This window comes from Rutilus rutilus (genome assembly GCF_951802725.1).
Source record: "Rutilus rutilus genome assembly, chromosome: 5".
Lineage (NCBI taxonomy): Eukaryota > Metazoa > Chordata > Actinopteri > Cypriniformes > Leuciscidae > Rutilus > Rutilus rutilus.
In genome coordinates, this window is record NC_140213.1 from 43462277 (window position 1) to 43534365 (window position 72089).

The 72089-nt window shown below is 37.8% G+C and overlaps 3 protein-coding genes across 3 annotated transcripts; 2 read left to right on the top strand and 1 right to left on the bottom strand.

Moving 5' to 3' along the window:
- The first annotated feature begins 1615 nt into the window (after positions 1-1615).
- Positions 1616-14165, top strand: LOC311290368 (uncharacterized protein). Its single transcript, XM_084408807.1, has 7 exons — positions 1616-1984; positions 2081-2205; positions 2297-2363; positions 8799-8952; positions 9033-9178; positions 9297-9407; positions 13947-14165. The coding sequence occupies exons 1-7, from the start codon at positions 1832-1834 to the stop codon at positions 14136-14138; spliced, it is 948 nt and encodes a 315-aa protein (XP_084264933.1). The 5' UTR covers positions 1616-1831; the 3' UTR covers positions 14139-14165.
- Positions 14166-18667: 4502 nt separating this feature from the next.
- LOC311290369 (uncharacterized protein) lies at positions 18668-25417 on the top strand (the record flags this gene model as incomplete). Its single annotated transcript, XM_084408808.1, has 7 exons — positions 18668-18835; positions 18945-19069; positions 19166-19232; positions 20863-21016; positions 21097-21242; positions 21361-21471; positions 25226-25417. Exons 1-7 carry the CDS (start codon positions 18683-18685, stop codon positions 25415-25417), a joined length of 948 nt encoding a protein of 315 aa, XP_084264934.1. The 5' UTR covers positions 18668-18682.
- A 59-nt stretch (positions 25418-25476) lies between these two features.
- nucb2b (nucleobindin 2b) lies at positions 25477-37926 on the bottom strand. Its single transcript, XM_084408806.1, has 13 exons — positions 37738-37926; positions 36799-36924; positions 36370-36477; positions 36136-36268; positions 35770-35873; positions 34415-34600; positions 32758-32848; positions 32620-32678; positions 32420-32512; positions 32235-32324; positions 31514-31684; positions 26406-26466; positions 25477-26296 (listed from the first exon to the last, which is right to left on the bottom strand). Exons 2-13 carry the CDS (start codon positions 36922-36924, stop codon positions 26214-26216), a joined length of 1305 nt encoding a protein of 434 aa, XP_084264932.1. The 5' UTR covers positions 37738-37926; the 3' UTR covers positions 25477-26213.
- Positions 37927-72089: the final 34163 nt, after the last annotated feature.

A 72089-nucleotide genomic window follows, 5' to 3' on the forward strand; every position in this document is an offset into this window, starting at 1 on the left:
TGAAAATCGCAGCGATTAAGAAATCCTCGTCGAGAAACACGTAAAGCAAGCCTTAACTCTGATTTTATCTGTGTTAAACTAAGATATCAGTTATTGATGTATTTTAAATGTCTACTTATTACACGTGTGCATTGAAGTTTTAAAAGGTATCTAATATAATACTTGAATTGAATTAAATGTTTTGGATACCAGCATTAAATTATTGTTTTTATTATTATTTTACTGACTCGAAGTTGGCACTGTGCATGTAAAATACCCCAAGTAGCAGGTTTTATTTATGGGAGAAAAAAGGTCTGACTTTTTTTTTGACGTCCCCTATAAGAAATGGCCATTACTTTTTTCTACTTATTAGAAATGAGGTCTTTATAGGCCTCTGAAGTAGTAAAATGTGACATTTCTCCAAAATGCTGCAGTAAAAATTGTTACATATGAGGTTTGCATTCTGTATGGGACGTCCCCTGTAAAAACTGACCATTCGTTTTTTCTACTTATTAGAAATGTGGTCTTTATAGGCCTCCAAAGTCGAATAAATTGACGTATTTTCAAAATGCTGCAGTAAAATCAAGTGTAGCCTTAGTTCTGGCTGGTCACGTTAGTCAAGCTTGCATCAGCTGACTCTGAGCTGATCCACATCTACCTATAGGAATACGACGCCTATCACTGTATACATATATAAGCTCCTTCATTATTATTATCAGCAGCTATCGCGTTTCTCAGGAGAAAACCCTCCTCCCTCCCCAGCTCCACCTCTCGCCCAGTCAGGATTTGGCATTCTGATTCCCCTTGAATCAGAATAAATTCTCGAATTATGTTGTCCTTTAAAATCTGAATTAAATATATTTGCAAACTTTCATGTTGGTTCTGTTCTGTTTACCCCAAGGTGGGGTTATTGTTGCTTTTATCCATGTTAGGCTGCATGAAGTGCAGGGAGTTCTTGCCCAGAATGGAACCATACCGCCAATCCAAACTGTATGCTAATTGTCAATCGTATTTGACGGTATTGTTCCTGACAGAAATGGTTTCAAATGAGGTGTGCATACTAGGTGGGACATTGAATTCCAGAATCTTTTAATATAGTAAAAAATATATATGAAAAAACAAAACAAAAGATGTATTTAGAAAGAATGTATACTTTATTTTACTGCTTTTTTGTGTGCAAATAATTATGTTGTAAAAACCTCTACATAAAAATTCTCTAGATGTGACCTATAAAAAAATCAATAATAAAAAAACATTAGTCAAAGAAATACACAACTTGCAAAGACAACATGAGTGTAAATTAAAAGGATAACAGAGTAAAGTACACAAACTCTAGAAATATGGCATCTTATATCGTCTTTCACAGATAGATAGATAGATAGATAGATAGATAGATAGATAGATAGATAGATAGATAGATAGATAGATAGATAGATAGATAGATAGAATGAAAGAAATAATTATTAGATGAAAGAAAGAAATTAAAATTAGATAGATAGATAGATAGATAGATAGATAGATAGATAGATAGATAGATAGATAGATAGATAGATAGATAGATCTGGGCAACTCAAGCGCTCTGAAAGCGCGTTCTCCCTCTGCTGTTACTGAAATTACCGTATTCACAGTAATAGGCGCACATGCTTTTTATTTTTTTGGCGGCTGGCCATTTTCAAACCGCGGCTGGCTTGGCGATCTTTGTTCCCCAATGATTGTGTCATATGATGGATCTTTATTTCCATGTATTGCTCAACTACGAACTACGGACTGCGCTTGATCAAAGAAGCGAAGATCCTTTGCACGCTTTCTTCCGGATTAAAGTTTTAATTGTGTTGTTGTCTCAAGGGAAAGAATGGAGATACCTGTCTTGGATTTCAGTGTCTGGGAACTGGGAAAGGCCAATGTATCGGTTGCTAACTTGGAAAAGTTAAGTAAAGAATTGAGAAAGGCCTTTACCGAGGTGGGATTTGTTTATCTGAAAAACACGGGCATAAATCAGGAAGAGGTTTGTGTTTTTTTTAAACATTCTTGTTACTTGAGAGAAAGTTCTAAAGGGCTATTGTTTGTGGGCTGTCTATTATTTCTCTGTTCACTGTTTTAGGTGGAAAAAGTCATGCATGTTTCAAAGAAGTTCTTCTGTTTGCCAGAAGACGTGAAGAAGCCTTTCATCAGGGGAAGTTTCTCATGTAATGCAAACCATGGCTGGGTTTCGGTAGAAACTGAAAAGCACGTCATTCTCTACATTCAGAAGCATTACTGTAAAACTCACGAATGATGGACAAACATTTTAACGGTTCTAAATCCTGTCATTTCACAGTCTGAATCCTCGCCGTCCCGGTGATCTGAAGGAGGCGTATAATATAACATCTTTGAGTGGGGATAACGTAAATACAAATTTCTTCTTATCTCTTCTTCTTTCTGTCTCTCAAAGATTTAACAGTAGCATGACGTTGACAATAGTGCACATTTATGGGTTATAATTATACATTTTTCGAGTCAAAAGTTCAACAAAAGCTGTGTTTTTTAGAAGTGGGATAGTTCTATGTGTCTGAAATCACATACTCTCTTGAGTATACTCAGGCACTTATTTAAGTACTTAAAGGGATAGTTCACCCAAAGATGAAAATTCTGTCATCATTTACTCGTGTAGGCCTAATATACATTTTATATTTTGTCATTCACTGTCGGAGTCTGATAGGCCCTCCCCTCCGCTCCGCTAAGCTGTGACAGTTGAGTGCAAGTTTTTTTGGGGTTAATTAAAGGGATAGTTCACCCAAAAATGAAAATTAACCCATGATTTATTTACATTCAAGTCATCCTAGGTGTATATGACATTCTTCTTTCAGACAAATACAATAAGAGTTATATTAAAAAATGTCCTGGCTAATCCAAGCTTTATAATGGAAATGAAAGGCTGGTGTAAATTTGAAGCCCCAAAAAGTGCATCCATCCATTATAAAAATACTCCACACGGCTCTCTGGGGGGGTTATTGAAGGCCTTCTGAAGCGAAGCCATGGGTTTTTGTTAGAAAAACACCCATATTTAAAACTTCATAATCTAAAATAACTAGTTTCAGCCAGACAACAGTACTCATACTACACAAGTCGACTTGCGCCACAAGAGTAACAGAACGTGTATGCCGTAGGATGTAGGAGTATCGTAAGCTTAGACGCCTCTTGCGGCTTTAACAAACAGGGCTGATCAACAAACTGAAGCTCCTCTTCTATGAAATCCTCCAACATTTCTCTTAAAAAAAAATTTAGTTTGCCAGCGGTGTTTTGTATTGCTCTTTCCTCTGAGCTTCCGCGTTCGTCATTACGTTGTACGTCGGGTCACTCTTTCACTGTAAATCGATGCGTACGGCCGTCTGTCGAAAGCCAGTCATTATAGTTTATAAAGTTTTAAATATGGGTATTTTCCTGACACAAAAGCATGGCTTCGCTTCAGAAGGCCTTTACTTTTATAACGGATGGATGCACTTTTTTGGGCTTCAAATTTTCACCAGCCATTCACTCCCATTATAATGCTTGGAAGAGGCAGGATATTTTTTAATATAACTCCGACTGTATTCGTCTGAAAGAAGAATGTCATATACACCTAGGATGACTTGAGGGTGAGTAAATCATGGGCTAATTTTCATTTTTGGGTGAACTATGCCTTTAAGTGCATCTGTCACGACCGCCAAAGAGAATGAGCACAGGATCCAAAGTGCAGCAAGTGAGGTGTTTATTATAAAAGGGTAATCCAAAAAGCGAAATCCAAAAACAGGCAAAGGTCAGAATCCAGGTAGGCAAATAACAAAAACAAGAAACAGACAAGGCAGGGAAAAACTCGGGCAACAGACGCGGTGTGACGTTAAACATTGATACCCAAAGAACACAAGACAAACAGGGCTTATATACATGAATGACAAGGGGATAACAAGAGACAGCTGGTGATTACAAAATACAGACACCTGGGTGCAATTCACAGACAGAATTGTGGGAGATGAAGTTCCTAGTGCAAGACACCGTGGGGGTAAGGAGGACATCTAGTGGGTACCCGGGGAAACACAACCAGACACTGTGACATAACCCCCCCTCTACGGAGTGGCTCCCAGACACTCCAAGACGGAACACAGAACAAAACAAGAGATCAGGAGGGAGGTGGCACGGTGGAGGATCCGGGGGAGGGACGGGGGGCCAGGTCCATGCAGGGGAACAAACACGGGGGAACACGGATAAGACGGGCCAGGGAAACATGGACAATAGGATGGGGAAACAGGGGAAAACCAAAAGTTTCTCAGGTGGTCGAGGCAAGGGGAACAGTTCATCAGGCGGTCGAGGCAAGGGGAACAGTTCATCGGGTGGCCGGGGCAACGCGAAAAGTTCATCGGGCGGCCAGGGCGGAGACTTTCCCTCGGGCGGCCAGGGCGGAGACTTTCCCTCGGGCGGCCAGGGCGGAGACTTTCCCTCGGGCGGCCAGGGCGGAGACTTTCCCTCGGGCGGCCAGGGCGGAGACTTTCCCTCGGGCGGCCAGGGCGGAGACTTTCCCTCGGGCGGCCAGGGCGGAGACGACCCCTTGGGCGGCCAGGGCGGGACCGGCAGGGCTAGCAGCGCGGGCGGGGCCGGCAGGGCTAGCAGCCCATGGACGGCCTCCGGGGCGGCCCTCCTCACCGCGGTAGCAGCAACGACCTCCGAGACAGCTTCCCTCTCCACAGCCGCCGTGGCTTCAGAGACAGCTTCCCCCTCCACAGCCGCAGTGGCTTCAGAGACAGCTTCCTCCTCCACAGCCGCAGTTGTTTCAGAGACAGCTTCCCCCTCCACAACAGCAGCGGCCTCAGGGACAGCTTCCTCCCTCTCAGCAACAGCGACTTCCAGGGCATTGGGGGAATCGGGGGTCTTCCTCCTCCTCCGTCGCTTACGGCGGTGAGGTGCAGGCTCTGAGCTGGGCTCTGGGGTTTGAGCGGTGTCTGTGCTGGGCAGCGGGGATGCACTCTCTGGGCTGGGCAGCGGCGAGGCACTCTCTGGGCTGGGCAGCGGCGAGGCACTCTCTGGGCTGGGCAGCGACGATGCAGCTTTCTTTGAACGGAGCAGCGATGAAGCCTTCCTTGAGCTGGGCAGCGATGAAGCTTTCTCTGAGCTGGGCAGCGATGAAGCGTGGGAGGCTGTTGTATCCTGCTGGCTTCGATGGTGGAGATACATCGTGAACCTCACAAAATCCAAAATTTCCAGCCCCTTCATTTCCCATTGGGGCAATGGATCATCCAAACAACCATTAAGGATATCCTTCAGGGAGGCGTCATTGTGGCCTAGGTCTTGTGCCATTCTGAAGAAGGTTTTAGAAAATTCACTTACAGCTTGACCCCTTTGGCGTAAGCCCATCAATTCCAGAAACCTTCTCCTCCTCTCCTTCTGAGTGATGGTGGAAGGAGCCTCAACCACCGAACTGCTGGATCCCTTCATTTCTGGTGTATCAATCTGTCACGACCGCCAAAGAGAATGAGCACAGGATCCAAAGTGCAGCAAGTGAGGTGTTTATTATAAAAGGGTAATCCAAAAAGCAAAATCCAAAAACAGGCAAAGGTCAGAATCCAGGTAGGCAAATAACAAAAACAAGAAACAGACAAGGCAGGGAAAACCTCGGGCAACAGACGCGGTGTGACATTAAACATTGATACACAAAGAACACAAGACAAACAGGGCTTATATACATGAATGACAAGGGGATAACAAGAGACAGCTGGTGATTACAAAATACAGACACCTGGGTGCAATTCACAGACAGAATTGTGGGAGATGAAGTTCCTAGTGCAAGACACCGTGGGGGTAAGGAGGACATCTAGTGGGTACCCGGGGAAACACAACCAGACACTGTTTATTTGTTTATTTGTTTATTTAAAAGGATCCCCATTAGCTGACGCCAAGACGACAGCTAGTCTTCCTGGGGTCCAGACAATACATACAAAATCCAATAATTACAATCACAATTACTCCCAAATATATCATATATAAATACACATAAAAGATCAAGAAAAAGTAACAATACAAAAAGTACTGATTAAAATAATAATAAAATAATGAAAAACAACATAGCACATGATACAACCTCACTCAACCAATCCAGACGATATTATGATGTTGAAAACAAATACAGTCTTAGTCTTTTTTTAAAACCAGTTTTTCCCTTAATTTCACGAACCCCAACTGGAAGATTGTTCCAAAACACAATTGACCTATAAAACACGGTCCTCTTCATAGAGTCAGATTTAGGTAGGGGTAAAGAAATCTGTCGACTATTCGCCCCTCTTGTGTAATGTGAATGTATATCTGAACAGCAAATTATATTATCATAAAGAAATGTAGGAGTCTGAGTGTTAATAATTCTATGAAAGTATACTAACATATTAACAGATAGTCTATGCTTGACCATCTGCCAAGCAAGACATTCATGCATCTCTGCAACACTAGTTCTTGAAGAACAACCAAGAACCAGTCTTGCAGCCTTGTTTTGAGCTACTTGTAATTTTTTTAAATGACTGCTTGATGCAGCAGACCATACAACAGAACAGTAATCCAAATGACACAAAACCAATGTACAAACAACACGACTAAACAACTGTGAATTTAGAAACTGTGCACATTTACGCATTACTGCAACAGCTCTACCCATTTGAGCAACAACTTTGTTGATGTGATCAGACCATGACAACGTGCAATCAAGCCAAAGTCCAAGAAGCTTCACCTTTTTTACTTACTGTACATTTTGACCATTTATTTGTATATTAATTTTAGGATTATCAGATAATCTATACTTAGAACCAAATATTATACTCATAGTTTTTGAAATATTTAGAACAAGTTTATTTGTTTTGATCCAGTTATACAATTTGCTGATCTCACAAGACAGAACCTGATTAAGCTCTGAACATGTAGGGGCTGCATAATAAAGAGTAGAATCATCAGCAAACATAGTCAATGTAGCCTTACTGAGTATATACGGCATATCATTTGTAAAAATTGAAAATAACAAAGGTCCGAGGCAACTTCCTTGAGGGACACCACAATCCAGGGACTTGCTACAAGATAATGCACCATTAAAATAAACTCTTTGCGACCTCTCCGACAAATAGCTCTTAAACCACTTGATTGCTGAGGAAGTAAAACCATAACTGATAAGTTTGGAAATCAAAATTTCATGGTCGATCAGATCGAAGGCAGCACTGAAGTCTAGTAGTAGTGTACCCACTAACATTGAGTTATCAATTGATGTTAGCCCGCTATCCGACATTTGTGTCATTGCAGTGCAGGTGGAATGACCATACCTATAAGCATGCTGAAACATCGTAGTCAAATCATTGTTAGAAAAGTAATCTTGCACTTGCTCAAATACAATCTTTTCCAATAATTTACTTAGAATAGGCAAAATGCTAATAGGCCTACTATTTGGACCACAGAAAGTTGATTTTGTGTCTTTGGGTAAAGGAATTATCTTACCCTCCTTCCAAAGTTTTGGACACACACCACTAATCAGACATCTGTTGAAAATGTGACAGATTGGTTTAGAAATATGTCCAGCTGATAATTTCAACAGCCGACTATCCAAGTTGTCTGTACCAGCAGACCCACCAACAGTCTGTGACAGCATCATTGGGGTATTTAAGGTCCACTGTTTCTTTTTGGAATTTTCAGTGTGAACACACTACCCGCACTAGTTATACTACAAAACGGCATTGAATAGTGCATAAGTACACTTCTGTATGTATGTATGTACACTTTCTGTATGTTCTGTATAGTTTGAATGTGTGTTAGAATGTAATCCCGAACGTATTACATTCGCCATGTTGTCATTGTCATGTGACCTACTAGCGTCGCTTTACTACTATTCACTAATCCTCTGCTGTGACCTCATGGGATAGTAAAGGGTCCATCGTATGCACACTTCAGAATCTCGCCAGAAGAAGTGGGTCATCTGGATACCTTTTGCCTACTCTTTTACTGTTTTTCACCTACTATATGGTGCTTTGGTTTTGTATGTTCATTTCATATGAAGCCCCTGAAGGGACAGCATGATGGTAAAAAAATAAATAATTAAATGGGAGGAAAACATATATTTAGCGTTAACATTAAGAAAATATAATCTTAACATTTGTGATTGTAAACTTTATAGTCCTTGTGGTAGATTTTTCCCCTATTTCGCACCTGACCTAAGTCTACCTGGGTCTCGTCTACAATCAACGTCCCTGAACGTCTTCAGTCGACGTTAGTTTCTCTGGGTCTTGTCTACAGTCGACGTCCCCTATCTCTAGCTTGTTCCCTTAACTAACTTGCTGCGCAGCAATAATAACAGACAGACTTCAGCAAATGTCCTTTAAATGTTTTAATCAGGGCCGGGAGATTTCTCAAGCAGTTCTCCAGAGAATCTCCCTCAAGAAGAAGCACGGCCGGAGGATCTCAGACAAATTTCAGAGAGAATCCCACCAGAAAACAGGAATACAACAGTTTTTATAGAATAGGAGCATGGCGAAAATGACATGACACATAACACGATTTCCCTACAATTTGATTGGTTCTTCATAGACAAACCCTTCTGTTACTAGGTAGAAGCAAACTCTCTTAATGATTACTTCATAATCACAAGGTTTCAAACCTATCGGACTAGTTTCATTTCCCATATTTGCTATTTTTACACTCACACACTCAAAGTCACGAGTTTTTGCCAAAGGGGGAACATACATTTAAAATTCAAAAGCATATGAAGGTTATTCCTGCAAGAAAAATAAATGTTAGTTATGATTAATTAAAAAATCCATCACATCCTCTACTCTCAATGTGCTCAGAATTGGCCTTCAGAAGGAGTAGATGATTTTCGAGATGTCCATGTATCAGTTTTCCTGCGCTGTAAGGATCTCTCTCTCCGAGTGCTCCATCTGATGGCTCTTGGGTTGGATATGGAACCAGAAGTCTTCCTCAGCGCACATAAGCATATTGGAAGTAAGTACAAGTATGCACTACTTTTTCCTCCCAGTGAGTCAATGGCTCATAAACACCTTTATGCTGTGGTTTGTTTTAAGGTGGTGTGAATGCAACCACACTCCGGTCTCTGTACTACCCTCCGGTGAACAGCACATGTGTGAAGGAAAATCAGCTGCGTTGTGGTGAACACTCGGATTATGGGAGCATCACTCTGCTCTTCCAAAGCCCAGAGAGTGGACTGCAGGTGAATACCAATATAGGACAAAAGAAAAAAATAATCTTGACCATGTTTAATGTTGTCCTCTATCATTACGGATGCATGTGACAGTATGTTTGGCTCTGCATGTCTGTGTTTTCTCCAGGTTCTGAACAGGGCTGGTGAATACGTTTCGGCCCCAAGCATTCCTGGAACAGTTCTGATTAACATAGCAGACCTGATGCAAAGGTGGACCAGCGATGTGTACGTGTCTGCGGTAAGTTTCTTTTCTATTTAAGTTGGGTTGGGTTCCGGAAGTAAAAAACTCCATTCATTTTCTCCATAGGGAAATTGAATTTTGACTGTAATTTATAAACTAGTGATGTTACATATGACACTGAAGCGTCAAAGCATGTATCGAATTCACAGCACAATTTCTCATGAAGCTCCGTGGCGGATCGCGTATTGTTTTCAGAAAAACACTTGATCAATGAAAAAAACTAAGCCCCGCTTTCTTTCCAGTCACGTGAATACTTCATTTTGCGTGGTCGTAATGTTTGAACCCAGACTACTCTAAAAGGGTTTATGGAAGTTCAAGTCCATTTATATATGAAGAGTTCAGATGCAAAAGCCTCTAAGTGCCATCTGAGATTTTCTTCTAGAATGATCATTTTTATCAAGCTTGTATACTTAAGTTCAGTAATTTCACTTAAATGGCAATGAAAATTACCTATTAATTGTAATTTAAGTGAAATTACTGAACTTAAATATACAAGCTTGATAAAAATGATCATTCTAGAAGAAAATTTCAGATGGCACTTAGAGGCTTTTGCATCTGAACTCTTCATATATATATATATATATATAAAAGCCTATACCCTATGTTACTGTATTAAAAAGTACAGTATAAAAACCATAAAATAATTAGAGACCATTTACTTGCATCAAACAACTCTCTTGGTGTCATTATAATTATTGTTACATTTAAGTTGTTGTTTTTTTTTCAACTTTTATTTTTTATTGTTTTATATGGATTTTAGTAAAACACAAAAGAACAGAACAAACAGGTCACTAGGGGTATAAAATACAATTATGTTGTTCACAAACTGTTCACAAACTCAAATCAGGGGTTACTCTCCCAATAGTCTCAAAAGAGTGAGAGGAGAGAGAAAGAACTTTGTCATATTGAATATATTCTTGATATCAGTTTCTTGTGAGTCCCACTCTTATACGCATCAATACAAATATTGATCATATTCATTTCAATTTTATCGTTATTTTTAATATTTTTATTATAATGGTTCCTAAGCTGTAAATATCTAAAGAAATCTTGTTTTTCTAAAATATAGGTGTCAGTAAGATGTTGGAAGCTCTTTAAACCTGTGTTGGCTGAGATTGTACAATATGATGTAATACCTTTCAACGTCCATTGTTTAAACCTTGAATCTAACTGTGCAGGTTTAAAATCATTGTCATAGGCCACCCATCTTAACAACCGTGCTTGTTTCTCGAGCTTAAAATTTGTACATTCCTTGAACCAAAAATTGAGAGGAACCATCGTCCAATGATTCAGTTCATTAGAGTATTTATTCCTAGTGGCTTTATTCCCAAATAAGGAGGGGAGGGGAATGTCCAGCTGGCTAAATTCTAATTCTTTCCATCTGCCTTCATACTCATTATTACACCAACAAACTTGATATTTCAGTTGTGCCGCTTTGTAGTAATCTTCCAAACAGGGAAGAGACAGTCCTCCTCTCTCCTTCGATAATTGTAGTGTTTTAAGTCTGACCCTAGGTTTCTGATTTTTCCATATAAATCTAGAGATCATTCGGTTCCAGTCATTAAACCGTTTTTTCGGAATCTCTAAAGGCAGCGATTGGAAAAGAAACAGTAATCGTGGTAAAACGTTCATTCTTATACTTTCAATTCGATTATATAAACCAAGGGGTAAGGGCATCCATCTGTCCAAATCTGCTTTTAGTTCTTTAGTTATGGGTTCATAATTTATAGTGTACATTTTTGTCATATTCTTTGGTATGATAACTCCTAAGAATTTAATATTAGTTTTCCACTTAAAATTATATTTATTACGTATGTACTCCTGTGGTGAATAATTAAAAGAGAGGGTTTGAGTTTTGTCTAAATTTAATCTATATCCTGAGTACCAACCAAACTGCTCAAGGCATGACATAAGTTTAGGTAAACTGGAGTCGGGGTCAGAGATTGTCATAAGAATATCATCTGCATATAGGCATATTTTGTGTTCATTTCCTTTAAATTGGAATCCTGGTATTTCTACATCTTCTCTAATTGCTTGAGCAAGCGGCTCTATGAATAGTGCAAAAAGTGTGGGACTTGTGGGGCGACATCCCCGTTCCAGTGTAATTGAATTAGAAATACTACCATTTATTTTAACCTGAGTTACATTTAATTTATTGTCACACTTTAATATGGGAATTATATTATCAGAAAACGTTAGCATTGTCAGGCTTTTAATTGTGCTTAAAGCTACACTGTGTAATTTTTTAAGTTGATTCTTAGCAAAAAACACTTTCTTTCAAAATGATATGTGCTCATTAATGTGTAATTACTTCTACCAACTAATCAAGTATTCTCTCACAAGATGGCACTGTTTTCATCACTCTTGATGCTTCAAATATTTTCCCGAAACAATTATAGTAAACGATTTAAGAGGCTTCATTTCTCCATCCCTACTATAAACCTTTAAAGGTCCTGTTCTTCGTGATCCCATTTTTCAAACTTTAGTTAGTGTGTAATGTTGCTGTTAGAGCATAAATAATACCTGTAAAATTATAAAGTTCAAAGTTCAATGTCAAGCGAGATATTTTATTTAACAGAAGTCCCCTTCTTACAGCGAAGCCTACAGCGAACGGCCGGTTTGGACTACCTCCCTCTACTTCCTGCTTTAATGACGTCACTAGAACAGTTTTTTGACTAACCTCCGCCCACAGGAATACACACAAAAAGGGGGCGTGGTCTTGTTGCGCTCCCACGGAGAAGAGGAAGAGTTGCGTTTGTAGAGTGTGTTTGTCGCCATGTCGTCGAGACGCTGTTATTTTCATATAATAACACTGAGCGCATGCATCTCCACGTTATGGTAAGAGGCGTGACCTTTACGGGCAACGTGCGCTAAGCTGCTGTCGAATCACAACACAGGAACCGCTGGCACAATCACAACTCATTACGTATTTCTGAAGGAGGGACTTCATAGAACAAGGAAATCATCAGCCTGTTTTTAGGACACTGAAAACAGCAGTATACAGATAAGTAAATTGTGTGAAAAATACTGTGTTTTTTTTACACGCGAAACATGAACACATGTTATATTGCACACTGTAAACACAATCAAAGCTTCAAAAACACAGGAAAAGCGGGACCTTTAAAGGTAGGGTAGGCAACTTCAGAATGGCTAGCAATAGCAAGCTAGCTTTGAAAGCATGAGATCCCACCTTCCTTTCTCCAAAGCCACGCCTCCTCCAAAAACTCTTAGTTTGTGGGGCTCAGTGTCTGTCTACAACTCACTCTGAATAGCCTCATGAAACGTGCTGGTGACCTGTGATGTCTGCGCGAGCAGGGTGTGCTGAGGTTTGGAAATACATGTTGACAAGCAGGTAGGACATCCTATCACTGCATTCGAAAAAAATTTCCACAGAAGATTATGCACATGTTTGAATATTTGCACCAAGTCTATCATGCCAGTATAACAGTATAACAAAAAGTGTGTATAAAAAATTGCCTAGCCTACCTTTAAAGACAGACCTGCTGTGAGTTAATTGATGGTTTATGCTTTTGTTGAAGTCATCTTTAGCGTATTCACTTTATTTCCTATTTTTAAAACAATTGTGTTAAACAGTGGAATTCTTGGTGAAAAACTACATTACCCATGATGCTGTACAGAAAATGACACAAATAGAGCTCTACAGAAGATAATGTTCACTCCCATGAAAGACAATGAATAAAGGAATCGAGTCTGTCTCCCTCAATATATATTTAATTCATAATTTCAATTGCAGGCCTTGTCTGGTCAAACAAATGTTTTTTTCTTTATCAGGTTAATCTCAAATTGTAATATTTATTTGAAATAAAATCATAAAATATTGCAAACCATAATGTACCCAACATAATTGATGGCCAATTTAATATACCCCTTGGCAATAGGTCACAAGATTAAGTATAGAAAAAAATTACCATAATGTGTTATTGTCTGCCGCAGAAGAAGGTTGGTTTGGTTCAAGACTTTCCCTATGGGAAAAATATTCTGGAACCAACTCCGTTGAAACAGATGTCATGCACTAATGCAGTCAATAGGCTCTATGCACGAACGCTGCTGACGTATTTCCGGTAGGATCTCAGCCGGCGTCTTTACTTCCGCATAGCGCGTTCTATAGCGAAGTGTATAGCGGCAAAACTTTAATAAAAATAATTTTCTCAGAAACGGAGACAACGATTTTAGAAACTGATTCGCTAGTCGGATTTCGCGCGACATGAGAGAATACTCACCCTCAAAGTTGTCGATGTAGCTCGAAATGTATAATTTAAAGAACTTCTCTTTCTTACTCTTATGTGTGACAGTTAACTGCCTCACAATATTGTTAACATCATTCTCGTTAACCGCTGGAAGTTCTTGTAAACAGCGAGTGTAATTTGCCATTATCTCCACCTAATGCAAAAACGGCTTCCGACGCAGCACCGGATGTAACTGGGCGGGCTGAGACAAAACACGGAAGCGATCGTGCATAGAGCCTATTGCACTGGCAAATGCTTGTTTAACTCTTTTCTATGATTGACCCCTCAGGCTCACAGGGTGTTGCTGCCCCCTGCAGGAGACTCCAGCACACGCCAGTCTTTGGCTTTCTTTGTACACCCTGATGACGAAGCCATGATTTCATGCTGCGATGGATCCGATACATATCCTCCTATTAATTCACTGGATTACCTTTATTCAAGGTTTAATGATACCTATGCCAAAATACAGGCTGTGGTTTAAGTGGAAGTTTACAATTGTATGTAAAAACAAAGTAGTAATAATCAAAGCACATAACTGGTGGAGCTGAGATAATTGAATAATTTTACTTTTTACTCTCCCAAAGGAAACTCAAACAAGCCAAAATTGCCTCATGTATGCACTATTTAATGATTAATAGGATTTCTGTACCTTTTTTTTTTTAAATCACTGACTGAAGTACTAATTAATCAGTTCTAAGAAACTTTGTACATCTAGGATTAACTTTCAACTGAAAGTAAAAAGCAAAAAGATCAATTACAAAATGCGAATCTGGCCTGTTTTTAATTCTATGATAGTATGTATTGTTTTAGTTATCCTGTGTTGGATATTAATGTGTTTTTCATTCTCTGCACCTTTATCTTACACCTATATTTTTAGTATTGGAAGTGTTGTACAGTAGAAATGTTGAATTGTGGGGCTTTTAATATGACTAAATATGAAGAGAGATTTATCTTCTGAGGTTTGTTCAAATCAGACATGAAATTTATGGAAAATTAAAATAGTTAACATCTCTAAACACACGTTTCAAGTACAATCCCTGTCCTCACAAACTGTAGACAAAAGTGTGATTGTCTGATTACATACTTTGGGATACAATAACTAAAGTTTGGTGAATATTGTTTTGTGTTTGATAATAAGGAATGCCAATGTATTTGCTAAGAGACAGTAAATGGTTCTTTTGAATGTGAGAAAGGAAATATTTTACATTACATACAACAGACATACACAATACAGACACAGAGAAGAGCTTGAGCTGCTAAAAATGTGCAGGAAGGTCTTGCTGGTGACCTTGTGACAACGGCCGAGTGTCCCCAGGCAGCATCTCCACAGCAGAAGGAACTGCATTTGCCAAAAAACAAAGATAAATTATGATAGAAAAATCAATATTTTGTTCCTTGTGACAAGGCATAGGACGTTGACCCCAAAAATGTAAAAGAGCTGCACCGACCTTTGGCCTGCACTGGAGTCTCTGTTTTCTGTACTTTCAACCGCTCCATGTGCTGAACCGCCTAAAGGAAACAAAGAGGTTAAATGATGAGTAATCAATACAATGAGATTAATTTGTTAGAACGTTTTTTAGCAGCGAGGCAGTACTAGCTTGAAGACATTTCTGTTATTCCCTTAAAAAGGGAATAGTTTATAATGAGAAGAATGTCAGCATCAGGTAAATGCAGTGCAACAAAACGTTTTATCACTCAATCAAATTTTTGGGGTCGGTAAGATTAATGCCTTTTAAAGAAGACTCTTATGCTCACCAAGGCTGCATTTATTTGATGAAAAAATAAAGTAGTATTGTGAATTTTTTTATATATTCAAAAAATGTAAATGCGGCTGCAGTGAGGGGAGGAGTGAAAAAAGCGCATGCAAGACGGACAGATCTCTCTTCTCGCAGTGGACCTGTGAGATCAAAGATGGATATCGCGGGATTCACGCTCGTGCACAGTGTTGCTAATAAACTGGATGTAATTTAAGTTCTGTTGCTTTTATATGAAAATAATTAATGACCAAGACACCCATTTAATTACATACCAAAGACGTGTTTCTCAATCATTTTTACTTTAATTACAGACATGTTTTATAGGCCTATATATTTTTATAAATATGACAACAATCAAATAACCCATAGATCACACTGTCAGAGAGTTTGGGAATACTAACACATAATTTATACACATAAAAACATGAGATCAGAGTTTTAAAATCAAACAGTTTAAAAAAGAACAATACACGGTTGTTTAAAGGGGTCATATAATGCCATTTTTGTACAAGCTAATATGATTCTTTAGGGTCTAAATTAAAAGTTTGTAATACACTTTAATTAAAAATTCTCATTAGTATTGTAAGAAAACACTCATTTTACCTGGTCAAAAACAGCTCATTTTTCAGCACGCCGTTTAAGTGCATGTGTCTTTAAATGATAATGAGCTTTGCTCACCCCGCCCCTCTGTTCTGTGTATACACCATTTGAAATAATAACACAATAACCATAACGCGTTGTTCATTATAAATGTGGGATTATGAATTATATTGAGAACGTCGTACATAGAAAACATGCCGTAATGTACTCTGAGTGTAAAAATAGCCGCATTCATCGTGAAGCGTGCTAGCGATTTGCAAAGATTAATATAAATATTAATATAAAGGTTAATAAAACGTTACACTCACTTCTTCTTCTGGAGGTGCAGCTGGAACACGAATAGTTGGTACCGATCTTTTTTCAGGAGCAGCTTCTTAGCAAAATCAGCTTTATACTGACCCTCGTTTGTAAAGCAGTCTGGTGAGTGAAATGATTCGCACAAACATGAAAGCATTGCTGTTGATCGTGGGGAATATTCCCTTCGAAAACAAAACTCAGCCACTGCGTTTCGGATTTAGGAACATCAAAATGACTGCTTACACCCAAGAACAGAACACCACAATCGCTTAGACGCCATTCTGCTCATAGACAGTGCTCCAGCGTATCAACTATGACCACGCGGACTATGATGACAGACAGCTCGCTCACGAGCGAGGGCAGGTCTGTGTTGAAACGCTGCTGTCAATCAACAATCGTGGGAGGGGCGTCCGACCGTGTGACGTCACTTGGGTAAAACATATAAGGAGATTAAAAAAAAAACACTGGATGGATTTTTATCATTTTATGATGGTTGTGTACAGGCACTGGCAAAACACATTTCAGTACAATCAACTTGTAAAAGTGCATGTGCCATTATATGACCCCTTTAAACCAATGAGCATTAAGCTGTGTCGTCAGCAAGTCGTTTCCCATCATGCTTTTGATCAGCGCAGTTGGTGGAGAGCAACTGCGCTCGACTGCAGAATCCGACACGTCCGCAACACACCTCTAGGACACATTTCTAACCGGCATGCATCTCGCGGTGATCCTGGTGATCGGTTCTGCGCAGATTTTGCTCATCTCAAACAAGCCTAACGTATAGTCTGAACACGTGATACGCATGCACATGACATCACCGGTTTCACAAATTCACGTTTTGTAGTTATCATGGAGACGAAAACAGTATAGTTTTCAAAACCGTGTGCTTTGAAACCAGTTTTCAAAAGTTTGCGTTTTCAGGCAATTATTTTCATGTAAATAAACAGCCAAAATGCATAAAAAGTTTTCCGGTTTTATTTTAAAACGGATTCATTTCCCATAACTTTTACAGTCATTTTTGATGACCTGAAAAGGATTTTAATAGAAATTGTATTCAAATCATCAGGACTGAAAATAACTTGAAAAATACACTCAGCACTGAACAAAGAAATATCCATGACTTTTCCGTGAATTTTTTATATAATTTCCATAGGGGCTTTCACATGGGAGGAACATTTTCATAGTTCATATAACCGTTGGCGGAAGTACCGCTTGATGGCCTGTTCGCACCGCAGGAACTGGGAACGGTTTTACATTTACATTTATGCATTTGGCAGACGCTTTTATCCAAAGCGACTTACATTGCATTTCAAGGTACACATTATTACATCAGTTCTTGCTTTCCCTGGGAATCGAACGCCATGATTGAACGCCTATTGTTTGAGGTACAGGAAAGCTGAAGGAACAGTTCTAGGAATGGTTTTAGTTCTAGGAACGCCTTATGGGGGACTAAATTAGCTTCTAGGTCTAACCCAGCACAATAGAAACTACCAGTGACATAAGTGTACACTGATTGGACGAACGCATGCCATACAAAACACCGGCATCCGCCATTTTTAACTAACTAGTTCTTATAACCATAGATATCCATATAAGGCTAGATGTCTTCGAGGGAGTCTCGAACGGCATCACCGGCGGCCATCTTGTCACAGGCAGGCTTTCTGGCGGGCTCTGTGGTACCTGATGTAAGATGAGTGATCAGCACGAACACAAATACTCTTATCTCGCTGAAATTTTGACGGATTTACAAACGGTTTGGTTTCTTACAAACGTTAGGCCTACTAACGTGGCTATAATTAGCCATCATATGGAAGTCCATGGTTATAATTATTCATATGTATGCAGTGTCATAACTACATCTCTAACGTTTAGGCTATAACAAACCAAACCGTTTGAAAATCGGTAGAAAATTGAGCAAGTTATGTTTTTTTTAAAAGTACATGCAGCATTAAAACGTTCCGAGTGAGCGAGCTGCCTGTGGCAAGATGGCCGCCACGTGCGGACGTCGACCTCCATTGGCCAGCAGCGCGCACGAGACATCTAGCCTTTATTATATGATATCTATGCTTATAACTACCCGGTGCAAAAGCCCCCCATGACTGGTCATCACACTTTTGAATTTCCCTAATATTTCGAGATTTTTTTTGCACTCACTGCAAAACAGTAGCACGTTGAGAATAAGCCGATATTCAGTGATCTTTGTACACCGATGTTTGGTCATTCATTGGTGGATCTTTATTTTCTTGCATTGCTCAACAACTGTTCAATAACGGACTGCACTGCATTGATCAAAGAAGCGAAGATCCTTGCCACATTTCTTACGGATTTTCGAAAGAATTTTAATAGAAGTTTTGTTGTCTCAAGGGAAAGAATGGGGTTACCTGTCTTGGATTTCAGTGTCTACGAACTGGGAAAGGCCAATGTATCGGTTGCTAACTTGGAAAAGTTAAGTAAAGAATTGAGAAAGGCCTTTACCGAGGTGGGATTTGTTTATCTGAAAAACACGGGCATAAATCAGGAAGAGGTTTGTGAATTTATTTATTTTTTTACATTCTTGTAAGTTGTTACTTAAGAGAAGTTCTAAAGGGCTATTGTTTGTGGGCTGTCTATTATTTCTCTGTTCACTGTTTTAGGTGGAAAAAGTCATGCATGTTTCAAAGAAGTTCTTCTGTTTGCCAGAAGACATGAAGAAGCCTTTCAGCAGGGGAAGTTTCTCATGTAATGAGTTTCATGGCTGGATTGCGGTAGAAAATGAAATGCACGTCATTCTCTACATTCAGAAGCATTAGCCTACTGTAAAACTCACGAATGATGGACAAACATTTTAACGGTTCTAAATCCTGTCATTTCACAGTCTGAATCAACGCCGTCCCGGTGATCTGAAGGAGGCGTATAATTTAACATCTTTGAGCGCGGATAACGTAAAAACCTATTTCTTCTCATCTCTCTCTTTTTTTTTTTTGTGCAACCTCTAAAAATGTATGATCTATAGTTTGAATGTGTGTGTTGTATGAATGTAATCTGAACGTACTACATTGGCCACTCTCCTATGGCCTCATGAGATAGTAAAGGGTCCATGTGTCATCCAGGTAGGCTACCTTTTGCTTACTCTTTTATGAGTAGGCTAGGCTACTGTGAATTTGGACATAGCCTACTAGCCTACTCTTATCACTATATAGTAGGCAGAGATGGGAATATGGCATTATAAATAAACGGCGTTACTTTTTCCAGTAACGAGAGTAACGTTGATCAAACTAATTACTGTTTCCTCCGTTACAACGCCGTTACCGTTACTGACAATAAAATCAGTATGCGAAAGCCGCGAGCGCGCTCGACAGTGCGCGAGAGAGACCGAGTGTTTCCGAGAGCGCGCTCGACAGTGCGCGAGAGAGACCGAGTGTTTCCGAGAGCGCGCTCGACATTGCGCGAGAGAGACCGAGTGTGTCCGACTCAGTCCGAGCATAATATAGACTAATTTGTTTATAAATAAATCACACATTTCAGCATTAGAATAATCTCTGTAGCATATTGGTATCATCTGCAACGTTTTAATTAGTTTACATGGGTATAAAATAAAACGGCAAACACGCCTAGAATTGGGCTTAAAACCGATGATGACGTTCTCTGTAGGTTATAAAAATAAAACACAAAAGTATTATCTTTTATTATTATTATTTATATTGGTACATTGTTCAGTATTATATTGAGAGCACTTTTTTACTATTGAGGAAGAAAATACTTCAGTTAGGCTATACAGTATGTCTACCAGTTGTAAAGGTGTGTGTGTTTTATAATTTTAATTTGCACTACAAAGAGTGTATGTGTAGGATGTATATTTTTTATTACTATTTATTTATTTTTGGTACATTTCTTAAGAAGCATAATTTATTTTTAGACTTATTTGTTGGCCGGTTGTGGTCTGTGCAATACATATTGAAGTTCTAAACCATCTATTGTGTTTTGTTGTTCCACTATAGTAATGATAATATTTTAATATTTAAGTTAATAGGTGTCTCGCACATTGTCCCACAGCAAAATTAAAATAGTGTAGATTAGAGTACAATGTTTTATAATAATAATTTATTCTATTTAGTGGCTATTTCATTCATTTAACATATTTAATATTGGGGGTATCCAAGTTATTTCACATATTTAAAGTAACACAATAGTTACTTTCCCTAGTAATTAGTTACATTTGTAATGATGTAACTCAGTTACTTTTTGTGGGAAGTAACTAGTAGGCTAACTATAACTAATTACTTTTTTAAAGTAACTTATCCAACACTGATAGTAGGGGAGTATGCAATTTCGGATGCAGCCTTGGTTTTGTATGTTCGTTTCATATTTATCCCCTAAGGGACAACATGATGGTAAAAAAAAATACACACACACACACACACACACACACACACACACACACACACACACACACACACACACACAAACCTATGAAATGAGAGGGACAAATATATTTAGCATTAACATTAAGAAAATATATCCCTAATATTCGTGATTGTAAACTTTATAATCCTCCATTCTCCATGTGCTCAGAATTGGCCTTCAGAAGGAGTAGAGGATTTTCGAGATGTCCATGTATCATTTTTCCTGCGCTGTAAGGATCTCTCTCTCCGAGTGCTCCAACTGATGGCTCTTGGGTTGGATATGGAACCAGAAGTCTTCCTCAACGCACATAAGCATATTGGAAGTAAGTACAAGTATGCACTACTTCTTCCTCCCAGTGAGTCAATGGCTCATAAACACCTTTATGCTGTGGTTTGTTTTAAGGTGCTGTGAATGCAACCACACTCCGGTCTCTGTACTACCCTCCGGTGAACAGCACACGTGTGAAGGAAAATCAGCTGCGCTGTGGTGAACACTCGGATTATGGGAGCATCACTCTGCTCTTCCAAAGCCCAGAGAGTGGACTGCAGGTGAATACCAATATATATATATATATATTTTTTTTTTACCATGTTTAATGTTGTCCTCTATCATTACGGATGCATGTGACAGTATGTTTGGCTCTGCATGTCTCTGTGTTTTCTCCAGGTTCTGAACAGGGCTGGTGAATACGTTTCGGCCCCAAGCATTCCTGGAACAGTTCTGATTAACATAGCAGACCTGATGCAAAGGTGGACCAGCGACGTGTACGTGTCTGCGGTAAGTTTCTTTTCTTTATAAGGCATTTCATTTAATAGTTTAATAGTTTTTAAAACTGTTGGGTTCCGAAAGTAAAAACTCCCCATTTTCTCCAAAGGGAAATTGATTTTTGACGATAACCTACTGTATAAACCTTTAAAAGTAGGGTAGGCAATTTCAGAGCGGCTAGCAATAGCAAGCTAGCTTTGAAAGCACGAGATCCCGGATCAAACAGCGCTGATGTGGAAACCAGGAGAAACATTGTACCATGAATGAACTAGTTATAGACTTTAAGTCCACAGATCAGCAACGTTCACCATGGATTTAATGTAGCAACACTAACTGTAACCATGGAAGTTTGGCAGGACTAGTAAAATGCTTTCCAGTACATCGCACATCTTTTTCCAGCACTTCAAAACTCAAATATCATCATATTTAAATGTTATTTTTAATGTGATGACCAAAACATTATTTGTTCATCCTTCAAAGATTACCCTCATTTATAAAACTAAAAGTTTCAAGATGTAGGAAAACTTGCACTTATTCAAAAATAATTTTTATTTTTATAAATATACTTTTTTATCTTAATATAAGACATAAAGAATATATTTTTGTCTACTTTTTATTTTTGACTGCTAAAACTAATATAATTAGTTGTTTGCCTTAATAATGTGGATACATAAATAAAAACAGTGGTTTAAATTCAAACTTTGTCTTAAAAAAAAAAGAAAAGTTAGTCCTGAGACTTCCACAGAAGATATATGTACATGTTTAAATAAAAATGGTTGCTCTCAGGATGTGAAGAGAGTTTTAACCAGTATAACAAAATGTTTATAAAAAAAAATATTGCCTACCTCACCTCTAAATGTCAATGTCAATGTCAATGTCACATTTATTTATATAGCACATTTCCAAGGCCAAGGGCCTACCAAAGTACTTCACAGTAAAATATACACAAAAATATTAGTCACACACTGATACATAAAAAACAATGAAATAACAAAATACTAAGAATAAAGGTACACATATAATACAACATTCATCAAGGCGGCTCCCCTGTGCCAAAAGCTACTTCAAACAAATGAGTCTTCAGCAATGATTTAAAAGTGGACAGGCTACTAGCAGTCCGCACAGCTACAGGCAGTGAGTTCCAGAGAGTGGGAGCTGCCACTGAGAAGGCTCGATCACCACTGGATCTCAGTCTAGATCTAGGAACCTCCAGGACCATCAGACTGGCTGAACGGAGGTCTCTGGAAGGCCTATGCAACCTGACAAGGTCTGTAAGGTACTCTGGGGCTATCCCATTAATACATTTAAAAACAAATAAAATAACCTTAAAATCAATCCGATACTTTACTGGAAGCCAGTGAAGCGATGAGAGCACTGGAGTAATGTGCTCCCGCTTCTTCCTGCCACTTAAAAGGCGAGCTGCTGCATTCTGTACAAGCTGCAGACGATAGAGCTCAGACTTCCCAATGCCTGTATACAAGGAGTTACAGTAATCCAGGCGAGAGGTAATAAAAACATGAGGTCAGCCTGTCTCAGATACGGTTTGACTTTAGCTATCAGTCTAAGCTGAAAAAAGCTTGCCTTAACCACAGCACTAACCTGCTTATCCAGTTTAAAAGCACTGTCGACAATCACTCCAAGATTCCTGGCATGGGATCTTAAGTGAGGTGCTAGTTGGCCAAGGGAGCTGGTAAGAACCTGAACCAACTCTGGACGACCAAACAAGACAACCTCCGTTTTATTCTCATTAAGTTTTAAAAAGTTTTGGTCCATCCATGTCTTAATATCGCTCATGCAGTTTATCACAGCCTGCAAAGATTCTTTAGCTGGAACCTTTAGCGGTAGATACACCTGCACATCATCAGCGAAGCAGTGGAAGGAGATGCCATGCTTCCTGAAAATGAATCCCAAAGGTAGCATATACAGGGTGAACAGGAGTGGACCCAGAACCGACCCCTGCGGTACCCCACAGGTCAGAGGGGCCACTGAGGAGGAAAACTGTCCCATTTGTACAGAAATTGATCTGTCTGTTAAATACGACTCAAACCACTGTAGGACAGTGCCTTTTAAGCCAACACAGTGCTCTAAGCGCCACAGAAGAATTTTATGATCAACTGTGTCGAAGGCTGCAGTCAAATCAAGCAGAATTAGAATGGCACAGTTGCCAGTATCAAGGTGTAAGAACAGATCATTAAAAACTTTTAAAAGAGCAGTCTCCGTGCTGTGACGAGACCTAAAACCAGACTGAAACTGTTCATAAACATCAGCTGTTTTTAAAAATTCTTGGACCTGAATTAACACAGCTCTTTCTAAAACCTTTGAAATAAAAGGGAGCTTAGAAATAGGTCTAAAATTAGACAAAACCAGAGGGTCTAAGTTCTTCTTCTTCAGAAGAGGCTGAACTATGGCATGTTTAAAGGAGGATGGAACGCAGCCAGAACTTAGACACAAATTAATAAATTTCAAAATAAAAGAATCCACCGAACAGAAGACCTCCTTAAACAGACATGATGGAATACTATCAGTTTGACAGTTAGCAGGGCGTAAATGTGCAACTATCTCATTCAGTTCAGAGAGAGAGACCGGTTCAAAACTGTCAAAGACAGCTGTGCTTGCTAAAGGAGCTGAGGGGACCTGAGCAGACCGAGAGAGTGGGATTCTAATAGCAGAAATCTTGTCTGTAAAAAACTGCAGAAAAGCCTCACAGAAGCTAGAAGAAGGCTCCATACAGACAACATCACCAGAGTTCACTAGTGAATCAAATACATTAAAAAGAACCTGAGGCTTATGAGCATTTTTTGACACAAGTGAGGAGAAATATTCAGTTTTTGCCGTTTTTACAGCCTGCTGATAATTAATAAGACTGTCCTGAAGGAGTTCCCTAGAAATTTGAAGATTGTCCTTTTTCCATTTTCTCTCCGCCTGTCTACATGTGCGCCTAAGTGTACGAGTGGACTCATTCAGCCAGGGCTCCTTCTGTGGCTTTATGCGCTTTAAAGTCATGGGTGCAATCGAATCTAAAATCTTAGTACAGAGAGAATCAAACATTGCTATGCATTCATCCACACTGCGGTCATTAAGATCATCCAGAGAGTATAAAAAAGAGTCTTTAAAAATATCACAAAACAACTGTGGAGTTCCAGAATTAAAAACACGAAGACGACGCAGAGGAGCTGCGCTTAGAGAGGGAGCAGGCACAGAGATGGAGAATAGAACAGGTAAATGGTCAGATAGAAGTGTGTGGCCGATCTCAGTTATCTGTATGTCCAGCCCATATGACAGCACAAGATCCAAAATATGACCCTTTTCATGCGTGGGCTCCCGAACAGACTGCATAAGGTTAAAAGAGTCAATTACATTCATAAAGTCTTTGACCAGAGGTCTGTTCTCACAACAAGACAGACCTGTCATGAGCAATGATATTTGCTTTTGTTGAAGCAATCTTTACCTTATTCACTTAATTTCTTATTTCTAAAATAATTGTTTAACAGTGGAATTCTCGGTGGAAAACTACATTACCCATGATGTTGTGCAAAAATTGACAAATAGAGCTCTACAGAAGATTCACTCCTATGAAGCACCATGAATAAAGGAATCGAGTCGGTCTCCCTCAATATAATTTCAACGGCAGGCCTTGTCTGGCCAAACAAATTATAATTAATAATTTAATAATATAATAATTCCGGAACCAACTCCGCTGAAAAGTAGGCAGGCACTAATGCAGTCTATTGCACTGTTGAACTCTTCTCTATGATTGACCCCTCAGGCTCACAGGGTGTTGCTGCCCCCTGCAGGAGACTCCAGCACACGCCAGTCTTTGGCTTTCTTTGTCCAGCCTGATGATGAAGCCATCATTTCATGCTGCGATGGATCCGATAAATATCCTCCTATTAATTCATTTGATTACCTTTTATCAAGGTTCAATGATACCTATGGCAAAAAACAAGCTCTGGTTTAAGTGGAAGTTTACAATCGTATTTAAAAACACAAAGTGGTAATAATCATCAAAGCACATAATTGGTGGAGCTGAGATAATTTAATTATATTTTAAAGAAATGTACAGCACAGTCACTTTTTTACACTCACAAAGGAAACAAACAAAGCCAAAATTGCCTCATGAATGCACAATTTTATGATTAATTGGATTTCTGTAAAAAAAAAAATTGTCACTTGTGATTTATTTTGTTTTAAATCAATTTTAAGAAACTTTGTACATCTAGGATTGACTTTACACTGAAGCTAAAGCAAAAAGACGTATTACAAAACAATGCCAATCTGGCCTGTATTTAATTAAATTATAGTTTGTATGTGATGATGTTGTTATAGTTATCCTGTGTTGGATATTAACGTGTTTTTTATTCTCTGCACCTTTATTTACACCTGTATGTTTAGTATTGGAAGTGCGGTACAGTAGGAATGCTGAATTGTAGGGCTTTTAATATGAACACAGATTTATCCTATGAGGTTTGTGCAAATCAGAATTTACTAGGAAAGTTAAAATAGTTAACATCTCTAAACACACGTTTCAAGTACAATCCCTGTCCTCACAAACTGTAGACAAAAGTGTGATTGTCTGATTACATACTTTGGGATACAGTAACTAAAGCTTGGAGAATATTGTTTTGTGTTTGATAAGGAATGCCAATGTATTTGCTAAGAGACAGTAAATGGTTCTTTTGAATGTGAGAAAGGAAATATTTTACATTACATACAACAGACATACACAATACAGACACAGAGAAGAGCTTGAGCTGCTAAAAATGTGCAGGAAGGTCTTGCTGGTGACCTTGTGACATAGGCCGAGTGTCCCCAGGCAGCATCTCCACAGCAGAAGGAACTGCATTTGACAAAAAACAAAGATAAATTATGATAGAAAAATCAATATTTTGTTCCTTGTGACAAGGCATAGGACGTTGACCCCAAAAATGTAAAAGAGCTGCACCGACCTTTGGCCTGCACTGGAGTCTCTGTTTTCTGTACTTTCAACCGCTCCATGTGCTGAACCGCCTAAAGGAAACAAATAGGTTGAATAGGTGTATAATCAATAGAATAGATTAATATGTTAGAAAGTTTTTGTGGTGAGGCAGTACCTCACTTTAATGTTTAACCCTCAGAGAGTCTTCGGTCACTTCTGACCGAAAAAATTTCTGTTTTGAATTTTAAAAAATCACAGCTTCATCGGAAGGTTATGATACTTGGTGACTTTTATGGCATTAGGTATATGTATGCAAAAAAAAATTGAGGTCATGATCCGAGCATGCTAAGTGGTCGTAAAAAAAATAGTCACACTCAGTGCCTTCGGTCAAAAATGACCGACCCATAGGAAATGAATGGGAAATTTACAAAAACACAAAAATTCTCTGAATTTTTGTCTGTACAATCTACAAATCGGCCACGATTCTAAAAAAAAGTACACCGCAGTAAAGGGGTGACACTCTACAACATCAAGAGTGCAAAAAATTCACACCCACACACACACACACACATAGAAACACACTTTTATACACATACACACCAATAAATTCAGATTACAAAAAATCTGTTTTGAATTTTTAAAAATCACAGCTTCATTGGAATGTTACGAAACTTGGTGACTTTTCTGGCATTAGGTATGTGAACTTAGGGCTGTCACGATGTTAGGTTTTTCACACCACGGTTATTGTGGCCAAAATAATTCACGATATCGATATATCGCGATATCTATAGAATCTATTGGGGGGGGGGGGGGGGGGGGGGTGTGTTATCAGTCAAATGAATTTTTACTTTGTTTATATAGTTTTTCTTTTTTACCCAACAAACATAAGGATACTGATAAACACAAGGCACATGCATTTTTACTTCTTGCGTACTCAATCTATGGCAAATTTTTGTGAAGGAAGACAAGCATGTGAAGTTTATCTGGTTTCAAACTGAAGCCAAACACTGTCTGAAGGTTTCCTGAAGAACTGAAAAGCTCTTAAACCTGTTGTTGCACTGGTGCCAATAAAGTCATGCAGATGGCAGATTTGAATAAAAAAATCAAGTGCAAATACAAATAGCCTACAAAAATAAGATGAGTAAAGAAAACGGGATTCTTAATATAAATAATCACCCTTTATTAAATATATGAACACAGAAACCCCCTGTTAACAGTTAATGTCACGTTTCCATGATGACTAGTAAAATAATAGCCGCGTCGCGTCTATGACAACTCCAGGTATTGCACACCGGACACGCACTTTCTCAGTTTATGGCCAGCAATATCATTATGTTTAAGGACATTATGGAATTGAGATAATGTCTGTACTATGTTATGATTATACTGTACAATTAAATACAATAGTTGCTGAGTCTGTGATCTGAACACTTTTTTCTGCGCTCTGTGTCGCGGCAGGATTTTGAACAAGGTCTTGAGCCGTTGCTGGGCGCTGCGGACAGACGCCGAATAGAACCGCGCTGTGCTTCTCGTCCGGTGTGTGTAACATTACACTCATACAGAATGTGTTCGAATTTTAAAGACGTGGCGCTGCGCTTCTCGTCCGGTGTGCGACCACCTCTAAGGTGCTGTTTTCTTTGAAGCCGAAGAACTCTGTTGTTAATACTGGCGAGCTTACTTTTTTCGGGTGTGGACAGAGTGTTTCACTCTAGCTGCGCGGGCGCGGACGAGCGCTGCGTCTAGAAAACGCCAATATCGCCAATACCGGTATATTGTATTGCTCTAAATTAACACGATGTCGATATTTCATGCTTTGAATATCACGATTATCGTCAATACCGGTATATTGCGACACCCCTAATGTGAACACAGAAAAAAATTGAGGTCATGATCCGAGAATGCTAAGTGGTCGTAAAAAAAATAGTCACACTCATGGTCTTCGGTCAAAAATGACCCCCATAGGAAATGAATGGGAAATTGACAAAAACACAAAAATTCTCTACAAATCGGCCACGATGCAGAAAAAAAGTGCTCAGCAATGAAGGGGTGAAACTCTAAAACATCAAGAGTGAAAAACATAACATAATTAATAATTATAATTAAAATATATATATAATTAATATAATAATTATTAAAATTATTAAAATAATAATTAATAAAATGTTATAAACCTTGGCAAAAAGTATTATTTGACAATTTAAAAAAAAAATACAATCAATCCACATCTTAAAAGTAAGTAATTTGGTCCAAAAACAACTAGAATTCACAAGCATCTCCATTTAGAGCTATTACAGGCATCTAGTGGTAAACCCATGCAATAACATGATTTATTTAATTTTATGTTTAATAAATTGATTTATTTTTTTTATTTTTATTTTTTTTCTGAAAGCCTAGTCTCTATTTTAACTGAAAATACCGCATAGAAAAATAAAATAAAAAATAATAATAATTAAAAAAAAAAAACATTATTTTCAAATGGCAAAAAATGGACTATAAATATTCCATAAATATTAATAAGTTCAATCAAATTGTCTCAAAATACTAAATTAAAAAGAATAAATATTATAGAACAAAAATAAATTGCATTGGTTTTTACTGGGATGGAGGAAGTTTCATTTTTAGGTGTCCGGTCACTTCTGACCGGGAAGGCACTGAGTGTGACTGCTAAACGAAGACTCTCTGAGGGTTAAAAAGGGAATAGTTTAGTGACAAGAATGTCAGCATCAGGTAAATGCAGTGCTACAAAACGTTTTGTCACTTATTCAAAAGTTTGGGGTCAGTAAGATTTATTTATGCTTTTAAAAGAAGATTCTTATGCTCATCAAGGCTTATTTGAACAAAAAGAAAGTAGTATTGTGAAATTTTCAATATATTTGAAAATGTAATTTATTCTTGTAATGGCAAAGCTGAATTTGCAGCAGCCATTAAATACTTTGCTTAATAAAAGTATTAATTTCTTTATAAACGGTCCTTCTACTGTCCCTAAACTTTTGAATGATATTGGAAATAACTATGAATATATTTGTAAAAAACTTTTTCTTCCCCCATTAAGGTAACGAGGTTGCTTTAAATGGGTGCAGGTGCTTAATTGATTTGAAAAAAATTGCCAAACATCTTAATGGCCCTAAAATTAAGCTCAATCATCTGTTAGCAAAATACAATCTCTTGTATGTATTTAAAAAATAAATAAATAAATAAATAAATAAATAAATAAAAATCGGCCCTGGCATTTTGGCCCAGACTGGCCCACTATATGATCATAAACACCACCCATCTTTTTCCCACCTTTCTTGGATCGTCTCACCACCCAAAATTTGACATTTATTAATACAGTTGAACTATACTCCACAGTGATGAATCCTAAAACAAGCTATAAGCTGCATTGGCATAGCAATACCAGTGTTTCTCACAGGATGTTTGGTAAAACTGGTGGGTGGACCTCTGTCCTTCTAGCGGGGTTTGGGGGCATAAGAAAATTTTGTGCATTTTAATGTTAAATTCATCAATCTGGTGCACTTTTTTGAGAGTTCAAAATTAAAAGCTCCAACCCACATTCAGTGTGCAAATTAAACAAAACAAAATTTCAAACAGTGTCTATTTACACTTCACCTACTACATAATAATAGTTATAATATTAATCCAAAGACAGTAAAAGGCATATTTTGTAAAACAAATGCACTAAAAAATAAAGGAAACTTTCATAGTTTTGTAGGGCCTGTTTCTATTTTTTTCACGCTATTTCTCTGCACATTCCTTGCGTTTCTTCTCCATCTCGCTGACTATTTTGACAGATACACACTCAAACTGCTGCACGCTCGCTCACTCGTTTAAAGTTGTGATTGGGCCAGCCCAGTGTCAATCAAGAAAAGAACCAATGGGCCGCTGATCTACGTGTTTCATGGGCTGGTCTGTCAGGAAAAAAAAAACTAACACTGACTTTTTTTGACCAATGCATTACACCGGCACAAACCCAGCGCCGCCAATTAAGCAAAACAAAACAAAACGAATGGGCCGCCGATGTACACATTTTATTGGCCGTAAAAAAAAAAAAAAAAAAATTATGTATGAGATGTATCGGCCCAAAAAGCACGTCGGCCCACCGGGAAAGTGCCCGGTATGCCCGATGGCCAGTCCAGCCCTGTCCAGACATGTTCTTGACAGGTTTTGTAAAATGTACTCATGTCAGATAGCAACAACATCTCTAAGGGTACGTTTACACAACGATGTACTTACAAACGGAAAAGTTTTGCATATGGGCAACAACATTGTCAAAAGGATCCCCGTGCGCACGGATCTGCTAAAACGACTGAAAGCGCTGTATTCTGCTGTCAGGCCAGTAGTTGGCGATGTCACTTTGTAAAGAAACACTATGTGCCTATAGTCTGAACACGCAATACGCATGCACATGACATCACCGTTTTCACAAATTCACATGGAGACGAAAGCAGTATAGTTTTCAAAAACGTGTTCTTTGAAACCAGTTTTCAAAAGTGTGCGTTTTCAGGCAATTATTTTCGTGTAAATAAACAGCCAAAATGCATAAAAAGTTTTCCGTTTTTATTTTAAAAGTGTCTGACGGATTAATTTCCATGACTTTTCAATTCATTTTTGATGACCTGAAAAGGATTTTAATAGAGATTGTATTCACATTATCAGGACTGAAAATAACTAGAAAAATATACTCGGCATTGAAAAAAAAAATATCCATGACTTTTCCGTGAATTTTTTATATAATTTCCATAGGGGCTTTCACACGGGGGGAACATTTTCATAGTCCCTATAAGCGTTGGCGGAAGTATCTGCTTTATGGCGTGTTCGCACCACAGGAACGGAACGGTTTTAGTTCTAGGAACGCCTTTTGGGGGACTAAATTAGCTTCTATGTCTAACCCAGCACAATAGAAACTAACAGTGATGTAAATGTACAGATTGGACGAACGCATGCCATACGAAACACCGACATCCGCCATTTTTAAATAACTGTAGTTCTTATAACTACCCGGTGCAAAAGCCCCTCATGACTTGTCCAGGCCTGGAAATCACACTTTTGAAATTCCCTCATATTTCGAGATTTTCAAGGACTGTGGGAACCCGTATATCTCTCTCAGTGTCAGGGTGCAAGTTAGTGTCGCTCTTCTACCTGCTGTAGCTCCATTTTATTGGCGTTAAGCTGGTCCTGTTGTCTCTCCAGCTCCTCCCGCTGTTTCAGCAGGTCATTGGTCTTCAGGTTAAGGTCGTGCTCCTCTCGAGCGAGATGCTCCTCAAACTCTCTCAACTCTTCTTCCGTGTAGACTGGATTCTGCTCCAGAGTCTCGAGAGGAAGCAGACAAAGGACATTTATGTAAAGACAGTTTTACTCCACCTCTCAAAAGTTTAGGGTCGGTAAGATTTTTTTTTTTTTACGTTTTATGTTCAACCAAGGCTGCATTTATTTGGTCAAAAGTCAAATCTACAGTAAAATGGCAATATTATTATAATTTAAAATAACTTTTCTATTGTAGTGCATTTTAAAATGTAATTTATTCCCATTTCTTCAGTCACAATCCTTCAGAAATCATTCTAATTTGCTAATATGAAAAATTCTAATGATCAATATTGAAAACAGCTGTGCTGCTTAAAATTGTGGAAACAATAATAAAAGAATTTCAGCATTCTTTAATAAATAGAAAGTTATAGAACATTTATTTCATCTGTAACATTATAAATGTCTTTAATAAATGTGTGACAAACGTATTAATTTCTTTAAAAAAAAAAAAAAAAAAAAAAACCTAACCCCAAACTTTCAAACAGTAGATATCATGAAACACAGTTCACAAATAGGGTCGATTTGAATTTCATGTTGACTTCAAATGTTAAATTACCTCCCATCCACCTGGCTCTTGAAATTCTTTCCTATCTGTGGCAGTTATAAATTCATCTAGTGAAACAAGCCTGTCTCTGTTAGTGTCAATCTATGGACAGACAATACATAATAAATAATTACAAGTGAAACATCTTTGAAATAATATCATTAGCACATTCAATCCCCATGCTATGATGCTCCCACCTCATTCATCACATGCTCTCTCATACGAAGTCTGTCCTCCTCCATTTCCTGCATGTCATCCTCTTCACGTGCGGGATCATAGATCTTCTCTAGCTGAACGCGGTGGAGACAAACATCAGATTTAGCATCCCATAAAGCCACGTCATTCTCAACGATTCACTATTGTGTTAGCCCTGAACGGAAAGGTTATTAAGTGGAACCTCTTTGGTAAACAGCGCCTCGAGCTCCTGCTCATCGAAGTAGCCATCTCCATTAGTGTCTGTGAGAGCAAACAGATGTCAGAGTCGTGCAGTGATATCATCTACTGTGTTCAGAACGGAGAAGCTCAATGATCTCACCGTGCAGATTGAAGAACGTCTTTGGTTCAAACTCACTGGGATCCAATCCATCGGATTCCTGCCAGACCTCTTTCAGCTGGTCTTGACTGCCCTATTTATACAGAACAAATCCTCAACAATGACATATTTTAAATGTTTACTCAAAACCTTTAATTATCCAACATTTAAAAATGCGGTGTAACGGAAATAGTGACAGATCTTTACCATTCATATTCTGATGAAGTGAAAGGGATTATCGAAAATCGGTTTTCGATTGGACGGAGGCAGATCTGAACGCGAACTTGCAGTCGTTTGTAAGAAAGGAGGGGTTTATGTGGACGAAATGATTGGAGAAGTCTTGCATTCATCATATTTTGATTAAAAATGGTTCACAATAGAATGGTACAGGGATGAAGCATTTTTGTAGGCCAACCCTGGTTCCTTTGACCAAAACCCAATAGGGTTGACTTTAAGATTATTGCAGAAAATATGGTCTGTGACAAACTTCTGTCTGGTCTGTGATAGGCTAATCTTCAGAAATGAACAACTTATGAATTTTGAAGCATAAATGCAATCGGCAGAAGTCAAAAGCTAATCGTGGGCTATAAACAAACTACACATGACTTCAACGTCATCATCACCAAAGCCGCCTTTCCACTGCACACGACAAACGACAGCCGCTGGACCGGAAAGTCATTCATTTCCAATGGAAGCTTCAGATGCGTTGAAATATCTGAACTTCTGCGGCTAGACCGTATGTGAGGTATAATCAAAACTATGAGCGCAAAGCTAGAATTACCTATATTTTAACACTTCAATGTTATTCTGCAAACGCTATTTCTGTAAAATTACGATTATTAATACTTATGGCAGAAATAATTATTTTATAATTATGAAAACAATATTTATATTGATTAGCTCTATAAAATATACTATGTTTTTATTTTAAATGTATTGAGGGTCACGACCAATTTCAAAGTTCTGTGCGACTGCCACTAGGGGGCGAAATGCGACAATCGTATGCGAATGTCGTGTGCCGTTGAAAGGCGGCTTAAGTTTCCGACAGCTCTTTCAGTCTTTAAAACATTTTCTCTGAAAGTTCGAGTTATGATAGTTTGCAAGGGCGCGATTGTACAGTAAACGCAATGAGGCAGTGAAAGCGACTGAGTAGATGAGTTTACCTGTTCGGCTGATGACACTTAATGTCCTAGAAAACCTCTGTAGTCCCATTTAGTCACGTTACACCACAAGTAAAAGTGGATATTACTGATGTATTTTATATCGTAGAACAAAACGTGAAAATATCTTGAGCTTGTGTTCACCACAGACTTTATTTCAAGCATTTAACCAAAAATCCATTAAAAAAAAAAAACCCACTGACATCAAGAAGATGGAACCGGAAGTGCTAAAATTCGAACTCATTTCCAGGTTTTGGCCTACAAAAATATGTCATTCCTGCACCACTCTATAAAATCAATAACGTGAATTTAGAAAAAAGATTGGGGGAATTTCCATCTTAAGCGACTTTAAACATCACCAAACATAGAAAGGGTTCCGACCACTCGTGAAAATGCTTCTATTTATAATAGAATAAAAAAAATGATAATAGAATTAAGCAATATCACAAACTGGCTTATTTGATTATAACAGTAGTTTAAGAAGTGTGTCTTTTGCTTACAGGGTGATTGATTTTGGGATGGTCTGCATGTTTCTTCTTCATCTCTTCGTAGTGTTCCTCCTCTTTTTTGCGCGCTTCCTCATCCAGCGTCTTAAGATGTTCCCTCCGCTCGAGTTCCTTCATCATCTCGTACTTCTTGAACTCTTCGTGTCGCTCCTTGTCAAAGTTTTCCAGGTCATTAGTGGCCTTAAAAAAAAAAGGAAAAAAAAAGGAAACAAGTAGAAAGGAAAATGTGAATGTGTGATGCGGAGACCAACAACTCACTGTGTGTGTAGATCTCCACCCAAATTGCCAAGTAATCTTAAATTGCACTTGGCAAATAAAACTTGCTACTTGACTACTTGCTACTAGCCTTGTTAGAAGTCTTGTTTCTCTTTTTATCTATTATCAGAAATTAATCTTGGACACATTAAGCCACCAAAATTTACATTACATTTTCATATCTAAAGCAACTTGTATTGCATTCGTGCAGGGCTTGACATTAACTCTTTTGCTCACCAGAAACTGTGGCTAGTGGTTTTCCAAAGTTACTAGCCACTCAGCATTATCACTGGCCACAATTTTGACATCGATACAATGGGGAAAACTGCCATAAAGATATTTTTAATATCGCATAATTTGGCAGCAGGTTTATTAGGCTTCTGTCACTTTAAGACCTGACACATGGATCCATTATACTGTTACACATGCATTTCTTTCTCTTAAAACATAACTGACTGTGTTTACGTGAAAACTCGCCAAGACAGGCATTTTAACATTATTTTGTGTGTATTTGACTGTTTAAGTGCAATGCAGCAAAAAATAACTCAATTTAGTACTGAGATGCAGCGTGATGTGCGTGCGCTTTGTGTGCGAGAACAAAATCTGCAGAAATTATGCGCAATAAGCACAATCTCGGCGAAATTTAAACCCTGTAACACCAACAATATTCATCCAGAGCAAGTGTAACAAGTGATTGAGGGGAGGTGGGTTTGTGTGTCAATATGCACAGTTCATACATCCCATGGCATTCAAGCCCATAACCTTGGTGTTGCTAGCATCATGCTGTACTGTTTGAGCTACAGGAACAATACTGAAAGGTTTTTGTGACAGGTGCAGTTTCACTGAGAGATATATGATGCTGCTTGTGATAAATTACCTGTGATTTTTTTTGTCAAAAATACGGAAGGAGAAACAGCGAAATCAATAAAATCTTTGTGTTAAAACACATTTAAGTAGATAATCTAGTAATAAATATTTATGGGCAGATATTTTTCACCAGCCAAAAAATGTAATTTTATGCCCCGAGCACAAATGTGTGACATTTATTAGTGAATGTAGAATGAAACCAACAGGAAGTCTGATTTAGACCCTACCGACTGAATGAGGCGATCCAAGTCATCCACCTCGAATGTGTGTGGATTCATGTGATTCAGATGCTCAAACTGTTTCAGAAGGGCTTGGTGGTCCACTGCCGTGCCTTGGGGGAAACGGAAAGCATCTCATTTTTCATTTGTTTCTTGTCTTTGCAGCAGGCTAGAGTTACTGGTCTATAAAGTAAACCGCGATATGGAGAGTTTGATGAATGACACTCTCAGATAACACATTCTGTATCTTCCCATATCTGTGCTCTCCGAGCCTGCCGACCGTAAATAAAGAAACGAGATGGTGGAGGACATTTCACGATATGCGACAAGGCAATAACAAAAACAGTTGTGCTTGTAAAGAGATTCCCGTGCTACCTTTTTCTCCATTCATGTCTTGTTTGACTTTGATTAGGGTGCGCAGTCTGTTCACTTCTTGCCTCTTTAGCTCATCAAGTTTAGTTCTCACGTGATGGCTGACGAAGTCCAACTCTTTAGCCAGCTTTCCTTGCTGATTTCGCCAAATAGGGAGTGAGAGGTAAGCAACGCGGTGTTTAGACAATCTGATTTAACCTCTGCAAAGTAAAATTGGAAAATAAAGTGCTGCAATACCTTGATGTCTTCCATGTCTGTGTTATGAAGTTTCTCTCTGAAATGTGGGTCCTTTTCCAGGAAGTCAATAACCTCTCTGAGATATCGATCATAGTGCAATCCAGTGTCCTAAATGAATTTAAATTAGATGTACACATTGAAGTACAGAGGAGACCAGGAAAACTAAATCTTTTTAAACCCACAGGATAATAAACGTTTGCAAAAAGGACTGAGCAATAAAGCCAGTCTGTGTCGGTCAAACACCCCTTTCTCCTCATTGTAAGCATCACATTATACTGTATATAATACATGCTTACAAAAAGTTTTCAAACTGTATGTCAGCAAAAAGCGTCACACCCATTCGAACAATAGACCAGCACGTCTCACATTAGTATAAACACTACTAGTATAAAGGTAAAAACTATTTTTAAATTAAATCACATTACTTACTTCGCTTTTCGGTGGCTCCAGTTCCTCTACTGGAGGGCTCACTTTGGTTTTATCCACAGCAACTGGCAGTGCATCCAAACAAGCCCACAGACACAGTATCAAGCAGCAGTGCGACGGTCCCCACATCTGGGAAAGCACATGAACGTCACAGGTCATTTTTGATGTTGATATCTTTGTAGACTGAATAAGTGCATGTATATGCTTTGTACATATAAGTCTCACCAACTTTAAAGATTCATGCAAAAATGTAAATTCTGTCATAATTTACTCGCTCTCAAATTGTTCCAAACCTGCATGAAATTCTTTCTTCTCCTGAACACACACACACACGACATTTTAAAAACTAAATTCTGGAAACCAAACAGTAGACCCCATTGACTTCCATAGTATTCTTTTCCCCATCAACTGTTTGGTTACCCATATTCTTCAAAATATCTTCTTTTGTGTTCAGCAGAAGAAAGAAACTCATACAGGTTTGGAACAACTTGAGGCTGAGTAAATTATGACAGAATTTTCAGTTTTAGGTGAACTATCCCTAGCAGCAGGTGTCATCATCATTAGTAAAGTGATGCAAACTAAATACAAACTTATTTTTAATACAAACTAAAACAAAACATTTACGTCATTATCTTTTTTGTTTTTAAAGGGAGCTTAACTACACCAACGCGTGACGTCACTGGCACGTGTTAGATAAACCTTGTCATTCCCTATGCCTGTAACAGGCAAGACATCGTTTTCAATAATTACGAGCAAATAAACCCAAATTATGTGTTCAGACTGAAATCATATCGGTAATCATAGGTACTAAATGGCGCGAATTTCTTAACTTCTTTTTCTTTGAACACAAAACTATAATATTACCCCACCATATGTTTCTAAGCATCAACTGTAATAGAATACAGCAGCTGATATTGTAAGACGCAACAGGTGAGCACCTACCCTAAATGATCCCCTGAGAGTAGTATTTACACACTCTCTCGATGTAGCTGTCTTCGTCTCGATCAAGCCTTACAGATAATCGCTCTGACAGATCATTTGCAACTTGTTTTAACGTTACCTGATATGCGCTAAACACAGTTCCTTAATGGAAACGATATAGCCACGCCCCTCGCTCTGGTGATTGGAGGAACCTGTGGCGCTTCCTCCTTTGATTTTTAAGCGTTGGTCTGTCATTGGGCATGTTATCTGTCTGTCAAGGGTTACCATGGTAACTTGGCAAGTACGCTTGTTATAAGAGGTACGTGGCGTTCACTTGTCTACTCCACACAGCTCCGAATTTAAACAGCTGAGTGTCATTCACGCTTCTTTTGGCAAGACGACACAACCATCACTCAGCTGTTATCTTGGTTGTGTTTGTAAGGTGGGTTCTGACGTTAAATTCCAGATGTAAAAAAAACTGGAACATATATATATATTAACTGTAATATATATAATATAACTGTAGTATAGTAATATATATTAACTGCATCATAAATCCTGTAAAAAATGTACTTTTTTTTTAAATGTATGTACACTTATAATACTATACTTACTATTATATTACCTTTGCATAAAAAAATTATGATAATTAAACAACAACAACAACTAGTATCCTGTGAGAATGCTGTGGGAGTGATGGTTAGCATCTTTCTTCTGACTGCCATTATCAATCTCTCTATTTTTATTTCTCTTTTTGAAAGTTGTGAGAACACTGTTGTTGTGTTTGCTATTTGAGCAAATGAGAACACAAAAAATATATATTAAATGTAGGCTAGTCTCTCATTCACCACCACAAGTTTACCCAACTATGACGACTTATGCTTCTGAGAAATGCACTAATCAAACGGGTAAGAACATAATGTAGGCTACCTCAGAAATTAATTGGCCTCATAGGGCTGAAATAGAACAATTTAATATATATTATAAACTTTGGTTTTACAGTCTGTATCTCTATGTATCAAGTGAGATATTACATTTAGATAAAGATGGTGAATTGATGCCATTTAAAAAAAAAAAAAAAAAAAAAAATCGCTCATTATTTTTCCTCTCAGTCTGTTAAATGTCTGTATATGTTCCAAAAACCATTAAGGGTTAAACAAGCCTATAATACACATGCCTTGGAATTTAGGCATTTAAAACCATATTTTTGTGTATGTAACATTCATGATTACATTTTGATAAAAAATAAATAAAGTAAATTAGATTAGATATAGATTGCTATTGTATCTATAGTGGATATAATTGTGGTAGAGTTAGCTGTGATCATGTCTTAACAAGATCGACTAGGCCTACACATTTTTGGCTTTTAAACATTTCAGCAGAAATATCTTCTCAATCTCTTTGCAATGTCTATATCTAGCCATTAGATGGCACTTATAGTCTACCAATAGGAAATACAGGCCTTTCCTAAACATTGCTTTTGAGTCAGTGTTCATGTAACAGTGCTGAACATAAAGACATATACCCTATTTTAATACATGAACGAATGGATTGATGTCTTTCTATCTGTGATCATACCACTGCTAAAACGTGTTGGATGTTTTATTGTACAACAACTTTCCACTATAGTAGATTGCTGTAGCTGTCAGGTTGTTGATGTGTGCTTTTGCTTTGCTGTAGTCTAATGTTGTTTCGCATTGGTTGCTGTTTGCTGTGTTTTTTTTACTTCTGTCCTGTTTGGGCATGCTGATTTTATTTTTGTTTTTTTGGCATTTGTTCTTAAACCTTGTTTTATAACCAGTCAGCTGGTCAGTTTAAGTGTTTCTAACTTTCTAACAGTTACAGTATAAATAATAAGACCAGGTTGGTTAGTTGGGAAGATGCTTAAAAAAAAAAAAAGTATTTAAGGTAATACTTTTTTGGGGGTCATGTGTTTGATGCCATCTGATTTTGCTTATATTTTCCTTGTTAATGAATTTTTTAATCTTTATATGATGTATTTTCTAGGTAATGTTGTCAGGAAAATTAGCTTTATTAAGCGCCCAATTATATTATATCTGGATTTAGAGAAGTCAGAAAGATCATTTCAGGTACTGCTTCTGTAATACTGCAAACCGGTATCGTCTAGGTAAGCGCCACCGTCCTTATTTGTTCCTACCTTCGTGAGCATATGTTGTTCTCATAACCTTTTGAAAACAGCTGCTGTTTAAAGAAACTTATCTAAAGATGTAGTCAATAGAGCCATCTGGTGGTTTTTGTAGATTTAATCTACGAAACAACAAAGACATTTGAGCAACATAATTAAACTGGCTGTTCCTGTGCCTGGAAATATATTAAAAAAGAAATACTGCAATATAGACCTGAGACCACTAGTAAAAAAAAAATCATCTGTTTTACATATTTCTAATTGAAAATATTTTATTGCAATTGTATTGTCCTGTTATAAATATAATATAAATGTATAAGAAGGCGGAGTTAAAAATATTCTAGATTTTTATCGATTGCTGTTACAGCTTGAATTTCCGTGTGTATTGCACATCATTTTACTCATTCCCTCATATTTTATGCTCGTGCAGTGCACACATAAAGCTGCCTCTCAGTGCTAAATTGAGTTATTTTTTGCTGCTTATTGCACTTAAACAGTCAAATACACACAAAATAACGTCAAAATGCCCGTCTTGGCGAGTATTCACGAAAACACAAGTGAACAGTTGAGAAAGAATATACATGTGTAACAGTATGGATAAGACCGTGCGTCAGGTCTTAAAGTGACAGCAGCCTAATATATCTGCTGCCAAATTATGAGATAATATTTAAAATATCTATATGCCAGTTTTTTTTTCTCCATGGTATCAATGTCAAAGTTGTGGCCAGTGAAAATCCTGAGAGGCTTGTAACTTTGAAAGACCACTGCAACCTGTAATATTATAGTAACGTACCAACCGGTGTTCCCGTAATATACAGAATTAGGAGACATTTATTTTCTTTGAATATTTACCATGTACTGTACCTGATACTTAGCGCAATTAATCGTTATGGAATGGAATTTAAGCGAAATCGGAATTGAATTGAATCGCATGCTCGAGAATCTGAACCAAATTGTGAAATTTGCCAATACCCAGCCCTATACAAGTAGTGTTTTCATGGTAAAAGTTGGTAAAAGAGATTTGATTTTTGTTGTCTTTTATTGTTGAAAATGACTGACTGAATGAATACTTTACCATAAGCAAGTCTCTTTTGAACCTCACTAAACGAATGTGCATGTGCCACTCAAATCAGCAACAGATAAAGAAGCAAAGTTCATCTAAATCAGACTGTACTTTGCTGTTTGGTGATCGTGCAACATCAAAACTCATTTAAAGTATTAAAGTCATGTGTCATGGGTGAATATATGCAGGTTATAAAGCTTTTAAGGTTTCTTCTCATCATGCAAGTGCATGTTATCACTTTGAGAAAACAAAAATGAAAATAATACTTACAGATTGCTGTACTATTTACTGAAAATAATGCTGTGTTAAATGAATTTGTTAAATGGGGTCTAAAAATCTTTTGGAATGAGGTCTGGAAAAGTATCGAATTTTGAAATGGAAAATGTGTAGGAAGTAACACTGATTGGCCCAAAGCGGACTTCTTATGTCAGCACGTTCTGACGTGATCATACCGGTGACTTTCATTCCGCGGTCACAGCACATTATCCGTAAATTACCGGTAATGTTACAACTTCCCTTACTGGTAAATTGCCGGAACCAATTTACTGGTAAAGGTCCTGTTCACATATGATCTCTTACCGGTAATTTACCAGTAAAGACTGTAGGCCTGTGTGTGAAAGAGGCTATTATCAAGAACAGGGGTCAGGGAGTCTACTAGAATATAGCTTTTCACGCTTGAATGTTCAAAAATCATTATTTTTCTGATATTTTGCATTGTTGCAGCACTTCTCTTCCCAGTCTGTAACGCTTGGTTTAGTTCTTGTCTCTGCGAAGCCCCTCCTTCTGAAAAGTGCAATGTGCTCGAACTGGTTGGCTGGATCCGTGTGTTGTGATTGGTCAACCACATGCCTCATGCCTCTTACCATAACCGCAAGTTTCAGCACACTAACTCAACTCAACCAGGTCTTGCCCCCTTTTTTTTTTTTTTTTTTTTTTTTTTTGTGTATGCTTTGTGAATTTAGTTGAGGAATATTGTGTATGGAGGTGTTTCAGGGAGTTCAGAAACAGTGCACACTGATATAGAGAATAACTCTGGAGTGACTTTGTGCTTTGGAATTTTGGAACTCTGAACTCTAATGAAAGATCATGACCACTTTAAAAAGAGTTGATAGAGTAACTCTTTCTGTCAAGGTTATTCACGACATGTGACACTCCCGTATTCTTAATCTGTTTGGGATATGGAGCAAGTTTGCACACTTTAAAAATAAATACAAGTAATAACAAGAGTAGAGAATACAATTTATATATTGGAAATTAGAACTTTCAGCATGACAATGATCTAAAACACACACCTCCTAAACCAACAAAAGAATGGCGTCAAAGAACGATAAATGTTTTGTCCTATGAAAATCTATGGGGTTCACTTTGGTTTTCAGTGTCATTGCATAGGTTGTTAAAGTCCTTATATGATATTTGTTTAATTTTTTTACATCACAAAAAAATGTTTTAACAGGGAGTGTTTTAGGTCTGCTGTACTGTATACATTTTTCATTAAAAACTTGAGTGAAGATTTGAATGCGGAATCTGAAATCTTTTAAATATTTCATATCATAAAATGTTTTAATGATGTTCAAAGCCCTAAAACTTTTATTATTTTTAATTGGAATAGTCACAGATTTTTAATGTAATCTCTTGTTGTATTTATTGTTGACTATTGTGACATATAACCATCATGCACCTCAGAAGTTCAGAAATGTTCTGTATTCTATAGAATAAAGGCAAACTTTTTCTTAAACATTTTGAACCAAAGAGCAAAAATGGTGGGAGTCTAGTGGGAGGTCCAAGTCTCTGTACTGACATACTTTCCTAATACACCGAAGATCAAAAAGTGTGGCGTATCCCTGCAGTAACACTCTGTGCTTTTAGGTGCTACTTCCCATAACTAGGCGGCTTCTGTGATGTTGCATGGCTGTAGCAATTTACAGCTAAACACCACACTCGGATGCTAAAGGTGCCGTCTGTGCAGGCGTATAAATAAGGCATAAGCCTTTGTGATCGGAATGAATATATGTGGGTCTGAGGAATCGCAGTGAAGTGCTGACAAGGCTGTGGGGCCAAACGGCCAGCAAGAACTTCACAATGCAGATAGATGGAGGAGGAGTACTGCTTCAGCTCGGCTTTGATTTATAGGTCCTGAGAGGAGACTGTGCATCTTTGTCCGTGTGTGTGAGTGTGCGCACTTGTGTCTATCCTGTGTTGTTATGAGTGAGATTTATGGATTCTGATTTGATTTCCATGGTTGATGTGACAAACATTGTTTTTCCCTCCAAGCTTCTCTAAAAAAAAAAAAAAAAAAATATATATATATATATATATATAAAAATACATAAATATAAATAAATAATAATTAAAAAAAAATATATATAAATATATTTATATATTAAATAAATAAATAAATATCTAAATAAATAAAAACACACACACACACACACACACACACACACACATATAAGAACTCTCTGGAAATTGAAACAACTAAAAATACAAAAGTTTTAAAAAATAATATAGAAAAATTTATGTAAAATATCAAGTCACACGTGATCCTCAATTGTCTAACTGCTTATCGCAATAAGGTGACAAAAGTCAGAATTTCAGTCTTCTGTGCTCTCTAAAATGTGCAAATCTAGTATCCCCATTAGGACATGCACAACTAAATTAATTGCCCGGATTCCCTAAGGTTAGCCTATTATAAGTGTTTATAGTTATACGTTTTTTAGACATCTCGGGAATGGTTTTCAAGGGAAATTGTGTACATACTTCACTTGACAGTGCGTGTTTTGTCATATCTGTAAATAATCCGTAAGTTGCTCCAGCTCCTTTGACACGTGTCTGGTGTGGGAGGTCAGAGGTTAGTTGAGTGTGTGTGTGTGTGTTGACATGGAGCAGCTAAATTTCCAACCTCAGGAGAATCACCCATTTTAAACAAATGCCGAACAGAGGAGAGTCTGCTGGCCGAAGCACAACCCAAACAATGTTCTAACAAAATGCATGCAGTTTTTTTTTTTTAACCGTTTAAAAAAGTTATATAGTGGTACCTTTTTAAGTATTAATACATTTATACAGAAACACACACACACACACACACACACACACACACACACACACACACACACACACACACACACACACACACACACACACACACACACACACACACACACACAAACTATAAAAAAAAAAGTTAAAATATCAAATATTTAATGAAAATTCTGTGCAGATGTGGCTAAGATGTAAGTGTCAAATTAAAGGTGCATCTTCAAAATACTTTATTTTTCTATATTTCCAATATTGTTTGATTTGTGAATGCTGGTGTGTATAGTGTTATTTTTGTCTTATATTCGTACAGACGTCAGAAGGTGTATTAATGTTTGATGTGTGTTCACAAAACGAAGATTGCTCATTTTCAGCATCGAGATTTTCCAGCACTGCAGATCTCTTCTTGTGAAATGGCGTCTGTCTTTAATAGACTTCTTTTGTGTGCGAACAGGTCTGTTTTCCCATCATGCATTTGCTGTTCTGTTTGGTGTTCCTTTAAAGTACACCACTTCTGCTTTCCCAAGCAATACCTCAAACAAGTCAAACTCAATATACAAAGATCCTCAGTGGATGCTGCTGCTTCAGTGTGTGCCAACCCATGATTGACTATTTAAGGTAATTGATTTCAGGCTACTGTGTGGCCTCTTATCTGGACTGCTTAATCAGCATGCACGCAGTTAAAATGATCTGGCAATAAACTGTAAACACCAAGAAAACCAGTAACCTGAAATGCTTTAGCAGCAGGATAACATCTTATATGAGATTATATTATCAGATATATATACACATGACATAAACGTAATATTACGGCTAGCATCTGTGCAAAAAGAGACAAAACACAGGTAAATGTTACATGCTAGTCAGAATGTGCAAGTCATGTCATGATTGTGCTTCTTGCGTAACAACACACTAAAACGCCATTGCATTAATGTGTGCATTTGATCATTCCCTGGGAACTGAACCTGTGATATTTTTTTTTGCACTTGATTCCCAGAGATAAGAGGTTGTATCATTTTGGAGGAACTGGGTGAACTTAAACAAAAAAAGTATAAACCTGCTAAAGTACATTTAACATGTGCTTGATTTCTTTATTTAACCCTTCAAATTAAGCTTTACCCTTCATGATTTGAGATGATTGGATGAAAGGAACAAACTTGCATATCTGTGTCTCCAAGTTACCTTAGAATTCGTCATCTGGAGCCGAGAGAGGCGTCTATACAGCTTCAATGAGAATATCAAAGGCTCTCCCAAAAGATCTGGTGTCTTACAATAAAACGGAGAAGCTTTTGAAGTGTCACTGTTCAAATATGGCACTTGGCTTTCAAATAATATTCAAGTGACTTGGAATGCTGCTCTCCAGGAAAGGACCGCAGTACATTTCAAACACACGCCTTTACACTGCTGAAGAGTGATTTCACTTGGAAATTGGTAGGAAAATACTAGTCGGACCCTTTTGCCAAATAACAGTTCGCTTTGTCAGACAGGAGACGAATGTAATTTTGCTTTTCTGCCCATGCGCGATTGTGTTTATGTGGGTATTTAAAAAAAGAAAAAGAAAAAAAAAAGAAAAGTTAAATGAAGATAAAACTGCAGTAGTATGGTTTGGAGCACCAGGAGAAAGCTATTTTTCTGATCCGGGCAGCTTAGCCCCCTTTTGCAAGCCAGTAGCGTGGAATCTGGGGGTGTCCTTTAACAGCTATCTTAAATTTGAGAAGCAGATTTATTCTGTGGTTATATCATGTTTTTTAAACCGTTTTTGTCCACACGTTATTTAGGAAAAAGTCATTCATGCTTTTGTTTTTTCAAGGTTAGACTACTGTAACTCACTATACTTGTATATTAACAAATCATTACTAAACTGCTTACAATTGGCACAAAATGCTCCTGCGAGGCTCTTAACTGGTACTCATAATAGAGACCATATTACTTTAGCCTTGGCTTCCTTACATTGGCAGCTGATTTGTTATAGAATTGATTTTAAAGTTCCCATGAAATCAAAATTTAATTTGTGTTGGCTTGAGTATGAATATGTTAGCCTTACTGTTATCTATATGCTATAGTGTGCTCCAAAACAATGACAAAATCTGCATTTAGAAAATATAGACATTCTAACTTTCTAACATTCTAACAGTCTAACTCTCGCTTCCGCTAATATGAATCAATGCTTTTTATGACATCACCTTTCAGCTTCTCATCAGAGTTTCTGTCCAATCAAATACTCTCTAGAATCTAAAGCGTCCCGCCCCCTACATTATGCACTGAACACAATTATAAACGCAACACTTGTTTTTGCCCCCATTTTTCATGAGCTGAACTCAAAGAGTGGCCTTTTATTGTGGCCAGCCTAAGGCACACCTGTGCAATAATCATGCTGTCTAATCAGCATCTTGATATGCCACACCTGTGAGGTGGATGGATAATCTCTGCAAAGGAGAAGTGCTCACTGACACAGATTTAGACAGATTTGTGAACAGTATTTGAGAGAAATAGACCTTTTGTGTACTTAGAAAAAGTCTTCGATCTTTGAGTTCAGCTCATGAAAAATGGGGGCAAAAACAAAAGTGTTGCGTTTATAATTTTGTTCAGTGTAAACATGCTGAAGCTGCGACTGAAATCGGTCATTTGTTCACATGACTACTATTTTCTACGTGGTGAATCGGGGATAGGGAACGATTCAGGCCCCGTTTACACGATGGAAAAACGCAGATATTTCCCTGCGTTTTGGCCTGTCATTTACACGAAAACGCCGTTTTTATCCAAGAAAACGATTATTTCTAAAAACTCCGGCCAAAGTGGAGATTTCTGAAAACGCCGGTTATGTGTTGCCGTGTCAACTGGGAGAAACGGGGTTTTAGGTTCTCAAACGTCACATTATGCGCCAGAAAATGCTTACGTCATGTGAGCGCCCTATGTTTAGAGTTTCTTTGGCTACTATTTGATCATGGATGCTGTTAAGGTGGTACTCATTTTTACTTTTGTGCAAACGTTTTTGGCCTGTTTGCATTTGCTTCGCTGTCTGTCCACACAAACGAATCTCACGCCATGTCTGTTGTTTTGAAAGGAACTGTAGAAGTCGCTCGTGCTATTCGTTGTTGACGATTTTGAGGATTCTGATTGGCTTGCATGGCTTTACCCTTCTCCCTACACTGCCGCCCATAGGTTTGGCATAATTATTATGTTGCTCGACGGCGTATTTATGCGGGTTGATGTAAACGACAACTTTTTTGAAAACGATGTTGTGTGCACAATGTTATTTTTGAAAACGGAGGGGGAGAAATATTCGTTTCTCTAAATACCCGGCTATGTGTAAATGTGGCCTCAGACAGTGTATGCTTTCCATTGAGGCGAATGAAGTCTGGTTTCACATTAGTGTTATACGAACCAATGCAGCGCCACACAGTCTGCTCCGGTCCACAGACACGATAGCAAAGAGCGGATCATATGATTGAGTCGAGGCAAAACTTATCTGACCCATTTGAATTCTGCACAGAATGCTGTATTTTAAAGCGATATGGAGGAGAAACGCTTATAGATTAGGAGGAAACTGTGGCGTTACCGAGCTCAACGCCTCTGGCCGAGCTGTGATATATAAACGAAATGCTATTGGCTATTTAAAAAAAGTGTCCCGCCCTGTCTTCCTGATTCAGTTAAAATTACGTCAACACATTGAATAATGCTGCGCGTTTCAAGGCACTTCAGTGGGCCTTTAAACTTCAGTTTTTTGTCTATAAATCAAAACATAACTTAGCTTCCCCGTATTTGGTGGAATTAAGAAGTATGAGGACCGAAACGGTCTTTAAGGTCAGCTGACCTTTTACGATTCCTGGGACCAGACGAAAAATGAGTGGAGCTCGTGCATTTGCAGTGGCGGCTCCTAAACTGTTAAATGATTTACTTCTTTACCTCAGATTGACACCCACACTAACTAAGTTAAAAGAATATCTCCTCGCATTAGCATTTGACGTGGCAGGGTAATCAAAACTGGTTGTATATTCCATCTGTGGGGTTTATTTATTTTATGTAATCTCTGGGTTTTATTATGTTTTTGTGGTTGATTGTCCTTGTATGTGGTTTTTAAAATGTACAGTACTTTGGTCAATGGGCTGTTGTTTAAGTATTGCAACAATAAATACACACAAATACGAATTTCAGCACCATTTAACACCAAAAAAGCAGTCGCTTGTGTTTCTGATGAGAAATCATCACGGTGTGTATACGTTGTCTGGTCCTTTCGACAAACATTTTCTGCTTTCTATCACCCCTCATCTTGATGTGTGGCTCTGTGTTAACTTAATGGGCTGGAGCTCTCCTGCCCTAGAGCACTGACTGTAACGTTTGACTCATGGTACATTAGACCTGCAGTGTTAGCAGTGGGTGGAGGAAGAGCGAGACGGTGGAAGCATGTGCATTGTTAAGTCCTCTCGAAATGGGTCAGGCCTCTTAAACAGTCTAGCTGTGCTTTTATTCTGTGTTAGTTATTTGTTAGCCTCTAGAAATAGATTTCAGACCTGCAGCGCATCACGGCGTGAATCCTGATTATTCCGGACAATAAAACAATTGCAAACCATTTGCCAAGGTAAAGGGCAGCGGACATGGCCACGTACACACACGAACACACACCTGTGTTCTATTCATTATTGTTCCTCCCAAATGCTGGGAACACATGCAGGATCAGCAGTAGCGGTCACAGCTCCTCTCATTATTATTCCATACAAAAACAACACCGACCTCACATCGTTCCCTTCATACACAGCCAGTCAGCTTACAAAATAGGGTCAGGCTTCGTAAATGGAAGGCCATGTTCTCGTCTCTCCTGCACTGCCAGTATTGCCCAGTGCAATTCGCCTGTGCACTTTTCTGGCTGTCCAACTGACCGTTTACACAGGCTTTGAGTTGCAACATCTATAAAACACCAGAGTGATTCTAGCATAAGGGGAATATTGCTTGGCAGGCACTGTAATTAATTAAGTTTCCTTTTTAATCTACATGTAGTTTTATGATGCTCTATCAGAGAACTTTGCTGAGAAAAATCTGGTTGGCAGAACTTTAGAGGAGCGTATAAAAGAGTGATTTTAGAAAGGAATTTGTAACAGACCCTGTGGCCTACATTACATAATACGTTTTTTAAAAATGATATTCACGGCTCATATTCGTGGCTCTTGATCTTCATTCCACCTTAGTCGGTTATTCACTTAATCATATAGTAAATTAATGTCATTTTTCACCCCGGGTAGGTTCCGTTTCTCAATTAAGATAAATTACTTCCGCGATGAGTCAGTTCACATGACTGTATCAATATCTGTCTCTCACCATCTGTTTTGAAATGCAGGGGGAATGGGTGTGCTCTGGATGGGTGTGCAATCTTGCTCTGAATGGAAGATTGCAATGACAGTGGAGCAACAGTTTATTGTTGAGCAGGTTTGCTTGGGTAGCCTAATGATGTGTAAAAAATTATATTGTGTCTTTGTGAAACTCTCAAGGGATGTAGTCTATCATAGTCAGGGTGCAGATGAGTCGCAATTTTGATTTAGGACACTCGACATAATCAACTCCAAGTATCAGTTCATTCAAATTAGTTCGGTTCATAAATGAGTAATTAATCTGTGAGAGAAAGTTTGCAGATAATCAGCTGACCTACCCTTGGGAAGAGGTAGTTCATATTAGCATACTTTTAAAAAGAGTATTCATGGGAATAATATAAAGAATATGCTTAAGCTGAATGTAATGTTTTCAGACACAGTAACATGTTATTTGCAATTAAAGAGCTCATATGATGCTATTTTAAAAGTTCATTATTTTGTTTATTGGGAGTGGAAAGTATCTACTGACGACGCGCAAATTAAAGAACACAGACGCAGTCAGTTCATTTCCATAATGACCAACGCAATCTACCAGGTAGCCTCTGGTTTAAGACGTGCTTTTTTGGGGGCCGATAAATAATGGCGTAAACACCAGTACATTATAATAATATAATACTCTCCTCCCATAAATTTTGCGCCTGAAAGGTAAACTCCTACAAATGCATATGCAATAAGGTCAGCCGCAAATACAATCATGTCCACACCTTTTCAGTGCTAATTTTTCAATGCCAAAAAGAGTTTGTGCTGGTGCACGCTGTTAGTAAATCTGGCCCTACATTTTTACATTTATTCAAAAATTCTAAATAATTGCTGTATCAATTTAAACAATACATTTTTATTTGTGACCTGATGTTTAGCTGTTTTATTTATTGCACAAACCAATCATATCCAAGCATGGAGGCATTGCCTCCTCTCATGACTTTCCCCCATGCATTCTCAATTACCCCCATCAAACCCACCGCATGCTTTAGGGGGTCAGAAAAAACACAATGGGCTCAGGAGAGGCAAGAGAGACACGGCGTCCCGCTGTAACTTTACCTGCTGTTGTTTTTAGAAAAACGAGTGGTTAATACACATTTTAATGTCTCATTTTGTAATATTAGCGCGGTTTTATTTTTGTAATACGATTTATTTTCTCATCCAGTTTTTTGAGGAGGCACTGCCTCCCTTGCCTCCTCAGAGGAAACACCCCTGATTTCTAATTTATTTAGTTGTTCATGGCCGGCGTTGTACCAGGCCAGGTTCAGGAGGTTGTCCTCCGTAAAATGCGCTGTGCACAAGATAATATGGAAGCTTGTTTCCGCCACAAAATAAAACATTTTAAAAGATAATTGCGACTTTTTATCTCACAATTGCGAGTTTACATCTCGCAATTCTGACTTTATTTCTCAGAATTGCGAGATATAAAGTCAGATTTGCGTGAAATAAATTCAGAATTGCGTGTTATAAAGTCAGAATTGCGAGATATAAAGTCAGAATTGCGTGTTATAAAGTCAGAATTCTGACTTTTTTTCTCGCAATTGCGACTTTATATCACGTAATTCTGACACCTTTTCTCAGAATTGTGAGATATAAACTCACAATTGTGAGATATAAAGTCCAATTCTTTTTTTTTTACCTCAGAATAGTTTATATCTCACAATTCTGACTTTATAACACGCAATTGCGACTTTATTTCTCAGAATTGCGACTTTATAACACACAATTCTGACTTTATATCTCGCAATTGCGACTTTGTTTCTCAGAATTGCGACTTTATTTCTCACAATTCTGACTTCATATCTCGCAATTGTGAGAAAAAAAGTCACAATTCTGAGAAATAAAGTCGCAATTGCGAGATATAAAGTCAGAATTGTGAGATAAAAAGTCGCAATTATTATTATTTATTTATTATTCATTGGCGGAAACAAGCTTCCATAAGATAACTTTTGGGCTGTACCATTATTAATAATTATTAACATCTGATTCCCAATTTCATCACTTTTCGGAAGGCCAAACAAAGGGGTTTTACTTTTGCAAAACTATCCTTTTTCAATCACCTTTCAAAGAATCATAAACTACTGGAAAAAACACGAGGGCCTTTGAATATGCTTGTGAACAATGAGCCTAGGTTTGCCAATGGTTTAAATCTTTGTTCTATCATGGTGCTTTTAATTTAGTGCTAGATAATGGAAAAAGCCAACTTAATCTTAAAAGTCTGAATTAATTAAATATCAAATATCATTAAATTAAAAAAAAAAAGCGAATATATTGGCTTGTAACTGATATGGCGCTGATAGAGTACTCCTCTCATATTGATTGTTGAAAGCATAATAAAATTGGCTAAAAATATGTGGATGTGTATACGGAGGATGTGTATTTTTTTTATTTTTTTTTGAATGCTTAGATTTCACAGTCTCTGTGTGGGCCTAATCAGATACATTTTTCATCATCTCCAACAGGCTCTCATTAAAACACCAAAAAAGTCTACATTTTGCACCACTTTTCTGTTTCATGTTAAAAAAAAATCCCCCCCACTCCTCCATACAAGGCACCACCTTATGCCACTTCAGGCTCTTTGACAAATTTGTCAAATGTGATGAATCAGTTCCTTTGTGCTAATTAGAGAATGAAAAATTAATTGACAGCGATGCTGTTAATTAAAATACCATAATGTGAACTGAAGTGTGCTACTCCAGCCAAGGTTTGCCACTATATATTGGCTGATGAGGTGCAGTTGAAAGCTAGTAACCTTTTTAAAGAACAGAGACACAGACTTGCGCTTTGATACAGTTTCATATGTAGGTATCAAACCCTCTCTGCCTCTCGGACTGTTTGATTAGTCCTTCTTTTAGATCCTCTGACTTCACAAAAACAAAAAATTTTAACTACCGTGGGGGATTATGCTACAGATGAATAAAGCGAGGGTGCTGCAAGGACATGGTATGCAGGGCCATTCAAATCTAGATATTAACCTAACACGATTTTCCAATTGACCCGAGCCGAATGAATGCTGCAAGTCCCATGCAGCGCTACAGAAGTGACTCAGATGTCTTTGAAACATGTCTCCCTTTAGCAGTCATAACTGATGCTCTGTGTCATCAGCTTCTCTGAGATGGTTGATTGCAGCATGTTGCTTGAGAATTGTGATGGCATAAATGTTCGCACTGACATTTGGGATAAAATACCAAATCTAATGTTTGTATCCCGCAGTGATTTTGAACAAAACTTTCCCGTGCTAGTCATCCTCGGAGCTCTCACGCAATTGTTTTCTCAGAACTCAGAATAAAAATTGGCAATGAATCTATCTTATCTTGACTCTTGCTCAAAAGTATATGACGAATTGGCCAAATAAGCCTGTGTTTTTGCTGCTTTGTGCTGAGTTGAATGCTAATGATCTTTTACCTCAAGTATAACAGGAAGAGTGGAACGCAGAAACTGACCTCACTGTATTTGAGATACTGTGAGTGTTCCTCTGGGATATAATTAAACTTCCTCTTCATAGCTGACATGGCACAAACCATCCTGCATCGAGCTGAGCGGTTTCTAATCAACCCTATAGCGTGCTCTATGTTATTTGACTGGGCAGTCAAATTTAAGCACCTTCTTGACCTCCAGTACAGTGACTAATAACTGTTTTTGGGTCGAGATCTGGTCAATGTTATTCAAGTAAACTGGCAGAGAATTTCATGCAATGCATTATTGCGACTAATAAGGGTCACATTTTTTATGAATGAAGTGGGAAATGTGAAATATAATTGAATAATTTATCAAACTTAATGATTCATAAAGCAATCATTTTAAATTATCTTTGTATGATGCCCAGTCAGCGTGCTCGCAAATGTGTTTGAAAATATGCCGTTCTGCCGGCGTGCAATTTTTGTGCAGTTTTTCTGGGAAATTCGGACATGCTATGAATTTATTTTCATTCTATTCATGGGAAGTGTCCCATTTCTCCCGGGGCAAACAAATCTCAATCTGACATTGATTTATTGACTGAAACTGATGGACTCAAACAAAATGGGGAACTTTCAAGGTCTCAGTGCGGAGCCCGATATGAAGAAGGATTTTCCTGAATCACAAGTGACCAATAATTGTGTTAAAGGCAAGTTTGGGCCAAGGTCTGGTCACTGTACCAGAGGTCCTAGTATCTTTACAGTGCGTATTAGTTAGATGTAGTTTTTGAGACATCAGATATATTTGATTACAATTTAGGCATAAAAAAAATCCGTTTTTTTTTTTTTTTTGTAGAAATTACTACAAAAATGTCATATTTGACCCTTTATTTTGCCAAAGAAAAAATTTATATAGAAAATAAAATGAATAATATTTTGTTATTATATATATTTGGCCTCTTGAAGCTGGTATTTTTGAAAAGCACTGTTGAAAAAGAAAAGATTTTAATGCATTTTTGAGTTTCAGGCCCTACTTTGTACTCTTTCGTAGAATGTGCTTTCTGTATCCTATGCTAATACTGTTTTACAACCAAGTAAATGTGTTGCTACTGGTTACCATCTACACTGGATAATGGGATTTCAGTGCACTTGTTTGGAGAGAGCTCTTCTTGTGATCTGCTTTATCCCTGTCTATATCTTCCTCTGGGTTTTCAGTTGGATATCCCTGACTGTTAAGGCCTTCCATCCTATGTATCTCTGACTCCAATACAATTTATATTTCATGCATTTCAGAGCCTTTAAAGCAATAAAAGATAGCATAGCTGAGGTTTACATTGGGCCACCGAATCCCCAGATGTTTGGTGATTTTCATGCTCCCTTGGGTACTTCAACATGTTTAGTGTGAAGGATGATCATTCCCTAAACGGGTGAAGGTAGCTTTTAAATTTGGTTACACTATCAGAACCTTTTTTACTTTAAGGAAATGCGTTTCCCTTTGAGAAGACAAGATGTTAAATCAAGAGGATCACCAGCCCATGAACAGACATAAATAACATTTTAGGCATACATTTTTTATTACAACAGGTCATTTTAAATAACACTTAATACGAAATATTACGGAGCTGAAAAGGAAACATCTATAATCCAACTGAGGAGGACAGAAAGCTTTTTTTTTTTTTTTTACTACTTCAATGGAAAAATGGCTCATTATTTTGGGGGACATACCCTTATTTGGCCAACTCACCCTAGGGGCCCTATTTTAACGATCTGAAACGCAAGTATCAAACCTGAAACGCTAGTAACTTTGAGGGCGGATCTCGGGCGCTGTTGCTATTATACCGGCGGGATAAATAACTCTTGCGCCCGATGCAAGTCTAAAATGGGTTGTTCTGAAGTAGCTTCATTACTCATAGGTGTGGTTTGGGCGTAACGTGAAATAAACCAATCAGAGCGACATCTCACATTCCCTTTAAGAGCAGGCGTGCTTGTTCCATGGCGGATTGCTATTATAACGGCGGATTTGCCAGGAGCGGTTCACAGCCGAGGAGACCGACGTTCTCGTCAGGGTCGTAAAACACAGAGAAGTGACATTGTATGGGGATGGGAGAAACCCACCCAAATTAGCTTCGGTTAAACAGGCGTATAATAATTTGGGTAAATGTGTAAGCTTGATTTATGCCTATTTTTTTCACATCTTCATGGACGCAACAATGATTTCCCTCGTGTGGAATATTTTTCCTTGTAATTATGTATGGTTTGCAAAAATGGGAACTGCTGCGTCTGTGTAGAGTAGAGAAGCAAAGTGTATGCGCGTTGTGCACACGCTACATTATGGCCAAGCACGCGCCCTTAAAATAGCATATGAATAACGCGCCACTGACTTTAGACTAGTTTTTTCCTGGTCTGTGGCGGAATTGTTTTCTGAAACTGCAAAATAGCACCAGGGAAAGTTTGCGCCGGAACACGCCTCCTCTTTTCGCTGAACCGCCACCGGGAGCGCAAGTTAATTCCCTAATTTACCGACGTGCGTCTGTGGAGGGAAAAGTCCGCTGTACGTCGGGTGCAAAATAGGAATGAAACATGCGTCGTGTACAAAGTCAATTGCGCTGGGTGCAAGATAGGGCCCTAGATGTCCTAGATATATCAGCACAGATAACACCATCCGTTGATTTCGGACACAAATCTTGCCCTTAAGGCAATTACAGCCAAACTGATTTTATTTATAGCTGTGATCAGTAAATATATACAGAATGCTAGAGGGAAGAATGCTTCTGACTTCCTCCTCACAAACTGTTTCACAACAAATGAGTGAGTAATAGTCATTTATTCCATCAAAATTCTCACCCACTATTGCAATCAATGCATTAAACATAATGGCACATTATTCTTCTTTATTTCAGTCAATGCCTACAGTCATGCAAAATTATTAATATTTATTCAAAATGGCAAAAAAATCAACACTGCTAAATGACTTGCGCTCACAGCTGGGATAGTCTAGATCATTACCCTTCCGTTTCTAGCAGTCGGGTTTTTGAAAGCCACTCAAAATAATTGTTATTTTCAGGAAATTAATTATTTAGGGTGTCATGTTCTTTTACTACAATCAGCCGTGGTATGTTGAGTTTGAGAGACGGGGAAAGGCCTCTGACCGAAAAGGCGTTTAATTCGTGGCTTTACTGTAGTGGAGGACTCTCATGTAATGCTGATTGCATTCCCTGCACCTGTCAGAGAAGAGCTGTGCAGCGATGGCTTTAGATTAAAGCGGCTCTCTAGAGGAGCTGAGGAGAGGACTTCATTAAATCATTGACGCGTCTCCTCTCTCCACTGCATGGCATTAGATTCAGACATGCCAACCTTCCTCTCCAACTCTCCAAAGCACTAACCATCTGTTTCTTCTGCCCACTCTGCCTGCCTTTTTTACTGCCACCATTAGAACTTCATCTCCCTCCTACATAAACGGCTGCATATTTATAACCCAATCTGGTCAAGTTAGGGTAATTAGTTACAAGATGAAACATGATATAACTGTAAATCGTTCATGTTTCATTGTCAGAAAATACACTGAGGACAAAGTTGGCCGTGTCTTGCCCTGCTAGGAATTCTTTGCTTTTTGATTTCTACTTATAGTTGGCATGAAACGGAAGTTGCGATTAGTCTTTTCTTCACTATTGTTATGTATATCCAAGTGAAATGGATACTTGAACAAGAAAAAAATGCATTACTGGACTTGATTGGATCGTTCGATGGTTGTGGTTTGTTATTGATTGATTGATCTCATGTGAGTGACAGATTGTCCTGCCGAAAAACACACCATCGCTGCAAGAGTCTAAAAAAGTTATTTTGATTTGAAATTTTCCATTAAATATGAATTTTCCATTTTGATTTCATTGTGACTTTAAAGTGTAATGAGATGATTTGTACTGTCTTTTGTGGAGCACTAAAGAAGATTTTTTTGAAGAACAATGTCTTTCACTGACTGTGCATGTGCGCAAAAGTATGTGTGAAATCTGTGTGCAGACATTTTCACGAACAAATCATGATTCGCCAATACATTTTTGTACATTTTGAAAAAGTAGGAACAACTGAAATCACATGTACACAAAAAGTACTTACTCTGGGAGTTCTTAAATGTATTAAGATGAAATTTTATACATAGAAATGTAATCTTGAAATGGTGAGAAGTTGGTGGAATAATATTGAATGAGACAAATTGACTTTCTGGACCCCATTAGCTTTTATTTTATGGACATAAAATCAAATACATACAATATCTTCAGTTCCACAGAAGAAAAGTGAAGTCACACTGATTTGTAATGACATGAGGGTGAGTAAATGATGACAATTTTTTTTTTTCTGGTGTACTGTCCCTTTAAGAGTAAAGAACACTGTTATCCAATTACCAGTGCAGCAGGCCTACAATTCACCTAAAAAAACGAACAAACGACAACGTACTGTAGCTATCCGGGCAACAACACCACTCAACAGAAGTACAGCACTACACAAACCTATTTACACAGATTGCTGAGGGATCCGGGGTTAATAGCAGTGTCAAGTGTAATTTTAATGAAATGCTACATAGCCAGTGATCAATATGTGATTACCCTCAACTTAACAAGGCATAACTTAGACCCCCAAGCTGTCATGAGCCCCTGAACGAAAAATAGTTTAGTGTTTTTAAATTACTCATACATACCAAGTGTTTAAAATCAATAATGGAGCTGGATGTAACAATGTACACAGGAAAACAAAGTATATACCTAAAAATATGTTAAAGTCAACCAGCTGAAGAGTCAGAAAAGTTTGCTTTTTGAAATTCTATCAAAAAAAATTCTCATTCTTCTGCAGAACACAAGAGATTTTTTTTTGAAGAATGTTTCAGGTGTTTTCAAAGGACCACAGTGACTTTCATTGTGAGGAGATATCATCTTTTGTGTTCCTCAGAAGAGAAAGTAAAGCCGGTTTAGAATGACATAAAGGTGGGTAAATGATGATGTGGAATCTATTTAATGATTTGACTTCTTTTATTAATTGAATTTTTACATTTCTTTATCATTTCAAGTTGGGAATTTTTTTTTTTTTTTTGAAAGAATAACATGTATAGATGTTGTGCAGGTTTTTTTTTTTTTTTTTTTGCACCTTAAAAAAGCCAAGAATCCCAAAAAGCATTTTTCTGCCAACCAAGTGAATGAAAAAAGCTTAAAGAAGACTGCTGATAATAAAGCCATTCAGCGACAAGGTGATGGGGACACCTGTAGAATCACTCATCTAAATGTGTCTGCTTCAGATCTGGTTTTGCATATTTAATTAAATGGCAACTATAGAACATAGGAAATGCTGCAGATGGCATTACTGTCAGAATTATATTATTATAAAAATATATCATGTTGACTACAAAACAAGAGGATAACGCGCATAATGCTTAAAGTGGGTGAAGTGCACTGCTCTGTTGAAATCCCGTGGAAAAAAGTGATTTTGTGACATTTACTTTCTCATATATTATTTACTTTCCCTTTGAAACTGTCAGATGCCATTTGCTAAAAAATAAGTTATTTAATCATAAAAATGTCAAATTAAAATAAATAAGTCTAAAATGAAAATCATTTGACCATTAAAAAACTTTGGAGAACTGTAAACATGCAACTTATTGAAATATTAACTTAAAGTTCCCCTGTAGTCAATAATATTATCCCTTAAAACTCATCTTTGATCACCAAAATTATATATTTGAATTTTTTTTCTCCTTGGTTACTTTACACCCTTGCCTCATTTAGTATACGGGTACCCGTGAATATGCAAATGAGCCCCGCCTCCACTCACTCGCAGCAGCTCAGAGATCCACTCGTTGATCTGATTGGTTACAAGGTAGTTTGTGACGTCAGAAACACCAGCGATTTCAAGACGGTCTTTGGTTCGCTGCAGTTTTAAGGAGAAAATACTCAGCAATGGTGTCAACTTATGAATTTACACATGGTTTGTCTTAAAGCATATTAAAAACACCACATAGACATATAAACAACATTAAAAGCTTGATTTTCACCACAGGGGGTCTTTAAAATCAAGGGGCACTTCAAGTAAATATGTTAGGTCAAAGAGGCTTGGTTTACTTAAGTTTGGAAATCCCTGATATGGTACAATGGACATTGGTTGGAGGTTGAGGGCATCCTTTGGTTTTCTTCTAAACAAAAACTCTTTTACGCTTTTAGAAGAAACAATTGACTATATCCGCTCTTCTTTTAAAAGCGACCCATATCCGATATCTGCATTTACACCATACACTTGGCGAAACAACCCAAGGTAGACGTACTGACCCAGAAAAGCTCAGGCCGAAAAGGAAGTAAAGACGGCAATGGACGCAGATGAAATGATAACAAGGCTGACGCAAATGCACATATCCGATTCATATCAGATTCATTTCCATTATGAATATGAGGCCTAAAACTGATCTGAGAATATTGGAATCCATGTGCTTTTTGGGTCATATCCGATCTGCCTGTGTCACATGGAAGGAAAAATCTGATTGGTTCACTTGAACCATGTAATGTAAACGTGGCCAGTTCTCGTTCATACACAATATATATATATAATATTATACATGGGTAAAAATGTTAGGGGATCCCATCATGGGATATTTTTGGTGATTTCATTTTAATACAATTTTATGAATTAAGCAGTTCACACACAATTTATCAGTAAAAAAAAAAAAAAAAAAAACTTGTTAAACATGAAAGTCGTATGCAATCATTTCAGACATTTCTCCTTATATAGAAGCTTTAAAATTGAGTCAAGAACCCTAGTGTTCGATATCGAACCCCACTGAGCATAGATGCAGTAAATAGGGTTACCCATGACATCATTACTTTGCTCATGAGGGTTCATGTTGTGAGCTTCTTACTGCAAGTTATGGCTCTTTGTTCGTTGTCATGGATACAAGTGATTTCTGAATGGCAGCCCTGCCATAAATGTCAGTTTTGTGAAGCTCAGTGTACAGGTTTTGTGTTGATTGGGTCACAGAGGAGCTTATTTATTCCTGTGGTCATTTTTGAGGCTGTTCTTTTGTGGCACTAAGCAACCAGCGTGTGAAGCGGCTGTCTGTCTGTATTGATGAGCTTTGGATGGCCACCACTGCTGCCTTTCACCGCTGCCGGTCCTCCATGTTCGGCTCTCTCACTGGAGGCATTAAGGGATGATTTTCTGTAAAGCTGCTTTGAAACAATATGCATTACGAAAGGCTCTATACAGATAAAATGGATTTGGCTGGTCATTATTTATGAAACAGACATAACCGCATTTCGGGCACAGATTGTTTGTCCTCTTAAGTTGTTTGATAGTTGCCTCATGAGGCTTTGAAAACTTGCGTATCAAAGTGTTAATTGTCACACTTTTTTAATAGCTGAAACATACTTATTTGCTAATGAACCTAAAGTAATTAATGTGACTCATCTCTGCAGCTGCAGTTGTAATTGTGATATAATTATTTCAAAGTGAAGTGTTTTTATCTTGTGCACGTTCTGAATATACGATATATGATACACAAAGTTTTCTTGTTGCCCACTGAACATTAAGTTATCTTTTTAAGTATTACAGTAACTAGGATGTAGGCTTATTTTTTAATACTTATATATATTGTTTGCTTGTTTAAAAAAAAAAGAAAAAAAAGAAGATATATATATGTGTGTATATATATATATAGATAGATAGATAGATAGATAGAGAGATAGAGATAGAGATAGAGATAGAGATATAGAGATATAGAAACCCTGTTATTGTGGTAGTACCAGCGATATACAGTGCTATGCATAAGTTTAGACACCCATGCTAAAGTTGACTAAAAAGAGGAATAAAAAATCATCTTTTGGAAATTGAACTTAATGCCTTAATTTAAAAAATTAGGAAAAATCCAACCTTTAAGGACACCAATTTCCTTTGTGAATGAATAATGTATCGTAAATAAATAAATGTTCTTCCTTAAAATACAGGGTGCATAAGTTTGGACATGTTAAGTTTGGACCTATGTTAAATTCCCATAGAGGCAGGCAGATTTTTATTTTTAAGTATTTTTAAGTATTTTTTTTTTAGGATACTATGCATCCTGATAAAGTTCCCTTGGCCTTTGGAATTAAAATAGCCCCACATCATCACATAGCCTTCACCATACCTAGAGATTGGCATGGGGTACTTTCCATAAGATCATCTCTCAATGCAAATCAAACTAGCTATTAGGCTAACTGAAATAAAACCATGCCAATCTCTAGGTATGGTGAAGGCTATGTGATGATGTGGGGCTATTTTAATTCCAAAGGCCAAGGGAACTTTATCAGGATGCATATATCCTGGATCCATGAAGTAACTGGCCTTTAAAAATAAAAATCTGCCTGCCTCTATGGGAATTTAACATAGGGGTGTCCAAACTTATGCACCCTGTATTTTAAGGAAGAACATTTATTTATTTACAATGCATTATTCATTCACAAAGAAAATTGGTGTCCTTAAAGGTTGGATTTTTCCTAATTTTTTAAATTAAGGCATTAAGTTCAATTTCCAAAAGATGATTTTTTATTCCTCTTTTTAGTCAACTTTAGTATGGGTGTCTAAACGTATGCATAGCACTGTAGTTCTGTATTAGAAGGTAATACCATTGTACTTTGAAAAAAGTCTTACTGACCCCAAAAATGATTACAAAATAAAATTGATTTTATTGATTTGAAACAATTTTAAAATTGTTTTAAAACCTGCCTGGACCTACTTACCTGTGCATTTACTTCGTTCGTCAGCCAATCAAAATCAAGCATTCAACAGCCTTGTAGTATAAAATGGAATTAAATGGAATTTCAATGTTCACACTTCCACGCTATTTCAGTCCATTTAGCATTTGTTTAAACTGGATTGCAGGTGGTTAGAAAATATGAGGAAACACTTTACAAGAAGTTTTATTAGTTTAGTATTAGCATTAACATGAACTAACCATGGGCAATACATTTGTTACTGTATTTGTTAATCTTTGTTAACGTTAGTGTGGCGAGCAGGACGAGGCCGAGGGCCGTGGGAGAACGACGTATTTCACACGGAGGAGCGACGACAGTGAAGATTGAGAGAGGACCAGGCCTGGATATTTTTAGTTGGACTTATGTTTTATTATATGTGACAGCAGTTGTCCGTGAGGGGGCCGCTGTCTTTTACTTTCATTTTGTATTTGTTCATTTTATTATTAAAGTCTGTGAATGTTCGCCGGTTCCCGCCTCCTCCTTCCCATAACAACGAACATTGCTACAGTTAGAAAATACAATACAGCTGTTCAGTGTTTGTTCAGTTAGTAAATGTTCAAATTAACATTGACAAAGATTAATAAATGCTGCATTTCATTATTAGTTCATGCCAACTAATGTAGTTAACTAATGTTAACCTTACTGTAAAGTGTTACCGAATAAGACGTTGCTATTTGCACTGACATATTGTGCTATTGTTTAGTATATTTGGCTCGGAGATGTTTATCCGAAATTGAATAGGAAATTTAGAAGGATTTTTTTTCCTTATTTGATAGTACATAATTCATGGATTTTACTGTTGTGCCTTCATAACAAAACCTTGTAATGCTCCACTCTTCATTTTGCAACACCAGCTGTTTGGTCTCTCTCAGGGACGTTCTTCTGCATGCCCTCACGCAACCCTTTACATTCTGCTGTCCCTGCATCACTGACACTCTCCTGCGGTTCAGAAGAAAGATTTCTGCAAGGTTATAAATTTGCCTAACGACTCATTAGTCATCATTGCAGTCATTACAGTATTTGGAACATCAGTTGCTTGCTGATAAAGACACACTGGAATCGTGCTCTTTACTTCAGTCTCACTTGCTTTCTTTATGGACCTTTCTGCTTAACACAACCTCTACTGCTCAGCTAGAACTGCCATGTTGAAAAATGGTTTTTGTATGAAGAATGCCTCTCAGTTAGTGGCGCTCAAAGGTTGGAAACCTGACTGCAAACTAGTATTGTGTTTCAGGAAATCTAGGGCTCACAGTTAGAGATTAAGAGACTTTTGTGGAGCTCAGAGTCCTTTATGGTTTATTCACACCAAAGCACAAATATTCATTGCAAACAGGATTTTTGAATAGATCTAGGGATTGGATTCTTGTTCAGGGGGGCAGTTGTGACCTTGGATGGGTTAGGGAGTTGGACTTGTAACTCGAATCGCTGCCACCAATCGGCTGCCCACTGCTCCAGCTGTGTGTTCACGGTGTGTGTGTGTTCAATACTCACTGTTGTGTTGTGGGACACCAAACTTGGCTACACGTCACACGTCACTTATCTTACAGAAAAAAGGCTAGTCTATTGTAAAAACCTGGTAGTATGGACATTTTGCCTCTCTATAGCAAACTCTGTTTGAAACACAAAATCGCAAGTTACTTGCTGAGTTATTTTTTACGTGGGTTGTGTTTCGGCACTGCTCTCAATGCAGCCAAGTGACATCCAGCTCCCCCTCTCTGGACGTAATAGTTTGACCTATGTAGTCCAGCTTCACCTCTGTGGATGTAATGGGTGGAGTTATGTTTAGCTTTAGGGTGTGGTTGGACCGTCTAGCTCCACCCATATTGCATCCAGCGAGGGTGAGCTGGACGTCAAGCTCCACCCATTTGGCTCTGCAGTGAGCGGATGAATCTGTGAGTGGATCTGTCATTGTACATCGACATGACAGCAGAAAAAAGAAAAACACATCTCTGTGTCAGTCTTCAATCCCTTCAGATTTCTGAGCTGTCTCCATGTTGATATTTACTCTTGTTTTAGCACGGACTCTGTCGCTTTTCCTTTTTGACAGCAGCCTCTCTGCAGTTTGAGGTTTCAAGTGATTCTCCAGATGCCAACGATTAGACCGTTTGGATTATTCTAGAATAAAAGCAGCCATTTAGATGACAAATTTAAATTCCTCGGCACACGCCAAATAGTAGCCGGGCCGTCTGTTTACGGATGTGACAAAACCATGCAAAGACGGATGACCGCAAACTGACATTTCTAGCGAAATCGGACATGAGACCTCAAATTAAAAATCACTTTTATAAGCTTAGCGTTGCGAATCAGGGTACAGTAGTGAGACTGATATCGTATAATTATATAAGCTTAAGTTACTGGTTAAGTTACCTAACCATATATGATGAAAGATATTAAAATGGTTTAACATCTCATTATATGTAATTTTACGTGTTTTTTGGAAGTAAAAAGTATAAATTACCATATAATTTACAGTTTAAATCTACATAATATTCAACAAAAAATACATGCATTTTAATGTATTGTTATTTTATTTATTTTTTAATTAGCAACATTATAATTCACAGCAAAACACTAAAATGATGTTCCCTGTGTGATTCATCATATATGCATCTTTTTCTCTTTTTTTGTTGCCAGTTATGTCACAAGACATTAGTCTTGGTCCAGCTTACTTGTCTTGTGCTTTATAGTTCTTTTGAAACGGTTTAACTGTCATCTTCAAGGAAGCGGGCTATATCATCATCTTGAGAGCCGGATGGCAGGCCAGCTGAAAGGTGTTGTTGTACCGTCGCGCATTTGCTTTTCGTTTTCCCCGACAGATCTTTGTTTCTCTTTTGGTGTGAATAGACCAATCGTCAGCGATTTGTTTCACTTTTTCATTTTGCATTGCGTGTGAAAGGGTCTTAATGCTTAAATCAGGATATTTTTGCTTGCATACAGTTTAATTTGTTTATGCAGACATCTGCCTGCCTGTCATGGCTGATTATAGTCTTCAGCAGTTCGCTTTATTTAGATTCCTATATACATTTCTCATTCCGCTGTCACTGGACATTTAATGACATTTGGGTTTTCAAAGGCAAAACATATCTCTGGTAAATTGGACTGTTTTTAAAGCACCATTTACTTTTTTTCATCCTCTTTTCAGCTCTATATTCAAGGACTCTACATTTCCAGTCATAAATATTCAGTTCTCTGTGTTGTTAATGGAGTGATACAGCCTTCCTCTCTCCATAAAAGGTGTTGGCGATACGGTAAGCGGTGCACGCGGGCTCTTCGCGATCATCCGCCAGCCCTCTCAAAGGCTTTTATGCACTGGGTTCGGAACACAAAATTACAGCCCCCCCCCTCTCACCCTTTCTGATTTTTCAACTTGCAATTAGCTGTAATTTGTCCCTTCTTTTTCCCCGCGGCTGTATCATGGCTGACTAACGGCTACATTCTGATGCTTGTCTATTGTCTTGCGCGGAAGGCCTGCAGCATGATGAAACAAACATTTGACACTTTGTTCTGACACGAATGACATCTCCTTTGTCTGCAGCGGTAGATTTTGATGGAATGGATTATTTTCATTTGTACGGCTGCCTGGTTGTGTTGATGTTTCTGTTAGAGGGGAATCTGTCGCGTATTTCAGTATCAGGCTGCGGCAGATGGCTTCAGAAATCGAAGGCGTACAAGGCAGCACTGTTTAGAACACAAATAGTAGTGCTCATCGTGAACTGAACTGACTTAAATAATCCTCCTTTCTCTAAATAAATGGTCTTGACTGGAATCTCCCCATGTGCACTTTAGGGCTTTCCCTATGAACTTTGTTATTCGAATATAATTCAAATATTTAAAAGAATAATGATATTCGAACGAATATTAGGCAGCCTTTAATATTCAAACCTGTTATGGGCATTATTTTTTGTAAATGTGTTTGCTTGTAAACGTTGTTTTCTATTCAGATTCCGAGGCTTTTTCACGCCTGGTGAAGTTGTGAATCGCGAGCTCATTAGCAAGGCTATTATCGGTCATCTTGGCTCCGGTAGGTGACGTTAGCGTCCTGGTTAGCGCCTATTTTGCATACCAGAACAATGGCCGCGCCAACGCCTATAACAACCACGCCTGACGAGGAGTTCGAAATCTACACTCCTGACAATTTGAAAAGCAACGTGTGGCGCTACTTTGGGTTCCCATTTGGTATCGGACCCATTTGAATTCTGTACTTAATGCTATATTTTAATATTTTATGATTAGGAGGAGAAATGGTTAGAGATTAGGAGGAAACTGTGGCGTTACCGAGCTCAACGGCTCTGGCCGAGCTGTGATATAAACTAAATGCTATTGGCTATTTTAAAAAAGGGGAGGAGCTGTTCGATATGTCCCGCCCTGTCTTCCGGTTTCAGTGGAATTTATGTCAACACATTGAATAACGCTGCGCATTTCAAGGCGATGAATGATATTTCAAGAATGATATTTTATCTTAACATAAATGCTACAGTACATTCAGCAGTGCAGTTTAAAGGGATCATGACATGGATTTTTTACAAAAATATTTTAAGGTTCACTTATAATGTTAAAGTTTTTTGCACACTCTTTTTGTACTGAAGAGAACTATACAACTTGCTATAAAGCTTGCAGTGTTTTCTATGGTAAAAAAAGACCTCTTAGAGGTCTAAGATCAAGAAAAAATTCTCATGTCATGACCCCTTTAATCATATTTTAAAGACAATAGAGGAAATTATGAATTTACATATAAAGATGTACTTAAGTCCTACTGAAGTGGGTAAAAAAAATAAAAAACACTCCAAAGGTTAAGTAAACACATGACACAGAATATGTAATAATAACTTCTTTAATCAACAAGTATGTACACAAGGAGAATACACAGAGAATAAAATCATTAACCACACAAACCAAAAACGAGTACCGACAATGAGTTGAGCAGAACAGATGATAGACAGCTGAACGCAGTCAGTAACCAAGGAGGATATAATCCTGACATAACTGCATTTAATAAAAATGTAGCTATTAAAATACATTCATTGTAAATAGCATGCAACTAGTGTCTGAAAACATTACAGTGCATTCAGTTCACTCGTAAATTGTTCTTTTTCACAAGGTGTTTACATGCCTCAAAAATAATCAGAGCCTTTTGCTCGTAAAATAATAAATTGTCCTGGGGAACGTGAGATGGATTGAAACTGTTCCGGCCCGCATTTTGTATGAAGTGAGAGAGTATGAACTATGGAGTCACAGAGGGACCACCTCCTCAGGGCACAGATGGCTGTGGCAGTCAGGGACGGAGTTTTATGCCACAAGCCTTTGCCTCGTGAGTCAAGGTCACATATCTTAGGGGCAAATAAACAGGTTAATGTAACGCTCTGTGAGGCTTTCACCATTGTGAGTTTGGGAAGTAGAACTGGAAGGTCGAAAGGTTTTAGTGTGAAAGGGGATTATTGAGCTGTTTTGCTTGCTGCATCCCAAGATGCTCTTTTCACTGACATTAAATCCATAATGAATTTGCATGATTTTTTTTTTTTTTTTACATGCTAGTCATTGTGCACCCTAAAATCTCAGTTGTTTTAATTGCACAGGAGTCCAGAGACTCCATCTCACAAGGAACATTTGCACTTTTTTTCCCCTGTCTGCTCTTGTCATGTAGTTGCAGAAAGTTGCAGTCAAGTGAAAAGGGCAAAGGAATAAACTACAAGCAAGACTTTTAATTTAAATTCCAGTTCATTCCAGCATTAGAAAGAGGCCTATTCCTTTTTTCTAGAACCCCTACTGAGCGACAGAGCCACTTAGATTTGACTGAGATCCTGGGATACCCAACTAACCTGACATCTTCTTCAGAAGTTTTGTTTGTTTTATTTTGAGAACATTCTTTCATTCGTCAGCCATGTGATGACACGTTACTCTTTTCATTTTCAGAGCGGTTTAATTCTCTCGCAAGGATTAGAGTTCTTTTCATCTGATGTCATTTTGTTGCACGGATCTCCCTAAATGCCAGATAACCTCTTTGATTGGGCTGTGTCTGATAATGCCAGATTTAACACAATCAACCCATCATCTTCTATTGCTGGCATAATCGCTGCATTTCATGCCCATCTTAAACCTCTTACACCCCAGAGGAGTGGGTGAGCAGAGCTGAGCATGGCGGAGATGCGCGGCACTTGTTTTCTGCAGGTAGAATGGATGACTGCTGTCTTCCACCGTCTCTGAGGGTTGTAAGGGAAATATGAGTAATTGTGGTAGGAGAGGCCAGCTCGTTTTGGGCACACTTCCTGAAAGAATGAGGTGCTGTTGGCTCTGCTTGCAACCCTGCGGCTTAGTACAGATGCTTGCAATCTATAGATAGTTAGACCGCAAGTACGTGGCTGCATACTTGCCATTGATATTAGGGTCATTGGCGTGATGGGTCATTTTTCATCTATTATTTTATTCATTATATTTTTATATATAGGGCCCTATTTTAATGATCTGAAACGCAAGTATCAAACGCGAAACGCAAGTAACTTTGTGGGCGGATCTCGGGCGCTGTTGCAATTATACCGGCGGGATAAATGACTCTTGCGCCCGACGCAAATCTAAAATGGGTTGTTCTGAAGTAGGTGTGGTTTGGGCGTAACGTGAAATAAACCAATCAGAGCATCATCTCACATTCCCTTTAAGAGCAGGCGTGCTTGTTCCATGGCGGATTGCTATTATAACGGCAGATTTGCCAGGAGCGGTTCACAGCCGAGGAGACCGTTTCGTCAGGGCCGTAAAAGATGGGAGAAACCCACCCAAATTAGCTTCGGTTAAACAGGCGTATAATAATTTGGGTAAATGTGTAAGCTAGATTTATGTCTATTTTTTTTTCACATCTTCATGGACACCACAATGATTTCCCTCGTGTGGAATATTTTTCCTTGTAATTATGTATGGTTTGCAAAAATATGAACTGCTGCGTCTGTGTAGATGAGAGAAGCAAAGTGTATGGCGTTGTGCACACGCTACATTATGGCCAAGCATGCGCCCTTAAAATAGCATTTGAATAAAGCGGTCTGTGGCGGAATTGTTTTCTGAAACTGCAAAATAGCACCAGGGAACGTTTGCGCCGGAACACGCCTCCTCTTTTCGCTGAACCGCCCCCGGGAGCGCAAGTTCATTCCCTAATTTACCGATGTGCGTCTGTGGAGGGAAAAGTCCGCTGTGCATCGGGTGCAAAATAGGAATGATACATGCGTCGTGTACAAAGTCAAATGCGCTGGGTGCAAGAGAGGGCCCATAGTGTATATATTAAAGTTAATTAAAAACAATGTTTTTTTTTATGAATTTCCGAATTCATTTTGATATTTTTGAGGCACAGAGTAAAAAAGTGTGTGTGTGTAAGTTTATATGTATATCTCCCGTGGCCTCATGGGATAGTAGTGCCTATCGTTTGCACACTTCAGAATCTCGCTGGTAGAAGTAGGTCATCCAAGTACTTTTTGCTTACAAAAAGGGGATTCTTTTTGTTTTGTTTTTCCTTTGTTCCCTTGGTTGTCATGGTTTCTAAGTGTGTTTACATTTGTTGTCATAGTTACTCATTGATTGTTAAGATTGCAAAGTCCTTGCCTGATAGGGAAGCGAGGAAACAAGTTTCAGTTCCTTTCTGTTCTCGTTAGTCGTTAAGTGATCTGGTTTTGACCTGGCCTGATTCTACTGCCTGTTTGTATTTTGGTTTATTGTTATTAAAAGTTACTACTGTGCTTAAATCCTGTCTCAACTCTTCATTCCTGCAACCATTCTAATAGATATTTTTCAACATGATATGATCTCATAGAGAGGATCCCTGTGTGTCAAGGTCAATACATTTTGAATCTAATAATTTGACCCAAAACATAATAATTTCATGATTGATTTGTTATACATGTAAAAAATATATATTTGCCTTGAAAAATATATTTAATTTAAATAATGATGTACCTACACGTGTGCTCAAGGTGAAAGGAAAAGGAGGCTTTTCTTGAAAACGGTTTTCAAAACCATGAAACCAACATGTATACGCAAAAGTCCTTGTATAAGAACTTTTTCTTCTTCTTCTTTTCTTTACGGCTGACACGATTACTTGTCATTGACCCAATATTTTGCCTGTTTTCAATACTCGCACTTAAGTGATCATCTTTATTGTGGAAGGGATTTGTGGGAAGTGTTCAGGCAGTATAACTCTACAAAGGTTGCAGTAACACTATTGCCAGCAGCTGTGGTGGTAGTCATATTCTTTAATGGTCATTTGAATTCCCTCTGCAAGGATCATTGACTCTTTCTTTCCAATGAATTATTAATTCTCTCGTGGACAAGGATGGATGTAATTGTACTGCCTAATAGCGAGCAATAAAAATATAATTTGGAATTGAGCAGCCAGAGGAGTAATTGGCCTGTGATTGGTGCTTTTTCTTGGTAATTAATATGAAGGGGATCTGGAACAGTTAAACAACATATGTTTATTTATTTCCTGCTTATCTTTTTTGGATTGTTTCTACATATTGGCGTTTTTCCCTTCTTGGATTTGTTTTGACAGCCTTCACAGTTCCTCTGTTACAAGCTTTTGTGGCCGAGCAGCTTTCAGCTGTCCTCTTACTCATGTCTTAGTCATGCTGCTTTCCTCTCCCTCAGGGCATGACCAGGTTTTTATTTTTTATTTTTTGCATGTGCCATGTGCCAGTTTTTTGGGGAGGTCTGATTGAGGTGACCCATGTCTAATGATCTGTGACACCTGCAGGTCTGAACATGGGCCTGAAACAGTGTGAAGTCACTTTTTTTTTTGTGCCTGCAGAAAGTGTGGTGAAGGAGGCACTTTAGACCCCTTCAGAGTTTATAGTTGCTGACACGTGGAGAGGAAACCAGATGAGAAGAGAACAAGCAGAGGCGTGTAGATGATTTGATCTTTCAGTGCTGACTGTGGAGGACACCTCTTTGTGGGAATGTGTGTGTGTGTTTGTGTGTGTGTGTGTGTGTGTGTGTATGTGTATGTGTATGTGTGTACGTATACATATATATGTATTTTTTATATATTTTCATTCTTAGAATTTGTATTACTATGTTCTTGTTGTATTTGTATTTGTATATGTGCACTGGAAGCTTCAGTACCAAGAAAAATTCCTTGTGGGTGCAAGCACACTTGGCAATAAAGCTCTTTCTGATTCTGATTCTGATTCTGATATGTATGTGTGTGTATGTATATGTATGTGTGTATATATATGTATATGTATATGTGTATATATATATATGTATATGTATATGTGTATATGTGTATATATATATATATATATATATATATATATATATATATATATATATATATATATATATATACACAGTGCAATGCATAAGTTAATACACCCATGCTAAAGTTGACTAAAAAGAGGAATAAAAAATCATATTTTGGAAATTGAACTTAATGCCTTAATTAAAAAAATTAGGAAAAATCCAACCTTTAAGGACACCAATTTTCTTTGTGAATGAATAATGTATCGTAAATAAATAAATAAATGTTCTTCCTTAAAATACATGGTGCATAAGTTAGTACACCCCTATGTTAAATTCCCATAGAGGCAGGCAGATTTTTATTTTTAAAGGCCAGTTACTTCATGGATCCAGGATACTATGCATCCTGATAAAGTTCCCTTGGCCTTTGGGATTAAAATAGCCCCACATCATCACATAGCCTTCACCATACCTAGAGATTGGCATGGTTTTATTTCAGTTAGCCTAAAAGCTAGTTTGATTAGCATTGCTCTCACGCACTAACTTATGCACCATGTATTTTAAGAAAGAACATTTATTAATTTACGATACATTATTCATTCACAAAGAAAATTGGTGTCCTTAAAGGTTGGATTTTTCCAAATTTTTTAAATTAAGGCATTAAGTTCAATTTCCAAAATATGATTTTTTATTCCTCTTTTTAGTCAACTTTAGCATGAGTGTATTAACTTATGCATTGCACTGTATATATATATATATATATATATATATATATTGTATGTATGTATGTATATATATGTATGTGTGTATGTATATGTGTATATATGTATATATATATATGTATATATGTATATGTAGGCCTATGTGTATATGTTTGTATATAATATATGTAAATGTATATGTATATATACAGTCAAACCAAAAATTATTCAGACACCAGATATCATTTTAGATTTTTTTTTTTAATAGTTCATTTATGTAAGTGAGGATAGCAAAATACAGTAATTTGTGACATATTATACCCAAAATTTCTTCATACAGTGGACTACCAGTAAAATGTATACAAATTTGGGACCAAAAATTATTCAGACACTTTGACCTGATCATGTTTTGCTTAAGTGTTTTTCTTTAATTGCTAATGTGACCTTTTTACACCACAGACTGAACAAAATGAAGCATTGCTTGGTAATTGGTTGAGCTAAACTGGTATTAATTGTGTACTTAAATTTAACAGCTGACAGCTATTTAACCTAATTCATTTGTGAGACAGTCTAACACAAGGATGGACAAAACCAGTGAAATATCAACTGATTTGATAACTCTGAGTTCTTGTCATATTACCATTTTCTAAACTATAGCGAATAAACTCTGATAATGTGAGAAATGTTGAAGGTGTCTGAATAAATTTGGGTTTGACTATAT

What these genes read in the sequence shown, in the direction of transcription:
- LOC311290368 (XM_084408807.1), top strand. Translation starts at nt 1,832, where the DNA reads ATGGAGATACCTGTCTTGGATTTCAGTGTCTGGGAACTGGGAAAGGCC. An exon ending in CATCTTTGAGTGGGGATAAC is followed by an intron (nt 2,364 to 8,798) that starts GTAAATACAAAT and finishes CAATGTGCTCAG; the next exon opens with AATTGGCCTTCAGAAGGAGT. An exon ending in GCGATGTGTACGTGTCTGCG is followed by an intron (nt 9,408 to 13,946) that starts GTAAGTTTCTTT and finishes TTGACCCCTCAG; the next exon opens with GCTCACAGGGTGTTGCTGCC.
- nucb2b (XM_084408806.1), bottom strand. Translation starts at nt 36,924, where the DNA reads ATGTGGGGACCGTCGCACTGCTGCTTGATACTGTGTCTGTGGGCTTGT. An exon ending in GACGTTCTTCAATCTGCACG is followed by an intron (nt 32,679 to 32,757) that starts GTGAGATCATTG and finishes TTGCTCTCACAG; the next exon opens with ACACTAATGGAGATGGCTAC. An exon ending in AGGCGCTGTTTACCAAAGAG is followed by an intron (nt 32,513 to 32,619) that starts GTTCCACTTAAT and finishes CACCGCGTTCAG; the next exon opens with CTAGAGAAGATCTATGATCC.